Source organism: Protopterus annectens, chromosome 12.part0 (genome assembly GCF_019279795.1).
Source record: "Protopterus annectens isolate FY-2018-M chromosome 12.part0, PAN1.0, whole genome shotgun sequence".
Classification (NCBI taxonomy): domain Eukaryota; kingdom Metazoa; phylum Chordata; order Ceratodontiformes; family Protopteridae; genus Protopterus; species Protopterus annectens.
In genome coordinates this window covers 723,699,034-723,771,122 of record NC_056746.1, presented here as the reverse complement: position 1 = coordinate 723,771,122, position 72,089 = coordinate 723,699,034, and positions in this window count along the sequence as shown.

Genomic DNA, 72,089 nt, shown 5'->3' with positions numbered 1-72,089 from the left:
GGTTGCAGATATGGTGTGGGGGGGGGGAGACAGAGATGTAAATTAACAACTATTATATCCTTGCAGTATAAAGTCCTCAGACCTTTTTTCCTCTTTATGTCTTTCAGGACCCATGTCTATAGAGCAGCTGACAGTTTATTCCCCCCCAGGAAAATGATGTGATAATCAACTACCTGGTGCAGCACAACCACACCCTCTTTGGCCATACAGCCCATGATCTGCAGGAGAGGACCGCCCTGTGGAATGAGCTCATCCACAGAGTAAATGATGTCAGTCTGCATAACCTCAGTTATGAGCAGGTCTGACATCTGTGTACTAACCTCATCTGCCATGCCTGTCAGTGTGCTGCTGCAGATAGGAGGGACCAGCTAGCCACATGGGAGGTCATGCTATCCAGCCCCCCCAATACATGCTGAGGATCTCCTCGCCAGCCTCAGGGCACCTGCCTACCTACACAATGGGCAAGGAGCATGCAGGTAAGGTCACAGGGCAAATCTGTAGACCACTGTTACTTATTCATCTGTATCTGTAGTGTATAATCATGCAGATGTGAGATAATATATATATATATATACTGTTGCTGCATTGTAACAATGAACAGATGTGCATAATCTGTAGTATTATGGGTTTGTACTGTTGATGCATTTAAATGCTGCTCCCACCCTGTACCAGTGCCACAGGTGTAGCTGCTGACATCATATCTCACACAAGTATGTAGGTCCCTGTTGTATACCTCTGGGGAAGCAGCCCATAGCTGGTGAGTATGGTGTTGTTTGTTCAGGTTTTCATATACACCTGCCATGGTGTAGCCATGGTATTTGCCATACACACATTTAACACACCTACCCATAATGCATGCTGTGCATGTTCACTTATTGTTAATGTTAACTGCACTGCATCACAGTGGTCACCATGGTGGCATATTTGAAGGGTATGCAAGAGTCCTGCAATATAACTAACAACCTGTCATTGCAAGATGTGTGCACAGAGATGAACATAATGGTGGGACAAATGTCCTACAGTAGGAACATGTCTGAAACATCACCCTTATACAGTGCTACATGGCAACTGTTACAGTTCTACACAATGACATATCACAATACCACATTCCATAATGCTTACAACCTGTAATGTGGTCCTAACATGAGCAATGAATGTGTAATATGGTATCCTATGTTAGGACAGCAAATGTGGGGAATACATACTTTAAGAAACACTGGAAGCATATGTGTGCACACAGTCTAAATAACATATTATGGAAGCAGCTTTTGAGGTACTGACAGCATTTACTCTTCATGAGTATGCACCTTCCATCAAGTACAGGTACTCAATGACACACCAAGAAATGGTCTACTGTCCAAGTTGTATGTCCATCACATTTGCCCACTCACCTGCAAAAGAGGCAGCCATGGCTTGCACACATCTTACAAGCCATGGAATGGATCCCATACCCAACAGGTAGCACACAGGAGTGGGACATGTAGCTTTACCTCACCATTGCATATACCATGGCAAACAGTGCAGACAGTCATGTATGTGATGAGGAAGTATGGGGCAACATTAAAGTTGAAAATAAACAGATGGCCATCCAAGACAGATGACGACACATGTTGCAAACTGGTCATGGAGGCTGCCTAGAAACATGCCGCAACACCAGAGGAGTTGCAGGAATGTCTAGCAAGTACTGGCTGTGCAGTACCTGTGTCGACAATCGCCTGGACTCTGCATAAGTGTGGCCTATGGGTTAGGGTAATCAGGTGGAACAGTTGTTCTACAGGAAACATCAGCCAGGGCTCTCTACAGGTAGCATATGCATAACATCAAAAGTCCCCCAAAGGCATGTGTTGCAATGCGTAATTGTGTACCAAGACCAAGTTTGAAACCTACAGACAGTATCAATTAAGATACATGTGCTGCACAAGCAACACCTCCCTCCACCTCAGGTCCATCACCCCCTTCTGTACCTTGCTGGTGTATTTGTATGTTTGCCGTTCATTAGCAGGGACTAGGCTGGTACACATGGTGGTCTGAATTTGGGACACTGCAAGATGACACTCATGTGTGGCCCATATTTGTCAAGCATCTGCAAAAAGGCTGAGGATAGGGAGGGGTGTCATCATGAAACACAACAGTGAACTGAAGCAGACATCCAAAGCTCACTAACAATGGCTGTATCTGCACACAATCAAGGTCATGAATTGTGGCAGACCTAACCCTGACTACCCTGACTCCACAGGAATAGTGAAGACACTCTGTGACCTCCAAGAGCTATGCACATGAGTTGACCTTGCAATCTTGCAGAGCTGGGGGACATTTGAAGGGCAGAGTGACCAAATACTGGCAAGTGGAGATGGGCCATGCTAGTATACCCCTTCCAGGAATAGTGACTGCTGTAGTACACTTAATAGTTGATATGCAACAAACCATCATGTTAAGGGTGTGCACAATTATGCACCCGGATACTGTTTGCATCTCAATCAGCTTCTGCACAACATTTGTCTGATACTGCATTTGATTGCACAGGTCATATGTCACATATCAGGTTCATATAATGTTAACATATGCAGAATTGTGGCCCCACGGCATATCAGGGAAGAGGGTGCCATGTCAATAAGGGTGTGTATACTCCTCATAGCCACAGTAGGGTTTGAAGGTTGTCAGTGTAATTGTATTTTATTGCTCATACATGCACCACTGATGATGAGATATGCAAATCAGACATTCATTATTGACATCTGTCCACATATCATCCTAGGTATGTGTCGGACAAACACATAGGGGCTGTGAGCAGCAGAGTAAAGATAACTCACACACATATACACATTCAGCAATGGAGTGTACACATGTGAGGTATGGTACACAGTACATGCCAGGGTGCTGAACAGGTGCACAGCAATACTTTGTACATGAGTGCAGTGTGTTCCAGGGGAAAGGGCATCACCTACTAACATGACTCATGCATCACAGAGTTGCATACTGTTGGTAACAGGGATTGACTATAGCTGCAGTGCAGGCTGTTGAATGCCATATGTCATGCATGTTGACAGATGGGTAATGAGAAGTCTGTGTGTAATATCTTTGTGCAACCTCATCTGTAAGTGTGTGTGTGTGTGTGTGTGTGTGTGTGTGTGTGTGTGTGTGTGTGTGTGTGTGTGTGTGTGTGTGTGTGTGTGTACAGTTAAGCAATGACATACAGGTCATAAAGTGCATTTCTTGTTTTCCCCTCACCACAGGTGGCAAGGTCGGACATGGTCCCTCCTGCAGACAAACTGATGTTAGTGTCCATACAGACTCTGAAAATGATGATAGGTGTGATGAGGCACAGGCAGGGCTGTCAGGGGTTGAAGCAATGTCATTTTTTGATCCCACTGTTATCCACCCCATCCCTGCACACAGTCACATTGCCTATACATACCCCATCACCAGTGGCCATAGATGAGGGACAGTTGGCAGGTGGTGGCATGGGACAGGACAGTGTGATAACTATGGCAAGTGTATCTGGACACAGCAGCCATAGTCTGATGCCCGGTGAGGTACCACACAGGCAGATGTACAGGGGCGTTCATAGGAGGGGCTGCTGGTCATTATGCACCTGGCAGAAGTGCCAAAGCTTGTGTCACCAGACGCATGTTTTAGCCTGTCATGGAGGTGCAGGCATGTATGGAACATTATACCAGACAGGGTCTGAGGCTCCAGAGGGCTACTCATTCTGCTGTTATTGACAACATCCATGATTTTGCAGGTGCCCACCATTATTTTGCAGAGGTCCTGGATAGATGGTTGGGTGAGACGTTGGGAATCCTCAACTGTGCAATGTTTGTGCTTGAACATAGGGTGGGAGTAGTGCAATGGTCACATGGATGTAGGTCAGCAACATCAACAGGTGGAGGTCAACGTGGATGTGCAACAAGTCAGAGCAGCTCCTGTAGGGGGCAGTACCAGCACTAGCACTGCAAGGAGGGCTCTGTCCACACCACAACATAGCAGACCATGTGCACGTGGCCCTGGCCAGTCTCAAGTGGGACCCGGATCCAGCAGACATATGTCATCATCAGGGATGAGTACAATATCTTAGCTTGTACCTGGTAGTGCCAGTGAAACTCCTGGCAGGCATGGTTCTCATGGCCATGGCCAGAGACAGTGAGCTGCACACCCTGCCAGGTATGGTCTGCAGATGTCCCACAACCCCCTGTATAGGGCAGCCACATGGCAGAACTGTGTGCATGCATGCATACACACACACACACACACACACACACACACACACACATCAGCAACCCTATACCTACACACACCACATCTGCACAGCCCAATTAATAATAAACCCCCTTAACACACATGCATAATGTCAAACAAATGGCTCAGCCTAGGTCTGTGGCAAACCCATAACAGACCCTGTGCATATGATGATACCTGTGCCACATCCCTGTCATCCATAACATCAATGCAGGGGCAGGCTTATATGGCTCTGATGCACAGGGTGACTTTACTAAGGTGTACCAATGTAATGCTGTGTAACATGTTTTCAGCACTAAAATGTAATGCTTACATGTCAGGATGTGTAGCTGTCCAACCTTGATGCATGATAGCTGTTATTAACACTGAGTGATTGTGGTCTCCATAATGTATTCCGTTTGTGTTGTAGGTGTCTATGTGTCAGCAGGATGTTGGTTTGCTGTTGTTTCCTACAAGGGGTATGGCACTCTGGTGATACCTTGACTGTGCCATATCCTGGGTACAGATGAACACAAGTCACAGGTCTGTATAAAAGTTACTGCATGTGCCACATGCCTGATAGGTCTGAGGGGTGTATACAGGTGAGTGCATGGTCACTGATGTCAGCAGCCCTTCTACAGTGGACAATGGTAAGTGTACTGGGTGGTACACATCACATGTTTGTGTATAACACACACATACACAGAGGCTTTTGTGTTGATGCAATACACAGAGAATATGGTACACATGGATGTATGTACTTTTGCAGGGAACATATTTTAGCCTATGTAATTCCACCAAGTCAGAATAGGCACAACATCACATTGGGAAATAATCAGTCTGCTAGTTTAATGTCATTGACGATGGTACTGGCAGGGTATATGTCCTCTTCCCCAATGTAGTGCAAACCTCAACTTGGTAAACATAGGTGTGCTGGTGTGGGTGGCACAGCCCTACCCTTTGTAGGGTGTGGGGTGGTGTAGAACTGCAGATAGCGTGCTTGACAACTACTTAACCTGTTAACATAAACTGTGCAGTATTACAGCTGACTAAACAGGGGGATATACACAATAATAACTGCAATGATGGAGGCTGTGTCCACAAGATCCACACCTAGCTATATATACCAACCCCAGTATTGCTGTACAGCTATACAGTGGGGAAGAGGGCATTTACACATCTACTACTAGTTTTGAAAAAATGCATTTCCACAAGATGATACCTGTGAAATGTTAGCATTTGCCAGTCAGTTTTTGGACAGATGACCTCCTGGGACATGTATTTTCTGCAAACTGAAGTAGATCCCTGTACATACACACATACTCTTACTTGGCAACACTGAGAGTAGAAACCCTACCTAGGTACTTATTGCTACTAATGTGTGTGGCCTTAATTGCACACACCACACAGCTTTTAGGATGAGGTGAGCCCCAGGTTACTTGTTAAGTGAGGAACATCAGCAGGCCTTGTACAGGATGGTAATGGGGGATGTACTGCTTGTTTATGAACAATACATGGTGTGACATACTGTCATATACAGATTGACTAAACATATAGTCATACTCACATCAGAGAGACCTGGGTTTATCACTGCTAACTACCTTGTCAGTGTGTCCATTCTGTTACAGATACGTTTTACACAACACATGCATCATTGGGCTGGATAGTGTAATCAGTAACCTGTATGGTTGATGGAGACAGTGGTCCCCATACAGTGGACCTTGGGACATGTACTGGGGGTACCATGGTGTAAAGACAGTATACCCAGCACCCACACCCCACATTGGATATTGTACTCACTGAAACCCATGATAATAGTCTGACATACAGACAATCACACATTGTCCAGGACTGCAATACAACCCCTTGCCTATCTCAAGACTGCTATTACAGGGATATGCATCTACTGCACATGCCATAGCGATAGTAGGATGATGCTTTGTCATGGCTCCCCTATGGTCAGCAACATCACTATCCCTTATACTGTATGCAAAAGTGTATTATACTAGGAGAATGTGGCCTCAGAATGCTGTATCCTACAAATATAAACACTTGCACACATACACACACTTGCCAGGATTCAGAGGGTAACCCATGCCTATATACCCATTTGTACAACAGTGTTGGGCTGGTACTGCAAGCTCCAGGTAGTCCATAGGGTGAAGAGTGTAACAAGGTACATGTAATACCCATTACACCAGCAGCCATATCTAACTATGGCAATGGGGGGTGTAGTGGGTGTGAAGGCCCTCAGGTTATTATCAACTACAGGTTTACAAATGCAAAGACACTGCTATTCTCAGTAATGCGCACTGAACGCATTTGTCAGTACTAGCATCCATAGGTGCAGGTGTTCCTTGGTGTGTCAAAGATATTGTCCACGGAGAGATGAGAAGTGCAGGGGATGTGGCTACAGTGGTATCGTGCCACCTGCAATTTTGTCAGCAGGCCATCTATCAACTGATGCCACATGAGAGATCCTCAGGGTGAGAGTTAAATGCAACATCCAATCATCCTGTTGCCTCTTGCAGAGGGCCAGTGACATGCTCCAACTGCCATTTATGCAACATATATTACATAACATGGTCAGTGTCTGTCTTGGAAACCTGTACCCAAGCATGTTCTGTTGACTGTGGTAGTGTAATTGAGGTTTCCATGGCATGTGGTGCATACAGGATGGGGATTCCTAGCTGTGGCATTTATAACACAGCTGGGCAGACATGTCAGTGTCAGTCAAGCATAGATTGTCTGTAAGCAGACAAGATGGATACCTGACATCTGTATATCTGTACAGAGGACAGGCAGACATCAGCTAGCCAAATGGTTATGCATTAGGATGAATGTTTTGACAGATAGATGTGTGACACTGATAGGTATGCCATTACTACATGAAAGCAGCCCCCAATTACATGTCCTATACACACAGTAGTCTTCAGTTAATATCCACATGTCAGATCAACATCCAGTAGCAAATACGTAATGACACACAGCTCACACACCAAGAACATGATAGTCAGGACTCAGAGTACATCTTTGCATGTTTGGGTGTTTGGTTCAAGTACTACAATCTGCAATTTACTTTTACTTGGGAAAGCACTGTCAACAGTAGTAACGTAATGATATACTACATACCAGTGTGACTGTATATAATCTGGGATACTACCCATGTATGAAACGCAGTTAGATGGATATGAGTGTTGTACAAGCCATATATACTCAGATGTCCCAGACAGTAGACTGACATCCCTTGCTACTGTAATGACAGCACATAGACACATGTTATGTACATGGAATTAAATACACTTATTAAAGATGTCATTACCCTGCTATGTTATCAGACTGGAATGTGATCACTGGTTACCAGGGCTGATCCATGCTTAGCAGGTTTCAACATTGCTGCAATATAAATGCTAAGCAGATTTGCGCACTAGTAAGCAAAGCTGAAACAGTTTAAGTGCCTATATATTTAACTGTACATTAGCACTGCTTACCATCGGGCAAACCTGTGCAAATCCACTTAAAGCTGCTCAAAACTGCCTTAATCACTCTCTCTCTCCAACAGTCCTTGTTCTGCCTAGCAACAAAATAAACAGCCCTTGCTGGTCTTCAGTCCAGGACCCTATACACTATAGTCAGAGCAGTTAATCACTAAGCCATCACAGATATGAAGACATTTGTTGTTTTTTCCAATATATCGATCAGTACACTTACTGAATAGTAGTGAACAACTGATTTACTTCTACAATTGTGTAGTACTTGTTAGTGGACATATTGTTGAATCAGTATGTTGTTATATCTATATAAACACATATCAGATAAATATGGTGGGATACACCTGGGAAGGTAAATACAACACTCATGTGTACACATAAAGATATGGATATAGATATACATATGTAGATATATGTATACATGTACATACACGTATATATTTATATATGTATTTATATACATCTGTATATTGCATTTTATATATATATATATATATATATATATATATATATATATATATATATATATATAAAAACATGTATATATGTAAACATATATATGTCTATATGTATATATATGTCTATATACATATACACACATGCATATATACATACACACACACACACACACACACACACACACACACACACATATATATATATATATATATATATATATATACTTATATGTATAACATATGTCCATAACATGTAGTGGAGTCATACCTCAGCACCGCACCAGTAGTCACAACCTCTTAGTGCAATGTGATATCATATACGTATTGCAGGTATAAATCTAGAATGTTTCTACTGCAACAGGGGTTGTCTTAACAGAAATGTTATGTGGGAAGTCACATCTGATATTGACATACACGCCATCAGTTACTGACAGACATCATAAGATCATCATAGTGCAGTACCACACAAATCACAGTAATGATCCTGTGGAATACAGCATAGATATGACCAATAAACGTGGACAGTCTGGCACACTCTGGTCAGTCCAGGGGTGTACACAGAACCCCTTAGTGCAAGACGTGTGGACCAAGCCTGACAAAGTAGATGTTTACAGCCACGTAAATGGGGATATCACAAAAATACTGGACTAGATAAACTCACCAGTTTTTGCATTCACACATTCTTGTCTGTTCTGACACATAACCAGAGGAGCAGAAGTCACATGCCCACATACTACCTACTAGTTAGTGACATACATTTGTACAGCATCCCACTGCTTTGTCAGAAATACACAACAGTTATGGTGGCTCGGCAACAGTACATCTGACAAATATCTAGACATAACATCACACTGGGTAAATACACTGAGCTGCTAGGCATGTCACAAAGCACTGTGCAAACTACAGGCAGATTATAACAACACTGGCCTACATTTCTTATGGGGGAATACACATGTCCTTGCAAATATAGCAGTCTCTACAGGTATGTAACAGCACGCAGTAACAGACACCTGTGTGAAAGTGCATAACCACAACCATTCTGAACACAACCACAGTCACATATGGTAAGTGTACTTAATGTTACAGTTTATGGACTGTGTGAACAACACCATCCTCATATGTGGTACTCACACACTAATCCTACATATACTGGGCCAATACACAGTGTATTCCAATGCCTGACTGTGGTATAGGACATGTGTCAGTCTGGTCCTACAAACATGTACACCGATAGGGTACTACACACTGGAGCAGCATGCAACATCAGATAGAACAGGACCAAGAACAATGACATCTACCACAGTCTGTACACAGGCCAAGGTACATATTCACAATACACACTCTGTCAACAATCACCATAAGTACACAGACCTCACTACTGTACACACATCAAAAGAATGTCCAGGTTTTGTCCTCAGATACAAGGCCTACTATACATAACATGACTAGCAGTCTGCTAGCTCACTGGCTTGTTAGGTATGATGTCAGTAAATAATGATGTACTGAACATATACAACTCTTACTGCATGACATATGTACAAAGGTTGACAGAGTTATGGCTGGAGGCACAAACACAGGGCCAATATTGACATGTTGCTGTGATAAACCCATACATTTACTGGTGTAACAGGGTTTGTTGTGACATATGTCTTCTGAGGGATATGAAGTCAGTAACTCACATGGATGTCACCATGTACTGACTGCAATCCTCAGCGTATGCTACTGCATTTCTAAAGATAGGAAATGTGTGAGTAACACAAAACATGTACGACTCCAAACACTGGCCAGTCTGCAGATAGCCCTACAGGTGAGAGTTTTCTCAATGACATAACACTGTCATGACAGATATTAAATCATATAGAACAGCCATATCCACACAAACCCTGTTAAAAGAGCAATACTTACATTCTGTCCCCGTGTATGTAACATCCCCCTCCTGTTTGTTGGCCTGTCTCCTCAGTGTATGTTGCAAGAGGTATATCCAATTACCCTCTGTGATTGTCTGTGTTTGTCAATCACCCACATGAAGTCCTGCTCACAATGAAGGAAAAGGGCCAACACCCACATGAAGTGCTTAGTTATAGGAGTGTGTTTCCATGCAATTGGCTATAGGAATGATACCACAGCTGTTCCACATGCAATTAGCTAGTGGGGGACTGCAATTCATTGCCAGGCCATCAGCTGATCATGAGCATCACTTACAAAACTCAAGCTGCTGCTTAAGCAAAGCATGTGAACTTTTCTACATCCACCAGAGAGCAAGTGAGAGAGACAGACAGAGACAAAGTAAGAAAGGAAGGGAGTAGGAGAGGAAGAGCCAAGCATGCTTGTGTATGATCCATGGGTGGAGAGTGGTATCTGAGCATTATGAGGGTTGCCTAAATTGTGTACTAATCCATACTATCACATGGTAATTGCACATGGCTGTACACATTTATGGCTAAGGATTGTCGACAACAATACCTACAATATTTGGAAAATGTTGGCCTTATAATGTTGAGAATGGGACATGTAGCTCCTCAATATAATGATAAAGCAAAACCCACACTGCAGTGGACCCTCTCATTATACAATCACCCCAACACCCACAAAGGACAATGATAGCACACACACTTACCAGTATTATGTTCCAAACCCCTACCTATGTATTGCTATTACATTGTTATGCGGTTATTGAACACGCCATGGAGCTTACATGTTGGAGAGCTGTCCAAAGGTATCTTTGAAGATGAGTGACATCAGCAACAGTGATGAAGGAGGGATAAGGAAAGTGTAGTACATGTGACTGTTCACAAAAGCATGTGTCAAGCAAGACACAACCACACTCTCTCAGGGAATCACACACATTATCACAGTTGGCAGGGTCAGGATTAAAACTCCTACCTAACTAGTTTGATACCCTACAGTATTATGCAGTTATCACATGCACCAGAGAGCTTATCAGGCTGATATCTGGCCAAATTGAACACGCCATGGAGCTTACATGTTGGAGAGCTGTCCAAAGGTATCTTTGAAGGTAAGTGACATCAACAGCAGTGATGAAGGAGGGATAAGGAAAGTGTAGTACATGTGACTGTTCACAAAAGCATGTGTCAAGCAAGACACAACCACACTCTCTCAGGGAACCACACACATTATCACAGTTGGCAGGGTCAGGATTAAAAATCCTACCTAACTAGTTTGATACCCTACAGTATTATGCAGTTATCACATGCACCAGAGAGCTTATCAGGCTGATATCTGGCCAAAGGTTTATTTTAAGGTGACTGACATCAGCAGGCGTGCTACAGTAGGGCAATGGGAGGTGTAGTGAATGTGAATGGCTTCAAAATCATTAATCTCCACACACACATGCACACACGCACACAGTTTCACAGTTGCCAAGTCTGGGATTAGAACTCCTACTTAACTAGTACATCACACAACAGCATTAGCAATTATTGCTCGCGCCAAGAAGCTTACAGGGCTGAATTCTGTCGAAGGAGGTATTTCATGTGACTGGCATCAGTAGGCTTGCTAAAGTAGGGCAATGGGAGGTGTAGTGACTATGAATGGCCTCAAAAGCAATATTCTGTATACACACACACACACACACACACACACACACACACACACACACATACACACACGCACACGCTCACAGTTGCACAGTTGCCATGTCTGGGATTAGAACTCCTACCTAACTAGTATGTTACACTATAGCATTACACAGTTATCGCATGCACCATGGAGCTTATAGGGCTATCCTTTCTCCAAAGGGGTATTTCAAGGTGAATGACATCAGCAGGCTTGCTAAAGTAGGGTAATGGGAGGTGTAAAATCTGTGAATGGTCTCAAAATCATTGATCCCTACACACAGTTTCCATGTCTGGGATTAGAACTCCTACCTACTTAGTACATCACCCTATAGGATTACATCGTTATTGCATGCACCACAGAGCTTACAGGCTGAGCTTTGTCCAAGGAGGTATTTCATGGTGACTGACATCAGTAGGCTTGCTAAAGTTGGGCAATGCGAGGTGTAGTGACTGTGAATGGCCTCAGAAGCATTGCTCTGTACACACACACACACACACACACACACACACACACACACACACACACACACACACACACACACACATGAGTTTCGCAGTTGCCATGTCTGGGATTAGAACTCCTACCTAACTAGTATATTACACTATAGCATTATGCAGTTATTGCACACACCACGGAGCTTATAAAGATGATTTTTGTCCAAAGGGGTATTTCAAGGTGACTGACATCAACAGGCTAGCTAAGCTATGGTAATGGGGAGTGTGGTGTGTGTGACTGGGCCATAAACCATTCCTCTGGAAACACACACAACACTCAGTCACACACAACTTTACATTTGACAGGACTGTGTATAGGACTGCTAGATGAATAATGACTTGTACTGTCATGTTACACAGTAATCAGAAGCACCACAGACACTATAGTGCTGAGGGCTACCAGAAGCAAATGTCTACAGTGATAGACATCAGCACATCATATGATATTGGCCAATTGGATGTGTGGTGGGTGGGATATGCCTCATGATGTGAAGCTCTTTGTCACTGTCTGCCTCCCTCTTCCCCACATCTCTGTGTATGCTTGACCTATTTTAGTGTGTTGTTCTTGGATATATGTGTGTATTCCTATCTGATGTGTGTGTTCAAAGCATGACTGGTGTGCAGTGTGCCCAGAATGACCCTTCTGTATTTTGTTGTCAGACATGTGGATCATTTATCTAAGTGTGTGAGCATGGCCAGTATGACCTTCTGTATTGAATGTGTGAATCCATTCCAGGTAGGTTGTACTTAAGCGCAGGCATTTGTATTCTACACCTACAGTTAGCATCCTGTTTCTGCAGGATATCTGTAGATAGGTTGACAATATGGAGTCACCATGGGCAAAGGATAGTGGGATACTGTAACTAATCATGTCTGTGCTGCTTGTGCTACATGGTTTTGGTGTTAGTAGACATATTCAGACATATGTCTTACATTGTGATGTATTATGTCATCAACTACTGACAGATATACTTATTTTCTCACAGTAATTTCCTGAATAATACAAGATGAATGAAGCTGTGTCCAGTATTGTGGTCCGCAGCCTACATATTTCTGCACACTCAGGCCATTCTGGAGGGGGAGCTGCAGACACTTGCTGATGGGTCTGTGTAAATGGTCTAGCACCTTGGTACTGTGGTGGCTGAGGATCCCCTGCTTGTACATCTATTGATGTGACAGAATTGCCATATCTTCCTGTGGCCATATCTCACAGCTGTGCAGATTCACACAGGTTACCCAGATGCAGGGCTCATATATCTGGTCAGTTTCCCTTCACATTGTAGTTTACTAGCAGGTTTGTAGCCACCCATTCCTGAGTTTGCAGGCAGGGATAGTATGGGCACACATCAGAGTTTCAGACTTCATAAACTCCATGGTGTCCATGCTTCTACCCCCACCCCGTTATTCAATCCACTTCCTAACATTATGCAAGCAATATCTGATAAGTATCCCTATAGTTATCCCATCATTCCAGGGATAATTAGGGGTTGGTCCACAGTTCATTCCATAGGACATGGTGGGCATGCTACTGGGATTTGTTGACATGGCCTTGCATTTGTGTTCTGTGGACTGTGTTATGTCATTATTTGGGACTCCATGAGATAACATACATTGGTAGTACGGGTGAGGCACAGACCTTTGAATGAGAACTGTAGAACATTTGGTAGTGACACAAGCCATCTGTAGCAGGCCAGTGCATTCTGTCACTCCTACAGTCCCAGGCTGCAAGCCAATGGATTCCCCTGGGGTGACAGGGTTGGTGTGCAAGGTGTTAATGGCAATAGTTTCTGTCCTTGTTAATCCATTGGTGTGGAAGCATGGTGGGGTGCTGCTTATAGCTTGGGACACACCTTCATGGGACATATCATCAGCATGCTGTATTCTGTGGGTATTCCCATACAGAAGTGGGGGTCATACTGTACTCATTTCCAACAGTAGGGATATGACCTGTGATGAAGCTGTGGCTGATCGTGGGGTGAGTTGAGTGCATGTGTGCTATGGAAGCTTCTTGCAGCTGACTTAAAGATACACATGGGGTATTCCCTTTATGCTGGCTTATGTGGGGACATCAGCAGTTTCTCAGTACTTCATAACTGTGCCTTTTGTGTTTTGCCAGTGTTTGGCCAGACTACATCAGTATTCCATACTACACAGACAACTAATGTGCTGCTAACCTGTATGTACAATTCCAAAGGTGTGTCAATTTGACAGTTACATTTTATATAATCTGTCTAGAGTACTTCCATCTGTGAACTGTGTGTATGTCTGGGCCCATATTCATACCATGTCCATCTTCCAGATGGTGGCAGATATTACATCTGAACAATTTGTATGGATTACTGCTGGATTGGGTCTTGCTGGGATGCATTGTGTTTGGCACTGCAGTTGTCGGAACTTGGCCCTGTCATCAACAGTACTGGCCATAGGCCACCAGGACACAACCCTCCATGCATACATGCTGACCACTTCCACACAATATACAACACACAACAACCTAACACACAGAGCCCTGCATATTGTACACATGCAACAATCTATCCTGCTAATTTGGCCTTCTCAGGTAATCTGTGCTCCACTGTTATTATACACACACGTACATGTTACTACATTTCTACAATAGGATTGGGGGGACACACCTGACAACTGTAAACATTTGCTATGACTGTACTGGTATTTCAGGTACTCTGTTGGCTTCCAGTTCATTCTGTATTCTGACCTATCATGCAGACTAGAGGCATATCAGTGTAGTACACATCTTAGGTTTTATTGACCTACATTTCAATTTCAGAATTCTTACCCTTCAGAACTAACATCCCACTGCCTGACCTGTTGTAGTCTGTCTGTGTAAGTCTGGAGGGGGGCTGATCTCCATTGCCATAAATTGGAGGCCTTAGCACAGCCTTTCTTTGTGGTCATCTACACCTGTCCTGCTGGCTGAGACTGTTGTTGGGTATGTGAGCCTCACTGACATGCATGTGTGTGTCCTTTGGACACACATTTGGCCCACCACATATCATGCAGTGGGATTTGTCACCTTGTCTAGTACTGTCTACTATGTTGACACCATTATTTGTTATGAAATTCATGCTGACCTTATAGGTGTCTGCTATCTGCTGCCATCCCATTCAGCCACCCAATTCCCTTGCATGCTCACATCCATACCATAGATACAAGTAACAAAACATACTACTCCATTCAGCAATTGATAAGAAGAGTGACTTACATTGTGGCTGTGCCAGTATTTAGGATGGTGCTGGAGGGCTGACTATCGGATGCACATAGTAATGGTTAAGAACAGGTAGTGTCATGTTTGGCATCCCTTTTACTGAATGTGTGAGTCAGAGAGAGGTGTAATTCCCTGGGTTTTTACCATGTCAGTGTATGTGCTATGTATTGCCTCTTTGCCAAAGCCTGGGCATATGGGGCACGCCTCCTTCTGTCTACAGGGCAGGTTCAGGTTGTTCCTCCTCTGAGTCAGTCTGTGGCTGTGCTGGCCTTGTCAATGGTGGGGGGGGTGTTGCCCTGCCCCATGCTGTTCCTGCTGCAGTTGTTTCTGCAGGATCATATTGTGTAGCATGGCACATACATTGAAAATGTGGGGTACATGTAGCTGGAGAGTACTGCAAGGCTCCACCAGATATGTTCAGGCACCAGAACTTTGACTTAAGCATCCCAAACACAAGCTCTGTTATGATTCTGGTTTGTGCGTGTGCCTCATTATGGAGTTTTCATTCAGGTGTGTGTGCATTTCTGAAGGGTGTCATCAGCCATGCCTCCAGTGTGTAATTAGCATCCCCACTAGGTGGCTAAATGAGATGTCCCTACTGTTAAATCTCTGGTACAGCTGCATCATATGCCAGATGGGGGAGTCATGATAGCTTCCAGGGCTGCCAGCACACACATTCATTATAATGCCCTGGGCATTTCACACAACCTGGCAGTTGATAGAGGGGAAGCCCTTGCAGTTTATGTAGTCCCTACCCCGGTCGAAGGGTGGTGCTTTGATGTGTATGTGCGTGCAGTCTATAGTACCTACTACCTCAAGGTATTCTGCTATTTGGTGGAAGAGACGCATATTGCTGGTCAACACCTCATGGGTGTTGTGGAAATATATGTACTCAGCTGCATGTTGGCATGGCATCCAGGAACTGGTGGAGTACCCTGGATGCTGATGCCTCTGAGATCCCCATGATATCCCCAGTTGGCCTTTGGAAGGTACCTGTGGCTAGTATTCTTAAGCCTGCACATACCTTGGTATCCACTGGGATGGGTTCCCTTCTGTTGGTTGTGTGTGTGAGGTGTGGCCGGCACAGCTCAACAGTTTGCTGTAGGAGGTCCCTGTCAACCCTATAGTGCTCCACTATCTCTAGCTCATGTAGCCCCAGTAGGTTACCCTGGGTCTGTACACTCTTCTCCTTCTCCTCACTGTGGGTTGGTCATCAGCATTCTCATCCTCACCACCCTCAGCCTCTTCCACATGTTGATTTATGAGAGCAAAAGCAGCCCCTATTATTTTTGTTGTTTTTGTTAGGTAAAATTTTCCTGTTTGTGAGCACTGGTGGTGTAGAGTTTGTGGGAAAAACCGGAGTGAAAGGTGTTTGCATGGTTTATAGTAGCGTGCTGGGCTGGGCTGCTGCCTGTGTAATTGGCTGATTCTGATACATTTCACCTGCCACTATGCTAGTTCTCCTTGATTACCTTCCTACTGTTGTTTTCCCTTCCCATTGCCTTCCTGTTTAAGCCCCGAGGCATGCTGTGCAAACCCAGTGCACAGATGTGAACGGAGCTGCTATTTCCTGTTTTTTTTTTTTTTTTAAAACCTGGTGCATGGTGCACACACACCCGTTTAGGCAATGTAAATACTGCTAGGCAGCTTCAGACACCCCCTTCCTTAGCTGTGCTTAGCTAAGGGAAAACACGGGCCACTGTGCTCCAATAAGCTTACAGCAGTCATGACACTCCCCCTCATGAGGTTATCTAGCTCTTAGGCTTAGACCATGGTGTTATTGCACCTACAAAGTTGGGTGCAAGCAAGCACTGAGGGGAAATCTGTGATTCAGTATTATTCCCCTCATTTGCATACAACTGACTGCTAATGCATGGTTACAAAACCGACACTCAGCTTTCCCCCTTAGCAACCACTATTCCATGGTCTTGTGTTATGCATGTCATTGACTATTATGGCAAAATGACAATTTTGGTTTAAAAGCTTATTTCCAGCTTTTTTTCTTATTTTTGGCCTGATCCCATGTGCGCACCACTGCCCTATGCTTAAACGGCCAAAATCGGTCAAAAAAAAAGTTATTTTTTATAATTTTGAAACTAGTTTTCATGCCTATGGCCATTATTTTGGCCATTAACATGCCTAACCCTTATAATACGTGCTTTTTTACAAGCTGTCATGCCTCCATTTTGTATTTGCAGAAATGTATTCAGCTACTGGCTGAATACATTTCTGCAGTCTACACTATTCCTGCATGGATGCCTGCCTGCTTCCTGGATCACTAATTCACCTCATTTGCATGGAATTCACCAGCAAATGAGGTAATTAGCATACAGAGGCTTTGTCCTTGCAGGAATAGTGCAGGAGCACTAGAGGACGTCCCGGGAGCACATTCCTGGATCACACGTCAGCCATATTGCCTGCAGCAGCTCTTGCACTATTCCTGCACACTGTGCAGAGCTTGCTGAATCCTGGGGATTACCTATTCAGATGAATGTAATTCTAACTATTGCTAGATTTGGAAAATAATAAAAATTGTTTTGAACAGGAATGATGACACTGAACTGACAACTCTACCGTGCACAGCTCACACCTGTCTGACATGGCAGGATGTAGTGCTAGTACAGAGGTTGTTTACATACAAATCCAAGTACACATTTCACAAAAAACTGACCATACTGCCTCAGACATATGCAAGTTAGGAAAAACTTAATGTTGATTGGGATATATCTCCTTTTAGTGGCCCTGAGGTATTTCCTATTTTACTGAATGTTCTGTGTTTCTTATTCGCACACACTCACTAGTTTGGTGTCAGCCTTTGCCAGTGTCCCCCACCCCCCACCTTGTGCAAATTGTGATGACTATGCCATGCCTTTTGTTCATTTAGGTTTGACTTAGGGTTGCGTATATGTCTGATGCGCAGAGTGTATACCAAAGAGAGAGTCTTTCTCACTATGTTGATTGAGTGCATATTTATTACATAAGAGGATTTTGGATGTTTTTTGTACCTACTTATTTCAGAATGTTTTTTTTCAGTTAGTATTGTAAGTCATGCATTCAAAAAAAATGGGGAGGGAGGGAGGGATAAAAGAGAAAAAAGGCACTTGAAGAAACCCCCTCCTTATGTCCTTCATCAAAGGTGCCTAAACCTTCTACCTCCCATGAGGTCTTGGCTCTGATCTGATTGAAGCCATCTATCTCAAATCCAGTAGCACTGGTGACCATTGACACTGAACCAATTGTTATTCCTGACAAGTCCCAGAGGGGGGGGAACCTCCAGCAGGTGAGCCTCACAGAAGTAACACTGTATGATAATCAGCTCATCTTCAGCCTTCTTGTTCATGTCTACCACAAGAGTAGCCAACATTGGTTGGAATTGTATGATGAGAACATTTGTTTAGGCACAAATAGGAATGGATGTCATCCCACCCCCTCTGGTTTTAAAGCTGCTTAAGTTAGCCAACAAATCACAATAGCTGCTGCTCCTTCCCTAGTATTTGTCTTGGCGCTGGTGCTTTGGGAGCTGATGACAATCCCAGAACATCCTCCATTGGTACTAATTGGATTCTGATATTGCATCCCAAGCATTCAAACTCAGTGCCCTTGGAGCCAAGTATGTCTTAGCACTGGGTCTTTAATAATGATCCCTTAGAGCTGTCTTCAGTTACAACTTGTTCAGCACCATTCTTGGTGTCAGCAGATCTTGGCATTCATGTTGTTAGTGAAAATCCCATTATTGGTGCCAACCAGCTTTGTGGTGTTGGATATTTCCTTGTCAGAGCCATCTGCTCCCTGTTTGTAGATGTACTCAGTGCTGACTGTCATGTTCTCATTTCCAATGAGATCCACATGAGCATTCAGATTGCTTAAGAAAATAATCATCCATCCCTTGAAACAGGAAGGGGATGCACTCTATTTCTCAGGTCCTTACACAGACTCCAGTACTTGAGTCTTTGAGCTTGTATCACTGGCCCAAGGAAAAGAGCCACACTAGTTGATTCAAACCCCCCATTCAGCTAAGAGCTGCACACTTCTGATTCTTCAAAGGATACCACCCTCCAAGCTCCCAGAAAATGCATGTGTCAGAGTTGATGTCTTGATTACCCTACTGAATCCTGTATCCAGGGCACAAACTTCATTGAAAGGGAATGATTTCCCCCAGTCCCCCATTGAAGAACAAAAGATATGGTGACATCTTAGAATTAATGAGTCAGTAGTGTACTTGGCCCACCACCTAATTCCCCACATAAGGATGTGCTGTTCACGGTGTTCAGGTCTGTTCCCTCTGCTTTCTGATTTCTTCCTCCTGCTGACAAGATTAATCTGTTGGAGAAGAGGGCATAGCAGGAGTCCAGCATCCAGGAAACCATTCCCTGCAAGGCTGACAGAATGTTTGCTACCAACCAAGGAGAGCTGATACTGCAGCAGGCACCTCCTTCTGGATTCTATAATTGTGGTGCTGGTCACCAAGAAAGAAAGAACTTTCAAAGTCCATGCTCCTAGTAAGGCACCTAGGACAGTAGACCAAATGGAAACTTAGGACTAGGCCTCTGGAAATTTTTAATTTGGGCATTGAACTATGGCACACAAAATGTCAAGGTATGAGGCAGACTTGGAAGGGCAAGCACTGGAATCTCTGTAATACTTTCCAACTCCAGAAGACAGGAAGCAACTGCGTCAAAAGTATCCCCATATTGTCTATTGCCAAGCTCTCAGTGTGGTTAATCCACAATGCAGTGAAATCAGTGGGAACTGGTATTTCTTTGTACTGTCATCCCTTCTCGTTTCTATGTAATTGTACAGACAACTTTAATGTCCCTTTGCCAATATCTCTTTATGATAGGACCTCAATATTTGATCCCCAAGCCAAAAATAATTGTTGAAAAGTGAACAAAAGGAGAAGACCTTGTCCACTATTGTAGTCTATTGTAAGTCCCCGTATAGGTTATTTTACTGGAAACAGAAGGGCACCAAGGCACTCTGGTTTAAAAATTCACACTGTCTGTATCTTTGATTCCTTTTCAGAAATGTGTCCCTTCAACAGATGTCATCTTAGATGCAGAGGGTTCCAAAGAATCAGATATTCAGGAGTCCAATCTCTGGAAGCCTCTACAGTGCCCTTGAGAGTTTGTCTAACTTCTCCATTCTGGAAGCAGTTAGGGGTCAAATGACTCTTCATCCGAAATCATGTATGACCACCATACAAGATAACTAGCTGTACCTTCCTGTACCCTTAACTAGGTGAAGAGCATCATATTCAGAGGATACACCAATCCCTTGAACTCCCAAGCAGTCACCTCAGCCTCTCCTGGATGTGTCACCCTAAAATAAAGTGTCAGCTCAGGAGATGTTCCACCTCCATATAAAAGAGACAACCGAGAGGCTGTACCAGATCAAAGGGGCTTTGGTATTTATACCAGATTCATTTGCGGTCCAAAGAAAGCAAATTACTTATTTTAGATGTAAATCATTCAAGTTTAAAATGCCTTTCTTGTATACTTCTAGTTCATAGGATCATAGGAGGTTCCTAGGCTAATGGCCTCAGGGTCCTTACAAGCCTAACCAAGTTCAACCCATTTTCCCAAATGTGTCTGGTTCAAGCAGACACTAAAATCAGCACCTATTGCCCCTGTCCAAGAAGAACATAGGTGGAACCCCCAGGGTGAATTTCCAGTTACACATCCAATCATCCAAACTGTGCTTAAATAGGGCCAAAGAGGAACTTTTTGTTTAACATGAATAGGAAGCTTGTTCCAAAGGTGGGACAACCTCTGTGAGACAAATCTGTCTCTCCAGAAAGTTCTGTTGATGTCACATACCAGGTTAAGGTCCTATGAGTGAGTGACCTGTGTGCCATTTGACTTATGAATGTCCAGCATTTGCATCAAAGCTGGATCAGAGATTGCTCCATATGCAAAGCACAGGTCACCTCTGGGCAGTGTGTATGACACAGAATAAACTGAGAATGATTTCAGTCTGTCTGCATAAGACAGGTCTCGAAGACCCTGAATTTTCTTTGTAAGGAACCTTTGTGGTCTCGCCAATTGCTGCAGGTGTTTGGAAAGGAACATACAATACATGTACTGGGGGTACCATGGTGTAAAGACAGTATACCCAGCACCCACACCCCACATTGGATATTGTACTCACTGAAACCCATGATAATAGTCTGACATACAGACAATCACACATTGTCCAGGACTGTAATACAACCCCTTGCCTATCTCAAGACTGCTATTACAGGGATATGCATCTACTGCACATGCCATAGTGATAGTAGGATGATGCTTTGTCATGGCTCCCCTATGGTCAGCAACATCACTATCCCTTATACTGTATGCAAAAGTGTATTGTACTAGGAGAATGTGGCCTCAGAATGCTGTATCCTACAAATATAAACACTTGCACACATACACACACTTGCCAGGATTCAGAGGGTAACCCATGCCTATATACCCATTTGTACAACAGTGTTGTGCTGGTACTGCAAGCTCCAGGTAGTCCATAGGGTGAAGAGTGTAACAAGGTACATGTAATACCCATTACACCAGCAGCCATATCTAACTATGGCAATGGGGGGTGCAATGGGTGTGAAGGCCCTCAGGTTATTATCAACTACAGGTTTACAAACGCAAAGACACTGCTATTCTCAGTAATGCACACTGAACGCATTTGTCAGTACTAGCATCCATAGGTGCAGGTGTTCCTTGGTGTGTCAAAGATATTGTCCATGGAGAGATGAGAAGAGCAGGGGATGTGGCTACAGTGGTATCGTGCCACCTGCAATTTTGTCAGCAGGCCATCTATCAACTGATGCCACATGAGAGATCCTCAGGGTGAGAGTTAAATGCAACATCCAATCATCCTGTTGCCTCTTGCAGAGGGCCAGTGACATGCTCCAACTGCCATTTATGCAACATGTATTACATAACATGGTCAGTGTCTGTCTTGGAAACCTGTACCCAAGCATGTTCTGTTGACTGTGGTAGTGTAATTGAGGTTTCCATGGCATGTGGTGCATACAAGATGGGGATTCCTAGCTGTGGCATTTATAACACAGCTGGGCAGACATGTCAGTGTCAGTCAAGCATAGATTGTCTGTAAGCAGACAAGATGGATACCTGACATCTGTATATCTGTACAGAGGACAGGCAGACATCAGCTAGCCAAATGGTTATGCATTAGGATGAATGTTTTGACAGATAGACGTGTGACACTGATAGGTATGCCATTACTACATGTAAGCAGCCCCCAATTACATGTCCTATACACACAGTAGTCTTCAGTTAATATCCACATGTCAGATCAACATCCAGTAGCAAATACTTAATGACACACAGCTCACACACCAAGAACATGATAGTCAGGACTCAGAGTACATCTTTGCATGTTGGGGTGTTTGGTTCCAGTACTACAATCTGCAATTTACTTTTACTTGGGAAAGCACTGTCAACAGTAGTAACGTAATGATATACTACATGCCAGTGTGACTGCATATAAGCTGGGATACTACCCATGTATGAAACGCAGTTAGATGGATATGAGTGTTGTACAAGCCATATATACTCAGATGTCCCAGACAGTAGACTGACATCCCTTGCTACTGTAATGACAGCACATAGACACATGTTATGTACATGGAATTAAATACACTTATTAAAGATGTCATTACCCTGCTATGTTATTAGACTGGAATGTGATCACTGGTTACCAGGGCTGATCCATGCTTAGCAGGTTTCAACATTGCTGCAATATAAATGCTAAGCAGATTTGCGCACTAGTAAGTGAAGCTGAAACAGTTTAAGTGCCTATATGTTTAACCGTACATTAGCACTGCTTACCATCGGGCAAACCTGCGCAAATCCACTTAAAGCTGCTCAAAACTGCCTTAATCACTCTCTCTCCAACAGTCCTTGTTCTGCCTAGTAACAAAATAAACAGCCCTTGCTGGTATTCAATCCAGGACCCTATACAATATAGTCAGAGCAGTTAATCACTAAGCCATCACAGATATGAAGACATTTGTTGTTTTTTCCAATATATCTGTCAGTACACTTACTGAACAGTAGTGAACAACTGATTTACTTCTACAATTGTGTAGTACTTATTAGTGGACATATTGTTGAATCAGTATGTTGTTATATCTATATAAACACATATCAGATAAATATGGTGGGATACACCTGGGAAGGTAAATACAACACTCAAGTGTACACATAAAGATATGGATATAGATATACATATGTAGATATATGTTTACATGTACATACACGTATATATTTATATATGTATTTATATACATCTGTATATTGCATTATATATATATATATATATATATATATATATAAACATGTATATATGTTAACATATATATGTCTATATGTATATATATGTGTATATATATATATATATATATATATATATATATATATATATATATATATATATACACACACACATGCATATATACATACACACACACACACACACACACACACACACATATATATATATATATATATATATATATATACATATATATATATATATACTTATATGTATAACATATGTCCATAACATGTAGTGGAGTCATACCTCAGCACCGCACCAATAGTCACAACCTCTTAGTGCAATGGGATATCTTATACGTATTGCAGGTATAAATCTAGGATGTTGCTACTGTAACAGAGGTTGTCTTAACAGAAATGTTATGTGGGAAGTCACATCTGATATTGACATGCACGCCATCAGTTACTGACAGACATCATAAGATCATCATAGTGCAGTACCACACAAATCACAGTAATGATCCTGTGGAATACAGCATAGATATGACCAATAAATGTGGACAGTCTGGCACACTCTGGTCAGTCCAGGGGTATACACAGAACCCCTTAGTGCAAGACGTGTGGACCAAGCCTGACAAAGTAGATGTTTACAGCCATGCAAATGGGGATATCACAAAATACTGGACTAGATAAACTCACCAGTTTATGCATTCACACATTCTTGTCTGTTCTGACACATAACCAGAGGAGCAGAAGTCACAAGCCCACATACTACCTACTAGTTAGTGACATACATTTGTACAGCATCCCACTGCTTTGTCAGAAATACAAAACAGTTATGGTGGCTCGGCAACAGTACATCTGACAAATATCTAGACATAACATCACACTGGGTAAATACACTGAGCTGCTAGGCCTGTCACAAAGCACTGTGCAAACTACAGGCAGATTATAACAACACTGGCCTACATTTCTTACGGGGGAATACACATGTCCTTGCAAATATAGCAGTCTCTACAGGTATGTAACAGTACGCAGTAACAGACACCTGTGTGAAAGTGCATAACCACAACCATTCTGAACACAACCACTGTCACATATGGTAAGTATACTTAATGTTACAGTTTATGGACTGTGTGAACAACCCCATCCTCATATGTGGTACTCACACACTAATCCTACATAAACTGGGCCAATACACAGTGTATTCCAATGCCTGACTGTGGTATAGGACATGTGTCAGTCTGGTCCTACAAACGTACACCGATAGGGTACTACACACTGGAGCAGCATGCAACATCGGATAGAACAGGACCAAGAACAATGACATCTACCACAGTCTGTACACAGGCCAAGGTACATATTCACAATACACACTCTGTCAACAATCAGCATAAGTACACAGACCTCACTGCTGTACACACATCAACAGAATGTCCAGGTTTTGTCCTCAGATATAAGGCCTACTATACATAACATGACTAGCAGTCTGCTAGCTCACTGGCTTGTTAGGTATGATGTCAGTAAATAATGATGTACTGAACATATACAACTCTTACTGCATGACATATGTACAAAGGTTGACAAAGTTATGGCTGGAGGCACAAACACAGGGCCAATATTGACATGTTGCTGTGATAAACCCATACATTTACTGGTGTAACAGGGTTTGTTGTGACATATGTCTTCTGAGGGATATGAAGTCAGTAACTCACATGGATGTCACCATGTACTGACTGCAATCCTCAGCGTATGCTACTGCATTTCTAAAGATAGGAAATGTGTGAGTAACACAAAACATGTAAGACTCCAAACACTGGCCAGTCTGCAGATAGCCCTACAGGTGAGAGGTTTCTCAACGACATAACACTGTCATGACAGATATTAAATCATATAGAACAGCCATATCCACACAAACCCTGTTAAAAGAGCAATACTTACATTCTGTCATCGTGTATGGAACATCCCCCTCCTGTTTGTTGGCCTGTCTCCTCAGTGTATGTTGCAAGAGGTATATCCAATTACCCTCTGTGATTGTCTGTGTTTGTCAATCACCCACATGAAGTCCTGCTCACAGTGAAGGAAAAGGGCCAACACCCACATGAAGTGCTTAGTTATAGGAGTGTGTTTCCATGCAATTGGCTATAGGAATGATACCACAGCTGTTCCACATGCAATTAGCTAGTGGGGGACTGCAATTCATTGCCAGGCCATCAGCTGATCATGAGCATCACTTACAAAACTCAAGCTGCTGCTTAAGCAAAGCATGTGAACTTTTCCACATCCACCAGAGAGCAAGTGAGAGAGACAGACAGAGACAAAGTAAAAAAGGAAGGGAGTAGGAGAGGAAGAGCCAAGCATGTTTGTGTATGATCCATGGGTGGAGAGTGGTATCTGAGCATTATGAGGGTTGCCTAAATTGTGTACTAATCCATACTATCACATGGTAATTGCACATGGCTGTACACATTTATGGCTAAGGATTGTCGACAACAATACCTACAATATTTGGAAAATGTTGGCCTTATAATGTTGAGAATGGGACATGTAGCTCCTCAATATAATGATGAAGCAAAACCCACACTGCAGTGGACCCTCTCATTATACAATCACCCCAACACCCACAAAGAACAATGATAGCACACACACTTACCAGTATTATGTTTCAAACCCCTACCTATGTATTGCTATTACATTGCTATGCGGTTATTGAACACGCCATGGAGCTTACATGTTGGAGAGCTGTCCAAAGGTATCTTTGAAGATGAGTGACATCAGCAACAGTGATGAAGGAGGGATAAGGAAAGTGTAGTACATGTGACTGTTCACAAAAGCATGTGTCAAGCAAGACACAAACACACTCTCTCAGGGAATCACACACATTATCACAGGTGGCAGGGTCAGGATTAAAACTCCTACCTAACTAGTTTGACACCCTACAGTATTATGCAGTTATCACATGCACCAGAGAGCTTATCAGGCTGATATCTGGCCAAATTGAACACGCCATGGAGCTTACATGTTGGAGAGCTGTCCAAAGGTATCTTTGAAGGTGAGTGACATCAACAGCAGTGATGAAGGAGGGATAAGGAAAGTGTAGTACATGTGACTGTTCACAAAAGCATGTGTCAAGCAAGACACCACACTCTCTCAGGGAAGCACACACATTATCACAGTTGGCAGGGTCAGGATTAAAACTCCTACCTAACTAGTTTGATACCCTACAGTATTATGCAGTTATCACATGCACCAGAGAGCTTATCAGGCTGATATCTGGCCAAAGGTTTATTTTAAGGTGAGTGACATCAGCAGGCATGCTACAGTAGGGCAATGGGAGGTGTAGTGAGTGTGAATGGCTTCAAAATCATTAATCTCTACACACACACATGCACACACACACACAGTATCACAGTTGCCAGCTCTGGGATTAGAACTCCTACTTAACTAGTACATCACACAACAGCATTAGCAATTATTGCATGCGCCAAGAAGCTTACAGGGCTGAATTCTGTCCAAGGAGGTATTTCACGTGACTGGCATCAGTAGGCTTGCTAAAGTAGGGCAATGGGAGGTGTAGTGACTATGAATGGCCTCAAAAGCAATATTCTGTATACACACACACACGCACACACACACACACACACACACACACACACACACACACACACACACACACACACACACACACACACACACATGCTCACAGTTGCACAGTTGCCATGTCTGGGATTAGAACTCCTACCTAACTAGTATGTTACACTATAGCATTACACAGTTATTGCATGCACCATGGAGCTTATAGGGCTATCCTTTCTCCAAAAGGGTATTTCAAGGTGAATGACATCAGCAGGCTTGCTAAAGTAGGGTAATGGGAGGTGTAGAATCTGTGAATGGTCTCAAAATCTTTGATCCCTACACACAGTTTCCATGTCTGGGATTAGAACTCCTACCTACTTAGTACATCACCCTATAGGATTACACTGTAATTGCATGCACCACAGAGCTTACAGGGCTGAGCTTTGTCCAAGGAGGTATTTCATGGTGACTGACATCAGCAGGCTTGCTAAAGTTGGGCAATGCGAGGTGTAGTGACTGTGAATGGCCTCAGAAGCATTGCTCTGTACACACACACACACACACACACACACACACACACACACACACACACACGAGTTTCGCAGTTGCCATGTCTGGGATTAGAACTCCTACCTAACTAGTAAGTTACACTATAGCATTATGCAGTTATTGAACACACCACAGAGCTTATAAAGATGATTATTGTCCAAGGGGGTATTTCAAGGTGACTGACATCAACAGGCTAGCTAAGCTATGGCAATGGGGAGTGTGGTGTGTGTGACTGGGCCATAAACCATTCCTCTGGAAACACACACATCACTCAGTCACACACAACTTTACATTTGACAGGACTGTGTATAGGACTGCTAGATGAATAATGACTTGTACTGTCATGTTACACAGTTATCAGAAGCACCACAGACACTATAGTGCTGAGGGCTACCAGAAGCAAATGTCTACAGTGATAGACATCAGCACATCATATGATATTGGCCAATTGGATGTGTGGTGGGTGGGATATGCCTCATGATGTGAAGCTCTTTGTCACTGTCTGCCTCCCTCTTCCCCACATCTCTGTGTATGCTTGACCTATTTTAGTGTGTTGTTCTTGGATATATGTGTGTATTCCTATCTGATGTGTATGTTCAAAGCATGACTGGTGTGCAGTGTGCCCAGAATGACCCTTCTGTATTTTGTTGTCAGACATGTGCATCATTTATCTAAGTGTGTGAGCATGGCCAGTATGACCTTCTGTATTGAATGTGTGAATCCATTCCAGGTAGGTTGTACTCCAGTGCAGGCATTTGTACTCTACACCTACAGTTAGCATCCTGTTTCTGCAGGATATCTGCAGATAGGTTGACAATATGGAGTCACCATGGGCAAAGGATAATGGGATACTGTAACTAATCATGTCTGTGCTGCTTGTGCTACATGGTTTTGGTGTTAGTAGACATATTCAGACATATGTTTTACATTGCGATGTATTATGTCATCAACTACTGACAGATATACTTATTTTCTCACAGTAATTTCCTGAGGAATACAAGATGAATGAAGCTGTGTCCAGTATTGTGGTCCACAGCCTACATATTTCTGCACACTCAGGCCATTCTGGAGGGGGAGCTGCAGACACTTGCTGATGGGTCTGTGTAAATGGTCCAGCACCTTGGTACTGTGGTGGCTGAGGATCCCCTGCTTGTACATCTATCAGTGTGACAGAATGGCCATGTCTTCCTTTGGCCATATCTCACAGCTGTGCAGATTTACACAGGTTACCCAGATGCAGGGCTCATATATCTGGTCAGTTTCCCCTTCACATTGTAGTTTACTAGCAGGTTTGTAGCCACCCATTCCTGAGTTTGCAGGCAGGGATAGTATGGGCACACATCAGAGTTTCAGACTTCATAAACTCCATGGTGTCCATGCTTCTACCCCCACCCCATTATTCAATCCACTTCCTAACATTATGCAAGCAATATCTGATAAGTATCCCTATAGTTATCCCATCATTCCATAGGTATTTAGGGGTTGGTCCACAGTTCATTCCATAGGACATGGTGGGCATGCTACTGGGATTTGTTGACATGGCCTTGCATTTGTGTTCTGTGGACTGTGTTATGTCATTATTTGGGAATCCATGAGATAACATACATTGGTAGTACGGGTGAGGCACAGACCTTTGACAGAGAACTGTAGAACATTTGGTAGTGACACAAGCCATCTGTAGCAGGCCAGTGCATTCTGTCACTCCTACAGTCCCAGGCTGCAAGCCAATGGATTCCCCTGGAGTGACAGGGTTGGTGTGCAAGGTGTTAATGGCAATAGTTTCTGTCCTTATTAATCCATTGGTGTGGAAGCTGGTGGGGTGCTGCTTATAGCTTGGGACACACCTTCATGGGACATATCATCAGCATGCTGCATTCTGTGGGTATTCACATACAGAAGTGGGGATCATACTGTACTCATTTCCAACAGTAGGGATATGACCTGTGATGAAGCTGTGGCTGATCGTGGGGTGAGTTGAGTGCATGTGTGCTATGGAAGCTTCTTGCAGCTGACTTACAGATATACATGGGGTATTCCCTTTATGCTGGCTTCTGTGGGGACATCAGCAGTTTCTCAGTACTTCATAACTGTGCCTTTTGTGTTTTGCCAGTGTTTGGCCAGACTACATCAGTATTCCATACTACACAGACAACTAATGTGCTGCTAACCTGTATGTACAATTCCAAAGGTGTGTCAATTTGACAGTTACATTTTATATAATCTGTCTAGGGTACTTCCATCTGTGAACTGTGTGTATGTCTGGGCCCATATTCATACCATGTCCATCTTTCAGATGGTGGCAGATATTACATCTGAACAATTAGTATGGATTACTGCTGGATTGGGTCTTGCTGGGATGCATTGTGTTTGGCACTGCAGTTGTCGGACCTTGGCCCTGTCATCAACAGTACTGGCCATAGGCCACCAGGACACAACCCTCCATGCATACATGCTGACCACTTCCACACAATATGCAACACACAACAACCTAACACACAGATCCCTGCATATTGTACACATGCAACAATCTATCCTGCTAATTTGGTCTTCTCAGGTAATCTGTGCTCCACTGTTATTATACACACACGTACATGTTACTACATTTCTACAATAGGATTGGGGGGGGCACACCTGACAACTGTAAACATTTGCTATGACTGTACTGGTATTTCAGGTACTCTGTTGGCTTCCAGTTCATTCTGCATTCTGACCTATCATGCAGACTAGAGGCATATCAGTGTAGTACAGATCTTAGGTTTTATTGTCCTACATTTCAATTTCAGAATTCTTACCCTTCAGAACTAACATCCCACTGCCTGACCTGTTGTAGTCTCTCTGTGTAAGTCTGGAGGGGGGCTGATATCCATTGCCATAAATTGGAGGCCTTAGCACAGCCTTTCTTTGTGGTCATCTACATCTGTCCTGCTGGCTGAGACTGTTGTTGGGTATGTGAGCCTCACTGACATGCATGTGTGTGTCCTTTGGACACACATTTGGCCTACCACATATCATGCAGTGGGATGTGTCACCTTTTCTAGTACTGCCTACTATGTTGACACCATTATTTGTTATGAATTTCATGCTGACCTTATAGGTGTCTGCTATCTGCTGCCATCCCATTCAGCCACCCAATTCCCTTGCATGCTCACATCCATAACATAGATACAAGTAACAAAACATACTACTCCATTCAGCAATTGATAAGAAGAGTGACTTACATTGTGGCTGTGCCAGTATTTAGGATGGTGCTGGAGGGCTGACTATCGGATGCACATAGTAATGGTTAAGCACAGGTAGTGTCATGTTTGGCATCCCTTTTACTGAATGTGTGAGTCAGAGAGAGGTGTAATTCCCTGGGTTCTTACCATGTCAGTGTATGTGCTATGTATTGCCTCTTTGCCAAAGCCTGGGCATATGGAGCACGCCTCCTTCTGTCTACAGGGCAGGTTCAGGTTGTTCCTCCTCCGAGTCAGTCTGTGGCTGTGCTGGCCTTGGCAATGGTGGGGGGGTGTCGCGCTGCCCCATGCTGTTCCCGCTGCAGTTGTTTCTGCAGGATCATATTGTGTAGCATGGCACATACATTGAAAATGTGGGGTACATGTAGCTGGAGAGTACTGCAAGGCTCCACCAGATATGTTCAGGCACCAGAACTTTGACTTAAGCATCCCAAACACATGCTCTGTTATGATTCTGGTTTGTGCATGTGCCTCATTATGGAGTTTTCATTCAGGTGCGTGTGCATTTCTGAAGGGTGTCATCAGCCATGGCTCCAGTGTGTAATTAGCATCAAGACTAGTTGGATAAATGAGATGTCCCTACTGTTAAATCTCTGGTACAGCTGCATCATATGCCAGATGGGGGAGTCATGATACCTTGCAGGGCTGCCAGCACACACATTCATTATAATGCCCTGGGCATTTCACACAACCTGGCAGTTGACAGAGGGGAAGCCCTTGCAGTTTATGTAGACCCTACCCCGCTCGATGGGTGGTGCTTTGATGTGTATGTGCGTGCAGTCTATAGTACCCACTACCTCAAGGTATTCTGCTATTTGGTGGAAGAGATGCATATTGCTGGTCAACACCTCATGGGTGTTGTGGAAATATATGTACTCACCTGCATGTGTTGGCATGGCATCCAGGAACTGGTGGAGTACCCTGGATGCTGATGCCTCTGAGATCCCCATGATATCCCCAGTAGGCGTTTGGAAGGTACCTGTGGCTAGTATTCTTAAGCCTACACATACCTTGGTATCCACTGGGATGGGTTCCCTTCTGTTGGTTGTGTGTGTGAGGCGTGACCGGCACAGCTCAACAGTTTGCTGTAGGAGGTCCCTGTCAACCCTATAGTGCTCCACTATCTCTAGCTCATGTAGCCCCAGTAGGTTACCCTGGGTCTGCACGCTCTTCTCCTTCTCCTCACTGTGGGTTGGTCATCAGCATTCTCATCCTCACCACCCTCAGCCTCTTCCACATGTTGATTTATGAGAGCAAAAGCAGCCCCTATTATTTTGTTGTTTTTGTTAGGTAAAATTTTCCTGTTTGTGAGCACTGGTGGTGTAGAGTTTGTCGGAAAAACCAGAGTGAAAGGTGTTTGCATGATTTACAGTAGTGTGCTGGGCTGGGCTGCTGCCTGTGTAATTGGCTGATTCTGATACATTTCACCTGCCACTATGCTAGTTCTCCTTGATTACCTTCCTACTGCTGTTTTCCCTTCCCATTGCCTTCCTGTTTAAGCCCTGAGGCACGCTGTGCAAACCCAGTGCACAGATGTGAATGGAGCTGCTATTTCCTGTTTTTTTTTTTTTGTTTAAAACCTGGTGCATGGTGCACACACACCTGTTTAGGCAATGTAAATACTGCTAGGCAGCTTCAGACACCCCCTTCCTTAGCTGTGCTTAGCTAAGGGAAAACACGGGCCACTGTGCTCCAATAAGCTTACAGCAGTCATGACACTCCCCCTCATGAGGTTATCTAGCTCTTAGGCTTAGACCATGGTGTTATTGCACCTACAAAGTTGGGTGCAAGCAAGCACTGAGGGGAAATCTGTGATTCAGTATTATTCCCCTCATTTGCATACAACTGACTGCTAATGCATGGTTACAAAACCGACACTCAGCTTTTCCCCTTAGCAACCACTATTCCATTGTCTTGTGTTATGCATGTCATTGACTATTATGGCAAAATGACAATTTTGGTTTAAAAGCTTATTTCCAGCTTTTTTCTTATTTTTGGGCTGATCCCATGTGCGCACCACTGCCCTATGCTTAAATGGCCGAAATCGGTCAAAAAAAAGTTATTTTTTATAATTTTGAAACTAGTTTTCATGCCTATGGCCATTATATTGGCCATTAACATGCCTAACCCTTATAATACGTGCTTTTTTACAAGCTGTCATGCCTCCATTTTGTATTTGCAGAAATGTATTCAGCTACTGGCTGAATACATTTCTGCAGTCTACACTATTCCTGCATGGATGCCTGCCTGCTACCTGGATCACTAATTCACCTCATTTGCATGGATTTCACCAGCAAATGAGGTAATTAGCATACAGAGGCTTTGTCCATGCAGGAATAATGCAGGAGCACTAGTGGATGTCCCGGGAGCACATTCCTGGATCACACGTCAGCCATATTGCCTGCAGCAGCTCTTGCACTATTCCTGCACACCGTGCAGAGCTTGCTGAATCCTGGGGATTACCTATTCAGATGAATGTAATTCTAACTATTGTTATATCTGGAAAATAATAAAAATTGTTTTGAACAGGAATGATGACACTGAACTGACAACTCTACCGTGCACAGCTCACACCTGTCTGACATGGCAGGATGTAGTGCTAGTACAGAGTTTGATTGTTTACATACAAATCCACATACACATTTCACAAAAAACTGACCATACTGCCTCAGACATATGCAAGTTAGGAAAACCTTAATGTTGATTGGGATACATCTCCTTTTAGTGGCCCTGAGGTATTTCCTATTTTACTGAATGTTCTGTGTTTCTTATTCACACACACTCACTAGTTTGGTGTCAGCCTTTGCCAGTGTCCCCCACCCCCCACCTTGTGCAAATTGTGATGACTATGCCATGCCCTTTGTTCATTTAGGTTTGACTTAGGGTTGCGTATATGTCTGATGCACAGAGTGTATACCAAAGAGAGAGAGTCTTTCTCACTATGTTGATTGAGTGCATATTTATTACATAAGAGGATTTTGGATGTTTTGTGTACCTACTTATTTCAGAATGTTTTTTTTCAGTTAGTATTGTAAGTCATGCATTCAAAAAAAAGGGGGAGGGAGGGAGGGATAAAAGAGAAAAAAGGCACTTGAAGAAACCCCCTCCTTATGTCCTTCATCAAAGGTGCCTAAACCTTCTACCTCCCATGAGGTCTTGGCTCTGATCTGATTGAAGCCAACTATCTCAAATCCAGTAGCACTGGTGCCCATTGACACTGAACCAATTGTTATTCCTGACAAGTCCCAGCAGGGGGGAACCTCCAGCAGGTGGGCCTCACAGAAGTAACACTGTATGATAATCAGCTCATCTTCCCCCTCAGCCTTCTTGTTCATGTCTACCACAAGAGTAGCCAACATTGGTTGGAATTGTATGATGAGAACATTTGTTTAGGCACAAATAGGAATGGATGTCATCCCACCCCCTCTGGTTTTAAAGCTGCTTAAGTTAGCCAACAAATCACAATAGCGGCTGCTCCTTCCCTAGTATTTGTCTTGGTGCTGGTGCTTTGGGAGCTGATGACAATCCCAGAACATCCTCCATTGGTACTAATTGGATTCTGACATTGCATCCCAAGCATTCAAACTCAATGTCCTTGGAGCCAAGTATGTCTTAGCACTGGGTCTTTAATAATGATCCCTTAGAGCTGTCTTCAGTTACAACTTGTTCAGCACCATTCTTGGTGTCAGCAGATCTTGGCATTCATGTTGTTAGTGAAAATCTCATTATTGGTGCCAACCAGCTTTGTGGTGTTGGATATTTCCTTGTCAGAGCCATCTGCTCCCTGTTTCTAGATGTACTCGGTGCTGACTGTCATGTTCTCATTTCCAATGAGATCCACATGAGCATTCAGATTGCTTAAGAAAATGATCATCCATCTCTTGAAACAGGAAGGGGATGCACTCTATTTCTCAGGTCCTTACACAGACTCCAGTATTTGAGTCTTTGAGCTCTTATCACTGGCCCAAGGAAAAGAGCCATACTAGTTGATTCAAACCCCCCATTCAGCTAAGAGCTGCACACTTCTGATTCTTCAAAAGATACCACCCTCCAAGCTCCCAGAAAATGCATGTGTCAGAGATGATGTATTGATTACCCTACTGAATCCTGTATCCAGGGCACAAACTTCATTGAAAGGGAAGGATTTCCCCCAGTCCCCCATTGAAGAACAAAAGATATGGTGACATCTTAGAATTAATGAGTCAGTGGTGTACTTGGCCCACCACCTAATTCCCCACATAAGGATGTGCTGTTCACGGTGTTCAGGTCTTTTCCCTCTGCTTTCTGATTTCTTCCTCCTGCTGACAAGATTAATCTGTTGGAGAAGAGGGCATAGCAGGAGTCCAGCATCCAGGAAACCATTCCCTGCAAGGCTGACAGAATGTTTGCTACCACCCAAGGAGAGCTGATACTGCAGCAGGCACCTCCTTCTGGATTCTATAATTGTGGTGCTGGTCACCAAGAAAGAAAGAACTTTCAAAGTCCATGCTCCTAGTAAGGCACCTAGGACAGTAGACCAAATGGAAATTTAGGACTAGGCCTCTGGAAATTTTTAATTTGGGCATTGAACTATGGCACACAAAATGACAAGATATGAGGTAGACTTGGAAGGGCAAGCACTGGAATCTCTGTAATACTCTCCAACTCCAGAAGACAGGAAGCAACTGCGTCAAAAGTATCCCCATATTGTCTATTGCCAAGCTCTCAGTGTGGTTAATCTACAATGCAGTGAAATCAGTGGGAACTGGTATTTCTTTGTACTGTCATCCCTTCTCGTTTCTATGTAATTGTACAGACAACTTTAATGTCCCTTTGCCAATATCTCTTTATGATAGGACCTCAATATTTGATCCCCAAGCCAAAAATAATTGTTGAAAAGTGAACAAAAGGAGAAGACCTTGTCCACTATTGTAGTCTATTGTAAGTCCCCATATAGGTTATTTTACTGGAAACAGAAGGGCACCAAGGCACTCTGGTTTAAAAATTCACACTGTCTGTATCTTTGATTCCTTTTCAGAAATGTGCCCCTTCAACAGATGTCATCTTAGATGCAGATGGTTCCAAAGAATCAGATATTCAGGAGTCCAATCTCTGGAAGCCTCTACAGTGCCCTTGAGAGTTTGTCTAACTTCTCCATTCTGGAAGCAGTTAGGGGTCAAATGACTCTTCATCCGGAATCATGTATGACCACCATACAAGATAACTAGTTGTACCTTCCTGTACCCTTAACTAGGTGAAGAGCATCATATTCAGAGGATACACCAATCCCTTGAACTCCCAAGCAGTCATCTCAGCCTCTCCTGGATGTGTCATCCTAAAATAAAGTGTCAGCTCAGGAGATGTTCCACCTCCATATAAAAGAGACAACCAAGAGGCTGTACCAGATCAAAGGGGCTTTGGTATTTATACCAGATTCATTTGCGCTCCAAAGAAAGCAAATTACTTATTTTAGATGTAAATCATTCAAGTTTAAAATGCCTTTCTTGTATACTTCTAGTTCATAGGATCATAGGAGGTTCCTAGGCTAATGGCCTCAGGGTCCTTACAAGCCTAGCCAAGTTCAACCCATTTTCCCAAATGTGTCTGGTTCAAGCAGACACTAAAATCAGCACATATTGCCCCTGTCCAAGAAGAACATAGGTGGAACCCCCAGGGTGAATTTCCAGTTACACATCCAATCATCCAAACTGTGCTTAAATAGGGACAAAGAGGAACCTTTTGTTTAACATGAATAGGAAGCTTGTTCCAAAGGTGGGACAACCTCTGTGAGACAAATCTGTCTCTCCAGAAAGTTCTGTTGATGTCACATACCAGGTTAAGGTCCTATGAGTGAGTGACCTGTGTGCCTTTTGACTTATGAATGTCCAGCATTTGCATCAAAGATGGATCAGAGATTGCTCCATATGCAAGGCACAGGTCACCTCTGGGCAGTGTGTATGACACAGAATAAACTGACAATGATTTCACTCTGTCTGCATAAGACAGGTCTTGAAGACCCTGAATTTTCTTTGTAAGGAACCTTTGTGGTCTCGCCAATTGCTGCAGGTGTTTGGAAAGGAACATACCAAAGGGAGCATTGTACTCTATTATTGGCCTGAAATAAGGGAAGAGTACAAGAGGGTTATAACCTCTTTTTTTCTGGAGGCAATTCCCTTACTTATGAGATTAGTAATATAAAATGCCATTCTTACCACTGTGGGCACATGATGATCGAAGTTAAGGTTGCTCTCAACCTGTGTGCTCAGATCTCTCACCACTGACTGCGTGCGTAAGGGATTGCTATTGATGCGGTTGTTTGCAGGAACATCACCCTTGCTGAAGTGGATGATAATGCATTTTTTTGGATTAAGTTTAAGACCATGACTTAGGCACCAGTCATTAGTCTGACTAAGATTTTCTTTCAGGATGTTGACATTGCTACGGGTTTTAATGATCGGTCCTAGTTTGCAGTCATCAGAAGACTTTATCAGCCACAGTCCTTTAGTTTTAGCCTGATGTTTGGAGAAGTAGACTCCAAACAGTAGGGGTCCCAAAATTGATCTCTGTAAAACACCACTGGTTATGCATCTGCTGGAGTTGGTGGAGTCCCTTAATTTGACCATATGAGTTCTATCAGTGAGCCAGTTTGCAACCCACCTGACAATATATAGGTTGATACACAGCTGGGTGAGTTTATCAATGATTTCCAAGTGGGGAATTGTGTCAAAGGCCTTGGCTAAGTCTAGGCAGGCCGTACACACAGATTTACCATCATCTAGGGCTTTGGTGACTGCCTCAAAGAAGTCCACCAAGTTTAACAGGCATGATCTCCCCTTGACAAAGCCAAACTAGGTGGGGTTGAACATTTGGAGATTTCTTATGTCTTTGTTAATAAGGTCCGTGATGATTCATTCCATGGCCTTGCAGATAAGGATGGCCAGAATAATGGGTCTCTAGTTCCTGTGGTCTGTGGATGGACCCACATTGTGTAAAGGGATGGCAGTAGTTGTTTTCCATTCCACTGGGATGAAGCCAGTGCTTAGGCTGTGATTGAAAATGCTGCTCAATGGTTATGCTAATTCCTGTTTTAATCCATGTAGAATGTGTCCCTGGATGTTGTCTGGTCCCATACAGGCTGTATTTTTTGCCTTGGAGAGGGCATTTAAGACATTCTACTTGGAGATACTAGGCAGGGAACAGGTGTTAGGGATGCTTTGGGATATACATTGTGGGGACAGGGGAGTGAAGTTTTCAATGAACTTGTCAGCCAGAAGATTTGCTATATCCACAGGTTTGCACCCATACCTCCTTATGGTGTCCAGAAATTTATGGGTCTGTCTTCTTTAAATAAGTCACACTAAAATTGTTAGTTTAGGATGTTCTGCAGTGGAGTGACTTACAAACCAATGCATAACATTAGATAAAACCTTAGATTTTGTTGAAGAAAACTGGAGGGAATTCAATAAAGCCTACACGATTTTTTTCATGTACACATTGCGCTGTGATGCGTACATGAGTGCAAAATATTTTAGATTCAGTAAATGTCGCTTAGCTGCGAGTAAGCATGTGCAAACAGGGAAACCTCCATGCAATGCTTAAACAGGTGAATATTATGAAAATGAGGCAGGTGGAGAAATCCAACAAGCGAAAAGCATCCATGTAGAGTCCGTGTATGTGGTCATAGTATATGCGGAGGTTTTCCATGTACAGGAGACTTACAAAGATAGAAGGGGATGTAAAAGTCAACAAATATGGGCATAACTCCCCTGAAAATAGTAGATCACATACGTACATGTGTAAAACATACATTTTGGATGTTTCTAAAAGGAAGGAGATGTTTAAAATTAATAATATATATATTTTAATAATTTTGGCATGTTTGCACTGTGTGCTGCATTGCACAAACAGGATTAACAGAAAAAAATTAAAATAACATATGTAATGTACTTTACACAAATGTATTGTAGGATCCTACATCAAGTTTGTAAAATGGTGCATCTGTGCTGTTTCAAAGCTTGCACAGCTAAGAAATGTTTAGTTTCCAGGCTGTCAGCATGAATATGTACGCAAATGAGGTTTCTTTGTTGAATTGCTGAAAGGAACAACTGTTCCACATATCCCATTCATGTAGGCTCCTACACAGTTTTGATATTCCCCTGTGTTACTTTTAGGATTTTTTAGTGTTCAGCGCACATATTTGTGCAGCATGCTGGATAGCTTAACATGTTCCCGTGAGCAGACTACCCATGTGACAATGATGACATAGGCATCTGTTAAGGAAAAACAAATATATTCAATTAAGAATATATTTTTGTATAAGCTATGCTTCCTAACACTGTGCTCAGCACCATGCTGCACACTAAAGTAGGGCCTTTAAATCAGATCAAGTACATCCAAGGCAGGTGAACTGCATCATAATTAGCCAATCCCACATGGTGGATCTACAGGAGAACTGTATAAAATATGGATACACCCTACATTCTGAATTTCCATCAGTACTCTGAACCATTGGTGTAAAGACTTGGAACTTTTAACTGAGATAATGCTAGGGGCTGCTGCAGTTTTCCTCAATCTGTATGTGCTAGATGCTGAAGTCAATGCTGCTGGTGCTGCTTACAATAGGCCTAGGCCAAGAAGTAGAAGAGTGTTCAGGCACAGGGTAACCTTCCAGGAGCCAATGCCAAGTTGTGTGCAATGCCCAGGGGATTATTTTGAATGCATGTGCTTGCAACCCTGGCAATTATTATGACTCCCATATCTGGTACACATCACAGCTGTACCAGATCTTTGATAGGGGAGACATCTCTCAAGGCTGTTTACTGGGGGATGCTGGCTATGCCCTGGAACCTTGGATGAAGACACCTATCAGAAATGCACACACACCCATGGGAGAATGGTACAATGAGGCACATGCACAAACTAGGAACAGTGCAGAGCATGTGTTTGGGCTTCTGAAGTCACAGTTCCGATGCCTCGATATAGGTGCACAGATATTCACAGTAGTTACTATGTTGCACAATCTGATCCTGTGGAAACAGTAGCAACAAAAGTAGCAAAGGGAAGGAGATATACAGCCCCTCACCAGTGCCTAGGTCACCACAGCCCCAGTCACAGTAGGACTCAGAGGAAGAACCTCCTGCTGATGTCCCTGAAGGCAGAAGTAGGTGTGCTCAGTACACCCTATCTTTGACTAAGAGACAATGCATAGCACATTCACAGACAACCTAGGAACCTAGAGACTAACCTTTACTCCTACTGACATACAGATATTTAAATTGATGCCAGCCAAATCACACATCCTCTCTCTATCAATGTATTGGTTGAGTGCTGCTCACATCAGATAGTCAGCCCTGAACTACAGTTGTGTCAACTGCTACCCTTGCAAAGTAAGTCCATAACCTACACAGTAGTACAGTGGATGTTTATGTTATGTCATTAATGCTATGGAGTGGGTAAATTATGCAGGCAACTATACTGGGCTATTTGCACATAGGTTATGTCTACATGGAACTACAGACAACCATTCCACTGACATGTCACCATTTGTAGTTGGTAGGCCTCATACATGGAATATTCATACTGTCCAAGTACAACAGATTACTGATATGTCATTCAAGGGACATGTTAGAAAGTGAGGTCAAATAATAGACAGGCTAGTGTGTGTCCTAGCAGAACATGGGCTTTTGTTCTCATACTCTCAAATCTGCAGTGTACCCTTGTGACTGCCATAACAATAAATCATCTATACTGTATGGGCATTGCACACAGTTAGTATGCCACACAGCATCAGGACAGTAATGTACAATTTGAACTTATATATTATGTGGTAGTTAACCAAGACTAGCAAAGTACATTTTTATCCATGTGATGGTGTGATGAATGATTCCCCTCTATCAAGCAGCCTCTTTGGCTCAAAGGACTAAAGCAGGTAGATTGTATGAAGATGTTCAGGGTTCTAATTCAGAGCTATACAGATATTTGGCATGTTAAGGAGTAATATGTGTTGTTTTACAAACCGTGACTATCTGTGTACTATACTAGTATTAACCTATCGTGCATATCACTTACACATTTGTGCTTGTGCTGCATATCCAAGCCTTATCTAAAAAATGATAGGTAATATTGGAATACTCAGTATCAAAACTATAAAGGTTGAGACTTGAAACCATATATCAGCATGCATATGTTGAAAATAGATCTAAGTTCCACCTGCAACATGATGTACTATAACAACATAATAACAGCAATGAATGAAAACTTGTGCTGTGATGTAATTTATAGAGAGTTGTCAAGGCTATACACAAAACAAAACCAGAACAACTAGGTATTGATGCACTCTTGATAAGATGATTAGCTGCATGCCTTATGTATAGGACATAGCAAGTATCATACAGCAATTGGACAAGTGGAATAATTGGTTACAGCCATGGTGTCCCACAGGGCTCTGTTCTATGCCCAAATTTGTTCATGTTTCTCTTTAAACCTATTCATTTTATTTGAATCGTTCTACAGTCTGTATGCAGATGACTTGAAACTGGCGATACTCATTTAATGTGTTACAGAAGGGGCATGTCTGCCAAATAACTTGACTAAATTGACCCTTTGGTTACAGGCGTCTTGTATGCTGAAATATATATCACAAATTAAGCATATGACATTTGGAAGACATATCCCGGGATTCATGAAGCTCAGCGCAAGGACGATTTTAGCCTTGTGCTGAGCATCCTCATTACAGCTGGTACAGCAGTGCCATATGAATATTTATGAGGGCATTCTGCCGTACCCTCGATGTGCACAGGAAACGTGTGCGAGTGCAGGTGGCGTGTTTAAGTGCCTTACAAAGGCGTAAACATGGCCCCACAGTTGCACAACCTACTTTGCTTACTATTAGAGCCCGCCTCTAATAGTAAGCCAGTAATTCAGTGTCCGTGGATACTGAAATGAACGCTAAGCATACAAGAGTGTCCACGAACACTGAAATAAAATCAAAGTAGTAAACACACAAGCACATAGTGGAATGTTGAGCCCCGTCACTAGAACTTTCACAATTAGAGTCGCCAGGTCCCTATTTTACATTTGTATTGCTTCAATATCGAAAGTGTAAGCAAAGCGCAGCATGTTTGCACGTCACTACCCCCTGCTTAGCATACCTTACACATCAAAACCATTCAAACAGAGAAAAACATGCAGAATCAATGTTAATGTCAGTAGTGTAGTGGTTAGAGAATCTGCCGAATGAACAGGCAGTCACGGTTCAAGTCCAACTATAGCAAATATCATTTTCCATGTGGAATGTCGGTTTGCTGAATAACCTACATAATAACAGGTCTATATTATGAGAGCAAAAAGATGTTTGCACGAATACATAAACGTTGAACCATATAGAGCGAAGTGAACTTAGAGAGAAAGTCAAAAACCGCAAAAATGGAATTGTAGAATTTCCATGGTTGGCCCATCTGTGGATTAGCTGCATAAGGTAAGTGTTGGATAGTTACGGAGTTTAGGATAGGGTGCGGGTTAAGGTAAGTGCTTAGATAAGTAATGTATGTTAGATTTAGTGTAGGGTTAGAGGTAGGGTTTTGTTAAATGTATATATGTGGGTTATTTATTTTGTTTGTGTATATTTTCGTAGGGGAAATGTCTGGTAGTTACGGACCTTAGGGTTAGGGAGGGGTTAAGGATAGTGCATAGATAGTTTTATATGGGGGTTTAGTAGTGTTGGAGGTAGGGTTTTGTTAAATGTATGTATGAGGATTATTTGTTTTGTTTGGGTGTATGTCTGTAGGGGATGTGTGCGGTACTTACAGGCCTTAGGGTTAGGGAGGGGTTAAGGAAAGTGCATAGTTAGTTGTGTATGTGGAGTTTAGTGTCAGGTTAGAAGTAGGGTTTTGTGATTTACTTTAGGTTAGAAGTAGGGTTTGGTTAGTGTATGTATGTGGTTTATTTATTTTATTTGGGTAGTTAGTATGTAGGTAGTGGTGGGGTTGGCCGACTATGACAGTTCGATTTTTTTTTTTTTTGCTGTTTAGTGCATTCGGGATTTTTGTGTTTCACGGTATAGGTGTCGATATTTTGGTATTCGCTCATAGGGTTTATTGCTTTCTTAATATAGACCCCATAATAACATGTAAATGTGAACTGGAGTACCGCATGAAATGTTTAACTAAATGTCATTCAATCAAAGTGGTAGTGTCATAACGAATAAAGCACTAGTAAGCAGGTGTAAGCGCAAATAAGCAGTAGTAAACATATATAAGTACCAATAAGCAAATCTGAGTGTGCTTGCATGGGTGTAAGCAGTGCCCAGCATAGGAAATGTATATAAGTATGCAGATGTATGTGCATGAGTATGTAGAGATATATAATATATATATATATATATATATATATATATATATATGAAGAATGAACATCGTAACAATAAAGCATACAAAAGGAATGAGAAGGGAATCAACAGCAACTCCAGTATTATATAGGGCCGTCAGCGTATGTCACATCAAGCTGGGCAAGAGTGAGCAAAGCACTGCTACTCACACCACAGGCAGGAAACTACCAGTGGGAGTAACATTGTCAATCTGCTAAGTCTACTTTACAAACAATCACAGGGTAGTCCCTGGTGGGCCTACCCAAAAATTGCTAGGATGATTGGGCCTCTGGCCATTACACAAGCAAGGGCAGGTGTGTTCAAGGACTAAATGATGGGAAAGCCTGATAGTGCATGGGTTGGGACAACATACGTGTAGGGCCCCTAACGCTGGGGAGAGGGCAATGTGTGGAGGTGTGTCATGGATGCGATAGCAACCGGACAATGGATGGTTTGCATGTATGTCGAACTCAGGTGGGGTGGAGGAACTATGGGTATGAAATTATGGATGCAGGCGTGTCAGGGTAGGATGGCCTGGTTCTAATTGGACCGCCTCATGGAGGTCAGCGAGTTTGTTATAAGTATATATGCATACACACATGCATACATCTATATGTAGAAGTACATTCCCTGTAACACATTCATTCCTTTTGCAGACATAAATAACATGAAAGTGTCCCTACAAACCTCAACAGTAGATAGAATAATAGGTTCTGCATAAGAGGGAAGGGATGAAACTGCTAAAACGCAGAAGTGTGTACAATGTCCCAAGTCAGTGCTGTGCTCATAAAATCAAATGTGAGGACTTTCTCACACATGGAGTCATTCCTGTGATCTGCCTGCTATGACAACACCAATCACTAAACCGGTCCTATATGGAAAATAATTACCCCAAACTCGTACATAATTAGCTCTCATGTGTAACATGTGCATTACCGCATAGTCATACTTATTAATTTATTGTAGTGTCATGTTAATGGGAGTAAGGATGTAATGAAATATAGTCTAATCTTGAAATAAAGACATGTGTTCCAAGGTGGGACAACCCAAAAATTGCGAATAGTGTCCTATTGGTCACTCATGTCACCAATGTTTGTGGACTAAACGTTTGGGATGTCTGAGGATACGTGGAGTGAGTCCACCCATGGGATGGGTCTACAGGAGTAGGGAGAGTCCAATGTGTAGTGGTGTGGATACATCGCTTATCCAACTGGAGAATGGATGACTGCTGTGTTAGTGAAGTATTGGGTTGTTGTTTGGGGAACTAGGAGTCATGGGTATATGGGTATATATGCAAATGAAGCAGCACAGCAATAGTGTAGTAGTTAGAGCATCCTCCTAACAAACAGACATTCTCATTCTGAATCCCACTGCAGCACAAACCATTTTACATTGGTAATCTGTATATGAACATATTTTGACATCTGTCCACTGTATAACCTGCATAATATCAATTAAAAGTGAACTGGAGTGAACTGTCAGTGCCATAATGAATAAGGCACTAGTAAGCAGGTTTAAGCATAAATTAACACCAGTAAGCATGTTTAAGTGCATTTGCATGGGGTATGCATTGCCTTACAGACACACACATATATATATATATATATATATATATATATATATATATATATATATATATATATATAGATATATATATATATATATATATATATATATATATATATATATATATATATATATATATATATATATATATATATATATATATATATATATTTATATATATATATATGTGTGTGTGTGTGTGTGTGTGTGCGTAGATATACACAGATATACAGTTATGATAGGAAACAGCACACAAGAATGACATATGTTCACAGGCTATGCCAATAGAAGTGAGGGGCCCAAGCAAGAAACATGAAACACGTAGCATGACCCCCCCAGCTGGACAGAGGAAACATACACACAAACCAGCAAACAATGTAAATAGTCCACTGCTCCCCAGACCACAGGCAGGATACAACCAGGGAAAGGGTACACAGTGCACCTGTGAAATCTAATCTTGGAACACAGACAGGAGCGTCCCTTGCAGGATGCCCCAAATATTGACATATAACCAAAGGAAGGTGATACATCAACCATTTTGGCTGGGGTGTGTACATACCCTGAATACAAGGGTGGGAAAGCCCGATGACCCATGGGTCGAGACAACGTATGACATGGGTCCCGTGAAGTGGAGAGTGGGCAGCGTGTAGTGGTGTGTTCAGACCCGACCAGCACACAGAGTAAGGATGGGTGCTGTAGAGGAGGTGCAGGTGGGAGAACTATGGGTAGCTAGTTATGGGTCTAGGTGTGCAGGTGTTGGCTGATGTTGGTCTATATGGACAGCCCCAGGGATGTCAGCAAAAGTGTTCATTGAGTAGAGGCATTGCCCAAGCAGCCACACACGCTACGAGTCCCACTGCAGCAAAGTGTAATCTACATGGCAAGGAACGGAATAACCAGGTGTAGATGTATATATGTAGAGGCATGTGTGTGTATATCTACCTATAGCGACATAGAGATATACCTCTCCATAGTACAAATGTATACATACAGAGACAGAATACATATACATACCCACATATAGATATATACATATGCAGACACCCATACACCCATATGTCGTTAGATATATATAGACAGCAATATATAAATATATACATGTATGCATACATATACAGATATATCTGTATATAGAAATGTATATATATATATATATATATATATATATGTATATATATATGTGTGTGTGTGTGTCTGTAAATATACACATGTATATAGCTAAGATATGATATAGCAGTTACAAATTACATATGTTCACAGGCCATGCATATGAGGATGAGTGGTCCAATCAACAAAGTGTAACATGTAGCATCAACCCCCCCCCCCCAAGCTGGACCAGTGAAACATACAGACACACAATAAAAGTAAACACACCACTGCTTCCCAGACCACCGGCAGGATACTACCAGGGGGAGAGACCTGCCAGGTCTAATCTTGAAACAAAGACATCAATGTCCCTTGTGGGACACCCCAAAAATTACTGATCATCGGAGTCAGTCCCTGTAATGATTCATCAAACCAGGCTGTAGACGTACACAGACCAGTAGGTTGTGCAAGCCTGATAACCCATGGGTCGACACAACGTATGACCTGGGTCCCGACATGCGGAGAGTGGGCAGTGTGTAGTGGTGTGTTTAGACTCCACCTGCACCCACAGTAAGGATGAGTGCTGTAGAGAAAGGGCAGGTGGGGGAACTATGGGTATGCAATTATGGGCATAGGTGTGCAGCTGTTGGCTGGTGCAGTCATATTAGGACTGCCCTGGGGATGTAAGTAATATTCCGAAATGGGCAGAGCTTACTCCTATGCCTCTCAACAACTAAGAGCAAATCCACTGGATAGGACATAAACCATTGGGGGAACAAATAGGGACCATACCTCTCAACTGATTTTCAGGGATGTTCCTGATTTTGAATCAAATTCTAACTGTCCCTCTTAATCTCTTCTAAAACTAGTGACTTTTGGAGGAAAGGTGATGAATTACACTTAATGAATAATGACAATAATTAAGAGTTATAAACTTCTTTTACTTCAGAAAATGTGTATTAATTCATATGCTCTGAGTCTGTCAATGTTTCAAGTTAATAGTATTAATATTTTAAAAGTGCCCCTGATTGTCCCTGATGTTGTCTTGACTTGTCCCTGATTCCGTTGATATTTGTCCCCAATCATTTGAGAGGTCTGATAGGGACTGAAAGCACATATTCCACTTACAACCTTAGAAAGATGATAGAATAATAGGTATGCATTAGCATGAATCAGCTGAAGGATGCGGGGTCCTAAACCCAATTACTTGTCTGTATTTATTGGTGTCTGTTCCCAGGTATTAGCCAGACAGGTGCAGATTGTAAGAGGAACACACCAATAGTATGAAGCAAACTCTGGTCAGGCCGCGGATTCCATACAGTTGACCGGCATGCTTACGCCTAATGGGCAGCCATTCTCGGTATGGGTCCCACAGCAGCACAGTCCAGTTTAAATGGCTAAGTACTGTATGACCATATGTGTCATTGCATAACCCACTACACAACACCTATGAACACATGGTCGCAATACCCCACTGTAGGCATGTAATCCGATGTAATAGGCATCATAAGGTAATATCATAGTCCTCACCCCCACCCAGGGTTGTGAGTGTCAGATGCAAACACCAAATGCAGTGCATTTGCAAGTGTAGGGGCAAGCTGGTGTAAGCCTGTTTGGGCACTGGTATGTGAGTATCACACTACTGAAGCAATGTAGAGGTTAAATGAGTGTAAGAAAATGTAACCGGAGGTTAGCATTGCTTAGCTCGGCGCAAACCCGCGCACACCCTCTCACAACTGCTTTAAATTGCCTTAATCACTCTGTACCCAACAACTCATGTTCTGGCCAGCAACAAAATAACAAGCCTCTGCAAAGCTAGAACGCAGGAACCTGTACATCACAGTCATAGTAGTAAACCACTATGCCATGATAGCAATACATATAAAGGAGGTATCAGAAAACTAATCCTCACAACAAGGAACTCAAATCAAATATGTGAACTGAATCTATGTACAGCATAGAGACAAACAGGCCCAGAGCCAGCAAATCTGAACTAGGACAATAAAGCCTACACTCTTTAGACAGTAAACACTACATAAAGCCACAAAATGAAAGTTTTTAAACAGATAAAGGAGCAAAGAGACTCTACAGAATGCTTTTAACTGCAAACAAATCAGTTGCCCATGCAGATTAGTTAATAGCAATAAAATGCACTAAACTATGCAGCAGGCAATAAAAAAGTGCTATATATAAATTGCTAGAAACAACAAGACCATAAATATGTGAACTGGAGTATTGCAGTAAACATAGAGTTGAGGTGTCACTGTAATAAGGTTCTGAAGTCCCCAGTACACCATACAGTGTATGTACACATGAATGGCGGATGACACATATATAGCCTGTAATGAGTAAGACATCATTGACAAAAGGCAAATATAATGCTAGATAACCAATAAGCAATGCTAACCGCAGCAAAGCCCAACCAAGTAATTGTAAGCAATGTGTAGGGAAGCCAATACAATATGCCCACAGGTACACCTCTTTAAGCAGTGCCAACCTGAAGTAAGCAGGTGTGCCCATAGCTTAGCCTTTTCAAAACCGGCCAATTACGGAAAAGTGTGGGAATCTGGCCCTACTTAAACCAAAGAGGTGGGAATACGGATCATAACTGGTTGCAGCATCCCCCTGCAGGTACAATGGCTGGAGTAGGAGAAGGTACTCACTTTAGAGCACAGTGCTGGGGCATCCGGGATTCCAAATTCATGGTATGTCTCCAGGTAAAGCACCATGACAGGAGACTACTGCAGGGCCAATGCCAGGGCTCACAGTACAAAATGGAGGCTTGGGACAGTCTCGCCCATGACTTCACTAGTGCCACAGGTATCCCCAGACTGGTGAGCAGGTCAGGCACCATCATGCAGACCTGAAGCAGCGGAGGGGGGATGCCCTGGAACTGTGGATCCAGGAAGCTAGGCAGATTCAGAATGCCCCAGAACTGAGTAAGTACTCTTTCCACTATGTAGTTAATAATTGCATAGCTTGTGTATACTATGGATAGGTATGGCTAAATATCACTGCACTTCTCTGACAGCTGCAGATGAGCGTGCTGTCAACCAACAAGCCTATGATGCTAGGCTGCGAAGGATGCATCGCGAGGCAGGTTAGTAAATAGCCTGCATGTACTGTCATAACAAATAAATGTAAGAGCCTCAGAAAGTGTTGTACCATTATACAGAATTGTCTGATATGCTGTGAATAAAGGTGTAACCCCTGCATTGCTTTTGTTTACTCTGCAGTCATATGTTGTTGTACTGTTGCCGTTATTAAATAGTACTGTTGTAGTAAGCAGTGTTACCCACACTGTGGTATGCAAATAAAATGTGTATGAAGTGCTGTATAACAATGTCAGAAGTGCAGACAGGTCAGTCATTTTAGACTAAATACATTGCAAAGCCTCACAACAATTGCCTGATAGCATAGTGTACAATGATCTTAACTGTAATGCTTTTGTCACACACAGCAGGGCTTTAGATCCCAGGAGCGCCAGTGAGTTGTATGCATAATCATTCCACACAACTGCACACAATTTGTTAGAATGTTCAGTGAGAAAGCCGTATGCATATATACACTTAACAATTGTACAGATTATTCTAGAATGCTCAAATAGAAAGTGGTATGCATATTCATACCCCTCAACTGTTCCAATCTTCCCAGTATGTCCTAATAAATGGTCCACATCACCTGTTCTTTGCCCTGTTCCCCTGACAAATTACTGTGATGATCCAAGAAATTTAGGCAGCTGTAAATGACATATAACTGATAGTCAGACTTGCACATAGTCAGAGAATGTACACGCAAACATACCTGTCATCCCAGCATCTCACCCAAAGTGTATGACAGCAGTCAGTAGTCTCAAAACATGTTGCAGTAACACCTGCATCTTGTCAAGCCTGTACATAAGACACAGGTCCTGTACATACTAATCTACAAACATACCATTGTACAATACAACGCCATTGGGTAGTGTAATAATACATGTAAGGGACAGATCACTGCAGTGACTACGAATGTTGTGTAAACTACAAGGATTTATTAGTTGTTATTTGAACTCTCTCTCTCTCACCCCTACCATATGTGCATAAATAACCGATTTACACAACTCATTTGGTATGTCTACACTCCTGACCTTTGTTGGGACATATGTCCTATTGGTTTATAAATATTCACATCTGTTTCTATGCATGTGCCATGTTAAAATACTCCCATATTGGTGTCCTGTTGCCATCAATGAAACCTGCATGTTGTTGTAATGGCTACTGTTTACCCATATATGCATGTGTTCTGCCTGTTCTGCAACTATGTCATATCTGGTGCCCTGGGTAATGGGAATACCTATGCATGCTGTTATAACTAATCATGAATGCTGTTGACTATTACTAACCCATATCTGCCTTAAATATGCTACAACATAGCTCATACGGGAAGGCCAGTCCCAGTGGACCCACCTGTCCTACCTCAGCTGGCCATGGCAATGGGCACCAGCACATCTGGGGCCCAGCCTGGGACCTCCATATCCATTGGCTCTGCACCACATTCGCTTGTAACCACCGCAGTGGATGAGGCTTGGCACCGCCCTGGGAGCAGGAATGGACAGGAACCTGTCACCGGTGGTATGGTCTGGGCAGTGGTGCATAGGGAGCTCGACAGGGAGATTCAAGACAGCCTATGCCAGCTTGAGGGCCAAGTGGCGCAACTAGAAGGTGAGCCTGCCACTCCTAGACAGCCCCCAGCACAGCCACCTTCTGGGCTGTGAAGGTAGAGTGGTGACTGCCCACGGGTGGGGACCTCAGTCTCATTGTATCCATTTGTGGGTTCACGGGATTGCAACTTCCAAATACCCCTCCCCATCCAGGGTGTTCCCCCCACATGTGGCATATACTGCCCCTGTACACATCTTGTTTGTCTTGTCTGTCATTCTACCCAACCTATCCTCCCTGATCATACCTATTCTCCTTCCCCAACATTCCACTTTCACCTACAATAAAAGAAAAAAGGGCAAGCTGTTCCCACAAAAAAAACACGCCCCATACATAGCTGTCTATTGCACACATGTGTCCACTGAACACAAGTAAATGTTTATAATTGGCATCACAACATACTATTGTTGTCCTCACCCCTGGAGTGTCCAAATGTACCACAGAATTTATTGCATATGCACAGCCATTGCTGTAGAAGAAATGGACAGCTATGGACCTTCCCTACACCCTTCCTGCACATCCCTAGCTACCTTGCCTACTGTCTTTCACTCTTTGTGCCTCTTTTTCACCACTTTCCTATCACCCCTTTTTTCTTTTCTTTCAAAGAAATTAGCGTGGGGGTAAGTGGGAGTAAGCACTTTTAAGCAGCAGTGAGCGGGTTTCAGCCTGTTTGTGCGAGGGTAAGCACTGCCTACACAAGTTAAGCTATCAAGGAGGTAACTCAGTGTAAGGAACTGTAACGAAAAGTAACTACTGCTTACCATCGCTCAAACCCGCGCACACCCACTCACAACTGCTTAAAAGTGCCTTAATGACTCCGTATGCAATGGTCCTAGTTCTGCCCAGCAACAAAATAAACAGCCTCTGCAAGGTTCGAAACCAGGACCCTGCACACCACAGTCAACATGATTTACCACTAAGCCATGGCAGATATACAGACATCCGATGTTATCACAAACATATCATCCTGCACAGTCATTCAACAGTATAGGAAATGTATTCCATCATGTAAATGTATGTGTGTGTGTTTATGTCCTGATATAGATACATACATATATATAGATATATCAAGAACATCCCATGTGACAACAAAGCATTAAAAAAAATAAAAAGGGAAACACCAGCAACTCCTGTATTATGTAGCAGTGTTGTCCTATGTAATATCAAGACTCCCCCAGACAGACATGTGTCATTAATACACGCAAACATTTGTACATTGGCCAAATACATTACTTTGTGCATTTTATTTACATTAACAAAACAGTTCTGACAGGTGGTTCTGCCGGGACCTCCAATCCCATGCAGCCTATGGTGTTGCAGTTTTAACACAGATATGGCTTAGTAATAGTCAACAGCATTCAGGATTACATATAGCAGCATGCATAGATATGACCATCAACCCAACACAACAGATGTCATACATTTGCAGAGGGAGCACAACACATGCATATATACTGCATGACATCTGTACAAAGCGTATATGACTCGTGACTGCAGCTATGAACAGTGGCCCATTATTGGCATGTCACTGTGAGAACCTCAGATAGTGACAGTCATACCACTGTTTCATGTGACATATGTCCAATCAGGGATGCAATGGCAGTAACTCTCATCACTATCACCATGTACTGACTGCAATCCTCACACTATGCTTCTGCAGTTTACAGATGTGTGTTCTGTGAGTAACACAATCAACAAATGGTTCTACACCCTGACCAGTCCACAGATGGCCCTACAGATGGGGGTGTCCTCACAAACAGAGCGCTGTCTTGTCAGTTATTAAAACATGCAGACTAGCCATTACCACATACAACCTGTTAAACTGGCAGTAGTGTCGATAAAGTATAGCTACACTTGTATGCTTTAGTTATGTCTGGCACATCACCCTCCTGTCTTTAGGCTATTTTCCACTGTGTATGTTGTTTGAGGAATATCCAGATATCATCTGTGATGCTGTTTACCGAACGCCAGATCCAGATTCCACTCACAGAGACTGTCATGGGCAAACACCAACATGATGTTCCTAGATATTGTACTGTGTTTCCATACGATTGGCTATGGGAATGTCAACACAGCTGTTCCACATGCAATCAGCTAGAGGAGGACTGCAATAGTTTCAGAGGCCATCACCTGATCATGACCATCACTTAAAAAACACAAGCTGCTGCTAAACAGGTGTACAACTCCACATCCACCAGAGAGTGTATGGGAGGGACAGACAGAGGCAACGTATATCAGAAAAGGGCTGGGAGACTAAAACCTAAGCATCATCTGTCACACACCTACCAGTACAGGGGTTCAAACCCCTGACTGACTAGCCATTACTATTACAAGTGCATGCAGTTACTCCATGTGCCACATAACTGGCATGTTGGTGTGCTGTAAGAACATATATGTGTGCTGGTGAGTGACATCTACAACAGAGATATAGTAGACATATATTAAGTGTAGCACACATGGCTGTCCACATAAACAGATGTCATTGTCAACATAACCACACTCTCTAAGGGACTCAGACACATTGGCACACTTTGGCAGGCTCACAAATACACATACTAACTACTTAGTTTGCCACAGTGCAGTAATGCACAGGTGTTACATGCACCACAGGGGGATATCCTGAGGTTCTATGGGCTAGGGCATGTGAACGTGTCTGACATCAGTCAGTATGCCAATGGGAGTTATACTGGGTGTGACTGTGGTTGGGAACATCATACCCCACACTCAGACACAAGGTGCCAGTACTGGCATGCATGTGTGCATTGCTTCATGGGTGTGTAGTGGTTGGCTGTGCAAGATGGCTGTACAAAGTTGGGTGAGGGGTAATCATTGGCATCAGGCCACCTGACAATGGTCTGCAGTGTGGTTCAGGGGTGTAGTGTCTGCAATATCCCACACAGATGGATATTGTATGAATTGTCCTGTCATCCTGGTTACCATTGTGTCCGGCCATTGCTTTGCAATGCATGCCATGTCTTTGTTTGATAGTCCTTGACATGGACTTGACTGTGTGTTTAAAGTAGGAGTCCATTACAACCTGTATGCACAAACATGACACATAATCTGCAGGTAAGACATAGGAAGGCCTGAGAGGTATAGTTGTAGCACCACAAGCACTGAACTGGAATATGCCCATCTGTGGAATGGACAACTACTATCACTATACAGGGTTACAGTAGTCATGCTCATACACATAGAATCACAGGACTTGTTTGGATGCATTGACTCAAATTACAGAAGGTGACAGTAGGCATGCTCATACACTTAGTAGCACAGGGCCATTTGGGATGCACTATGACTACAACTACACAAGGTTATACTGGGCATGATCATACACTTAGAAACAAAGGGCTTGTTTGGATGCACTGACTCAAATTACACAAGGTGGCAGTGGGTATGCTCATACACTCAGTAGCACTGGGCTGTTTGGGATGCACTCCGATTCTAACCATGGAAGGCCATAGTGTGCATGCTCATACACTTAAATGTACAGAACATGTTGTAATGGATTCTTATTGTAAACACACAGGTTTGCAGCTATGTACATCTTAACTGTCTATATATGCACATCATACAGGTTTACTACTGGATACCTGTATGTGGCCCATAAATGATATATCTGTGTCTGTGCTGTGTGATACACATGCATACATGTACATGAAGTACTGACATATATATGCGAAGTATACACAATCATGCATGTGTGGAAGTGACACACAATAGGTTAACTGGGACACACAGGTGGATGCTAACTACAGCATGTGTCACATACATTGCTTCCCTGAAAGGCATACATTGATATCAGGTTGTGGACAGTGGCATTATACTTGGAACAGTGGCATGTGCAAGCATAATATGTGAGCTCCATTGTCTAATGGTACTGAGGTGCAGGTTCATAGGTTCATAGGTAGGTACTAGGCTATCGGCCCTGGGGCCTATACAAGCCCAGCCAAAAATGTACCCTGGCTTTTGCCACCCAATAAAATTATTTTCCTGTGCCACTGTCAAGCAAAGCCACAGAGGTGATCCCTGGGGTGAATTTTGTATTTCCCATCCAATCATCAAGATGTTTCTTGAAGAGTGCTAATGAGGAGCTTTGTTTGATACAGATAGGTAGTTTATTCCAGAGTATGGGAAGTCTCTGGGACAGGAATCTATCCCTCTGGCATGTTCTGTTTATTGTGGTGACAAAGTTTAGGTCCCTAGAGCATGTAGCTCGGAGTGATTGGGATTTCTTTAAGTGGTGCATATCCAACAGCTCTGAGTTTGACATAGCTTTGTATGTTAGGCAGAGATCACCTCTGAGTAGGCGATATGCGATGGAGTAAAGCTGGAGTTTTTGTCAAGATGACCTCTCCCAGCTGTGTTAGTAGTTGTCATTATTAGCATGACCGCTACACTAAGTATATCTGACATTGGTGATATATTCAACATCTGCTGTTGTCCGTCACCATCGATGTAGCATATGATACCAAGCACATTATTGCCACTCACGTCATGGTACGAGTGGCAAATGTTTGACCAAAACAATGAGCCAATGTCCTGTTGTAATTATGAGGTTGTCCACTATCTGTCATTCTGGGATGTCATGACTGAAAGACAAGCCTTTGGCACAGAGCACATGCATCCATGTTTCAAGGGAGTGTGGATAATACCTAGGTCACATTTACCTATATAGTGGCATTCCAAGGCAAAAGTCCTAAACACAGAAGTAACACCCTGACACCTACAAGACAATTGCATTGGATGCTTATGCCAACCAGTGCTAGATGTGTGGCTTTTGTAATCCATTTGCTCAATGTAGACCTTACAATGGGGAATACTGACATATGTGCCGTGAGGAACACCTGGCTGAAGGCTCTGTAGTACACAATTGCACTACCACCATATAACTCTGATCCAGACATGTGGGCCATAACACTGGTATGGACCATTACAGTTGGTGGTGTCCACATATTCATAAACAAACAAATACCACTACTCCAACATAAGTCATCACAGATGAGTCAAGTACAGGTGACAGTGGCAAAAGCATCCACCACCATGTCCTCAGACTACCAACACACATCCATACATGTGGCATGACATAGTCTGGTAGAACACCAAATAACCTTCGATTGGTGGATAAGGATTTAACTCAAAATGAAAAAATAGCAAGTACAGCACTTAAGGAAATAATACTTAAGTACAATTTCCTGATTTTCAATGGTGAATTTTTTCAGCAGATACAAGGTGTTTCAATGGGTGCAGTATGCACTCCTACATATGCTAACATTGTTTTGGCAAAATGGGAGGAGAAATTTATATTAAGTTCCAAATTTAAGAATTATTGGATATTATATCATTATATCATATATTATATCGCAGATTTTTGGATGACATTGTTATCTTTTGGATAGGTGGTCATAAGAGATTTATAGAATTTATGGATTATTTAAATAATACTACTATTTTTTTGAAATTTACGTATAATATTTCAACTGATTTACTGCAATATTTAGATGTGGAAATATATAAGACAAATCAGAAGTTGGAAACTAGAGTTTTTCGAAAACGTACATTTTGTAATTCCTTCCTGCATTATGATAGTGCCCACCCTTTACATTGTAAAAGAAATATAGTAAAGGGACAATGTGTTAGAGGCTCCCGAATGACCAGTTTGGATATAGATTTTGTAAAAGAATGTGATTTATTAGAGAAAATGTTTATAGATAGAGGCTATCCTAGAGTGTTTGTTAACAATATTAGGAAGGAAGTAGAAAAAGGTAGACTAGACAGGTTTAATCCCATTAAAGGTATGGGGCACAATAATTGTAATGACATTCATGGGGGAGGAAATAAAGAAGAGCATTCCTCGGAGGGGTTTCAAAGAGGTTTAGTAGTGGAGTACAACGCTACTAACCACAAGATGAGAGACATCCTTCAGAGGGAATGGGAAAAATTAGTATCACTTACGGATGTGGAGGAAATATCCAAAATAACACCAAAAGTAATATATAAAAATTCCCATAGTATAAGAAAAATCCTGGAAAATGGTAGTAATAGGGTTATTAGTGGGTCTAGAACCAATTTATTTTCGATGGGAAATAGAAGAATAGGGACGTATAAGTCTGGAAGATGTAATCAATGTCCCTATATTTAAAATGAAAGTGAAATCCATCTTGAGAGTAGGAACAGATGGATTAAGAGTAGAGGTTTTTATTGCTGTGATACCAAAGGAGTGGTATATCTTGCGATATGTCAAAAATGTCAACCGTTTTACGTAGGTAAAATGGAAAGAACATTAAGAAAAAGAATATATGAACATACCTATGAAATTTTAAAAGCAAAAGACACTAATGCACTTTATAAACATTCAAGAGTTTGTGAAGGATATAAATTTTATTTTTTTGTATTAGAACAAGTCAAACAAGATATCAGAGGGGGCCCTTGGGAGGAGATCTTAGAAAGTAAAGAATTATGGTGGCAAGTTACCCTGGAAGCAGGGAAAATTCCAGGTTTAAATGATTTTTTTAACAATATTGCCACTATTAAAATTAAGGGCTACCAGAATTTGATTGTAATTATAAATTTTCACAGTAGAGGGAGCTAGTCACCCTTAGACTTCTCTATTTATGTTTGTATTAGGAATTATTCATGTTTCTTTTAAATAACTTATTTAAGATTTTTATATATTTTTTATATTAATTTATAGATGTATAAGAAACATAGGAATGATGTGTGTTTTATGATTAATAATACCAATGTTTTTGTAGGTATTTTTTAAACAAGTGAGAAACGAATTATATATAAGGAATATTAGATTCATGAATATTCATGAGCTCCAAGAAAATGTTGGTTTGTCCATTTAAATGTTTTGCGAAGACACTATTGGTTGATTGATTTTAATTTTTATATATGAGACAAATGGTATTAATTCACTAGTATCTGATGAAGTCCGAATGTTGAGGACGAAAAAGCATGTTTTGTGTGTATGCATGCACACAGGTCTGGCATGTGGCTGAATTACACTGGGGTATTATTGACAGCAGAAGACTGTATAGGGCAGGTTTCACAGTTCATGGTGTCCGGCCATGGCCATGTGACCTGCACCTGCCAGGGGTTGCACGGGCACTACCAGGCAGAGGTCCAGATTGGGTACTGTCTGATGACACATGTTCACTGGAACCGTGTCCCTGTTGGGACCATCCAGGTCCATGTGCACGTAGTCTGCTGTGTCCTAGTGTGGACATTACAGCACCAGCTGCACTGCTGCTGCTATCACCACTATGGGAGCGGGCATGTGAAGTAGTATGTTCACGTAGACCTTCAACAGGTGATGTAGCTGGCCTACATCCACGTGCCCGATGCCTCACTCCCACTAGATGTTCCAGCACAGACATTCCACACGCGAGGATTGACATGCTATGGTCAAGGACTCCCACCATGTCACCCAGTTGTCTATCCAAAACATCTGCAATATGATGGTGAGCATTTGCAATTGCCTGGATGTTGTCAGTTAAAGATTGGATAGCAGCCCTCTGAAGCCTCAGACCTTCTCTGTTGTGCCATTCAGCATGTGCCTGTGCCTCCATCACAGCTTGAAACATGCATTGGGTGACACCAGCTAATGTGCTTTGTCTTGCAGGGGCATGTTGGCCAGTGGTCCTCCTACAAGCAGCACTGGGCACATGCCTGTGTGGGACATCACCAGTCAGTTGGCTGGGATGATGGTGTGCAGGCACACCTTCCATAGTCTCCACACTTCCCTGTTCCATGCTAACATCCACCAACTGTCCTTCCTCTATGACCACTGGTGATGGGGTATGCATAGGTAGGAGAACTGTTTGCTGGGATGAGAGGGATACAGGTGCAATGGCAACCAATGGCACAGATTCAGCCCCTGACAACCCTGCCTGTGCCTCAGTCATACTTTCATCATCACTGCTAGAGTCTGTGGGGACACTAACATCAGGTGAACCACAGGAGGGCAACGCACCTACATCAACAACTGTGAGGGGCAGACAAGAACTGTACATTACAAGTTATACAGCACAGACAGGCACACATGCTATGGCACTCAACGGTATGCAACATGTATGTGATCTGGCAGATGGCATTCAGCTTAGACAATTATAGTGGTAGTTATCATACATCCCTGAGTTGCACACAAAAGCATGCATGTGTTATAGCAGAAGGCATGCACCTTACACATGTATAGTAGTGGTTAGCATACATCCCTGTGTTGCACCATTTGTGTTAGTAGCTTATGCCCCATACCTGCAACACAATGCATGCACTATGCACCATTGCACCGCACTGCCATGTTTTGTGCAACATACCCCACATGTTAACAAACCATTGGTGACCTTTGTACATCTGCCACTGATGCTTTGTGTTGGCCACCGCACCTATGTGTGAGGAGGACATGTGCAAAAGGGTATGTTGAGTGAATACTATGTTTACTTGAGCCTTAGCTTGCATGTCTCCCCCAAAGCAGTGCATGTCTGTTCAACATTATTCTGCCTACCCCTGAGCTGAGTCTACAGACAATGTACATGTGGCTGTAGACTCAAGTTTGACATGGCTGTCCCTACTTTGCAATGGTGCCACTGACCAGAACAAGTTAACAGTACACCAGCCTGATGTGTGGCATATGATCTTGCCAATCACATGTAGTATGACATGTTTTCTGCTGACGTGTTGAATGATATGCATACATGTGTAACACAATAGTGTCCTTTCAAATATACAGTAAGTTAATGGTGTCCCAATGCAGGGACGTGTTATACTAACATGGACCTTCAGCTGACACAATGTTGTCAGTCGACCCTACAAATATGCAGTGACATACTTCACACTGAGCTGATGTGCATAGCCATTGCAGGGCATCATGTGGCTTCACTATTGCTATACAGTGTGAGTTACAGACAGTTCATAGTCATGACTTTGTTCAGATACAATACATATCTAATGTGGAATATGAACCACATCACTGAGGTGTATACACACTAAACCCTAATGTGGAATGTGTGACACGGGTCACTGTAGGGTATACAGATGACACCCCTACACATCTGCAACCATATTTCTAATGCCTGGCAACTATGCCCAGACATGGCTAACTTAGCAGTACTATATGTCCCACATGCCATCTGTGTACCTCACACACATGAGGAGCAAGCATGACAGTGATGTCTGACACCAGCAAGATGAATGTACTGTATCTGTGGCCTGCTGTGGTTGTTTGTGTATGTTGTGCAACACATGTATGTATTTGGATACTGTATAGGTGAATGCTTTCATGTCATTACACAATCAAGATGTTCAAGACATGTTATGTGGTGGTTTTGATGTCATGCCTATACAAGCTGTGCACAGGCCTGTATGATGTTTAGTGTTTCACATCTGCAATATCACCATTACACAAAAGCCATATTTGTATTCTGTCGAGCCAATGTACAACAGGGTGTACACACATGTATATAACTTCTACTGTGTGTGTTGCTTCATGTCTCTGGCCATCCTCCATGGCCATGTGTACACTTGTTTGTCCAATGGTTGTGATGGGCATCTATTTCACATGTCAGTGTTATCCCATATGACATACACCCATATATGTCATATACTCCACAGAGGACGGGGTTATGCAGACAAAGGGTGGTATGTTTGGGATGTGAGATATCATGTTTTGCAGGATAGTTGAGCAGTATTGCAGTCAGCCCACTACATGTCATGGTCATGTCAGATAGCACATGACATTGTGTGACATTCATAGCATGGGATAAATTTTCTGTTTCCCATCCACCCGGCAACGTTTCTCTTGAAGAGTGTTGGTGAGGGGCTCTGCATGATGAATGTTGGAATCCTGTTCCAAAGCATGGGGAGTCTCTGGGATATTAATCTATCCCTCCAGCATGTCCTATTTATCATTGTGGTGAGGTTTATATCTCTAGAGCGTGTGGCTCTCTGGGATTTGTTTTTTATAGGTGGAGCATGTCCATCAATTCTGGGTTGGACATGGCCTTGTATGTTAGGCAGAGATCACCTCTGAGTAAGCGATACGCAACCGAGTACAGCTGAAGTTCCTTGAGTTGGGCTGCATAGGGCATCTGCCTGAGGTCAGTAATCCTCTGGGTGAGGTACTTTTGTGGTCTTTCCAGCTGTTGCAGGTGTCTTGTAAGGTACATCTCAAATGGGGCATTGTATTCTATGATGGGTCTAAAGAGTGATGAGTAGAGAGGCACAATAACCTCTTTTGTTCTAGATGTGAACCCTTTTATGATTAGGTGGGCCACACAGAAGGATTTTCTAACCACCTTGGCAATATGATCCCACCCCACATACACAACAACCATCCCTTCTATGGTGAATTTGGTTAATATTAATAGTTATAATACCAGAGCTGCATGTGTTTTGTGTACACTTCAGTTCTTTTAGATTGCTTCTGTTTCACGAAGTGTGTTCATAGATGTTTCTATATATGGCTATAGATGTAACTGTATATATATATATATATATATATATATATATATATATATATATATATATATATATATATATATATATATGTGTGTGTGTGTGTGTGTGTGTGCAGGCATCACTATATATATATATATATATATATATATATATATATATATATATATATATATATATATATATATACACACACACACACACACACACACACACACACACACACACACACACACACATATATATATATATATATATATATATTTATATATATATATATATTGTATTATTTTTTGTAACAGTTATACATGTGTAGACTTGTATATGTTGATTCACAAACTACAGTACATTACAATGTACTGTACATATGTACACAAAGTGACTGTCCCATTTGTGGTCAGTACTGTGGAATGCCTATGGTATAAGGTGTAGTCTAAAGACCATGACACATGTATACACCTCAGATGGCTTAATGGTAAGTCCCATGACTATAGTGAGCATGGTCCCAGGTTCAAAACCTTCGATGCTTTAAGAATGTTTTTTACTCCAGAATAAGTCTCATTTAATCAGTTGTAAGCATGTTTAAAAGTGTTTGTGTGACATTAAGGTAGCAGTTAAACACAATTAATAACGTATAATCTGTGCGCGCAAACATGGCCACATCCACTAACTACTCAGGATATATACATTTCAGTGTAGTAACATTTCACTATGTGCTTACATAACATTCTCTGTTTACTTTACTCTCCAGCACACATGGGTTTATATGGGTGTTTCAAATGCTTATTATACTGAGGAATTCTATCTATACATGAAAGCTGTGGTTAAGGTATACTTTTTAACATGATAAATATCCCTGAGTTTATTGGGATTTGAACCTCGAATACACAAATACTATGCAAATTCTGTAACCATTACACTATTGACATTGATGTTGCTTCCATCTATTTCCTATTTAGATGATTTCTATGTGTAAGCTAGGCTAAGCAAAGGGCGGAGGCACCCAAACCCACTGAGCTTCAATTATTCTTGAAATAAAAACATATAACAAATGAAATGAGAAACTATAAATTATACTCCTAACTACATTAGGCATAGCCCCTCACTGACACACTTCAAGGGAAACCTTGATGTGTGAATGGGTAACAGAATATATACCCCTGGGATTAAGTGTCCCAGAACCATACAGCTAGGAGGTGGGGGAGCCCCTCCAGTTTTATAGCTGCAAGATCTGTTGGGGAAATTGCATGGTGTTGATTTTTCACATTAACATGCCCTCTTTAGATCACTTAGTGCCCCTGTCACCCTCCATCACCCCAGTCTTCAACAGCTTCCGGCAACTCTGCCTGGAATTGCGTCATTGGCTATGCTTGACAGAGGCTCAGTTACTTCATCAATGGTGCAGAGAAAGCCAACACACTGTAGCTATGCTTCTAATTGCCCTTGGGCAGATAGCCTACTACCTAGCTGTGAACCTCTAAAGTGCAGGCCATCACAGCCATAAAATGTGAATAAACAGAGCTTTCAGATCACAATATACAGTTAAAAATCACCATGTAGTCAGGAAACAGTTAAGTACAGCAGGAACATACAGAATAATGATACTTAATCACTCCAAAAGCCTATCTTGGAAGCTAGAAGACTTGTATAAGTTTAAGGCTTTCTATTGCTTACCGGTAGGTTACCTACAGGAAAGATGAGAAACAAGCACATATGGGAAGCATGCATGCAACAATACCATACCGGCTTATGTGTCGGCCTTAGGCTTTGGAATACTGGCCAATGCTATTGGTGCCCCCATGGTGTCTTTTTTAGGAGAGTCTCAAAGGTGAATCCCACCTCCGTAAACAGCACAATAGCAGAATCAAAGAGGGTTATGCTACTCAACATCAGGGGTTGTGATCACAACATGCATGCACTCACAACACTCCTCAGTATGGACAACATCAACATCTGTGCAGTAATTGAGACCTGTTTTAAGGCTCCTGAGAACACACCAGTACTACCAGACTACAAACCATACCACACATTTCAGCCACAGAACATGGACTGTCACAGACATGGAGGGGGCGTATCCATATTCATCAGGGATACCTACACCTCCAGGTTAGTGGGGCAGCATGATACCGCTGAGATCATCCATGTGCAGCTAACATCAGCCGCAACTACATTGCAAACTGTGGCCTGCTACAGATCACCCTCCATGACCCAGGACCACCACTCCACCTACCTGGAGACAGTGGAAAACATGACAGTCCTACCGCATACCCTGGTATTGGTCGATGTCAACTACCCTACCATTAACTGGGAAACGTACTCAAGTACTCACTTCCCGGCCCTGTGCTTCCTGGAATTTATCACCTCATATGCCCTGTGTCAGATGGTAAACTCCCTAACAAGGGGTGGAAACATACTAGAAGTGGTAGTCATCAACATGGGCGACAGGTGCACCACAGCAGAGGTAAATCGGTCACTGGTTAGATCTGACCATGAACTAATCACTGTTTCCACACCCAACCATCTCCCTCACCCATGGAAACCATGGTGTATACCTTTCCTACAGCTAAATTCACACTACTAGAGACAGAGGTGGGGGGTTCACAGCCCACATGCTAAGGAAAAACACTGCTCAAGATACAGACAGATTTACAAATGCACTCTATAAGCACCTACAAGGATGTATGGATCATGCCATCACTGGTAAACCAAGACTCACTCCTCCTAGACAAGGACACCAGTCTGGTGGACCCCTGCAATAAAAAGGCTATACAACAGAAGTAGAACAGTGTTCCAGAAAAACAGCAAATCCCAAGAATTGCAGACATCCATGACCAGTATTAGTAAGAAATGTAGGTCCCTCATGAAATCATCCAAGGCTACCATCAACAGGAAAAGAGGCAAGGATTCAAAAGATAACCATAAAGTCTTGTTTGGCTATGTCAAGGATCTAAGTGGTAACACACAGATTTGCACTGTGCTGGTGAAATATAGCAGAAAATATACTGACCCTACTGATATCATCAACATCCTTGCAGATACATTCAGTGCAAACTTCACCCCCTAAAGAGCCCTCAACAATATCCAAAAAGTACAGTATCCCAGACATCAGAGACACCCAGGTGGAAATGGCCCTCTCTAACAGCAAAACACAGCGTCAATGGAGGCAGATGGTGTCCCAGACTGCATCTTGTAAACACTGCAAGACAACTTGACCCCCACCTAATTAAGCTTTTCAACCTCAGCCTCTCCACAGGCTACATGCCCATACAATGGCATGTGGCAATGGTTATTCCACTCCACCAAGGTGGAATCAAAACTGACCATGGTAACTACCACCCCATAAGCCTGACTAGCCTGGTCTGTAATGGTATAGAGTGCATCCTCATGGCACTTATTAACAAAGACATTGGTAACCTCCAAAAATGTGACCCAACCCAGGTCAGCTTGGTTGAGTGCAGTTCATGCATACTGAAGCTATTTGACATCTTATAGACAGCCACTGGGGATGCACAAGCCAGTGCATTTCTTTGTGCCAGTCCCAAGCCCAGATAAATGGGGAGTGTTGCATCAGGAAGGGCATCCAGCATAAAACCTCTGCCAAATTACTTATGCAGAGAACATTTCATATTTCGATACCGGATCGGTCAAGGCCCGGGTTAACAATGACCGCCACCAGTACTGTTAGCCGACAGGGTACTGGTGGAAATTGGGCTACTGTTGGCCGAAGGAGAAGAGGAGGGGGAAGGCATGCCCGAAGGCAGGAAGAGAGGAGAAAGGTTAGGAGTGTAGTAGTGAGGGTAAGAACTTTGAATGTTGGCAGTATGACTGGTATAAGGAGAGAGCTAGCTGATATGATGGAGAGAAGGAAGGTTGATATATTGTACGTGCAAGAGACCAACTGGAAGGGAAGTAAGGCCAGGTGTATAGCAGGTGGATTCAAATTGTTCTATCATGGTGTGGATGGCAGGAGAAATGGGGTAGGGGTATCCTAAAGGAACAGTATGCCAAGAGTGTTTTGGAGGTGAAGAGAGTGTCTGATAGAGTGATGTTTATGAAGCTTGAAATTGATGGTGTAATGATGAATGTTGTTCGTGCATATGCTCCACAAGTTGTGTGTGCGATGGACGAGAAAGAAAAATTTTGGAGTGAGTTGGATGAAGTGGTGGTGAGTGTACCCAAGGGTGAGAGACTAGTGATTGGAGTAGACCTCAGTGGGAATGTTGGTGAAGTGAACAGAGGGGATTAGGAGGTGATGGGTAAGTATGGTGTTAAGGAGAGGAATGCAGAAGGTCAGATGATTGTGGATTTTGTGAAAAGGATGAACATGGCTGTGGTGAATATGTATTTTAAGAAGAGGGAGGGGCATAGGGTGATGTACAAGAGTGGAGGAAGATGCACACAGGTGGATTATATCCTATGTAGGGGGGCCAGTATGAAGGAGATTGGAGACTGTAAAGTGGTGACAGGGGAAAGTGTAGTTAAGCAGCATAGAATGGTGGTCTATAGGATGATGTTGGTGATCAAGAAGAGGAGGAGGACTGTGAAAGCAGTGCCAAGGATTAAATGGTGAAAGTTAAAAAAGAGTGATTGTGAGGTGGAGTTCAGGGAAGAGTTAGGACATGCACTGGGAGGCAGTGAAGAGTTTGCGAATAGCTGGGTAACTACAGCAGAGCTAGTAAGGGAGATTGCTAGAAAAGAAAGGTGCTTGGTGTGACATCTGGACAGAGGAAGGAGGACAAGGAGACCTGGTGGTGGAATGAGAAAGTACAGGAGAGTATACAGAGGAAGAGGCTGGTGAAGAAGAAGTGGGATTGTCAAAGAGATGAAGAGAGTAGACATGAGTATAAGGAGATGAGACACATGGCAAAGAGAAAGGTGGCGAAGGCTAAGGATAAGGCATATGGAGAGTTGTATGAGAGATTGGACACTAAAGAGGGAGAAAAGACCTGTACCAATTGGCAAGACAGAGGGACAGAGCTGGGAAAAATGTGCAGCAGGTAAGTGTGATAAAGGATAGTGAGGGAAACCTACTCACAAGTGAGGAAAGTGTGTTGAGGAGATGGAAAGAGTACTTTGAAGGGCTAATGAATGAAGAGAATGAGAGAGAGAGAGAGAGAGAAGGTTGAATGATGTGAGGATAGTGAATCAGGAAGTGAAACAGATTAGTAAGGAGGAAGGGAGGACAGCTATGAAGAGGATGAAGAATTTAAAGGTTGTTGGTCCAGATGACATACCAGTGGAAGCATGGAGGTGCTTAGGTGAAATGGCAGTGGAATTTTTAACCAGATTGTTTAATGAAATTTTGGAAAGTCAGAGGATACCTGAGGAGTGGAGAAAAAGTGTTTTGGTACCTATCTTTAAGAATAAGGGTGATGTGCAGAGCTGCAGTAACTACAGAGGGATAAAACTGATCAGTCACAGCTTGAAGTTATGGGAAAGAGTAGTGGAAGCTAGGTTAAGAAGGGAGGTGATGATTAGTGATCAGCATTATGGTTTCATGCCAGGAAAGAGCACTACAGATGCAATATTTGCTCTGAGAGTGTTGTTGGAGAAATACAGAGAAGGTCAGAAGGAGTTGCATTGTGCCTTTGTGGACTTAGAGAAAGCATATGACAGGGTGCCTAGGGAGGAGTTGTGGTATTGTATGAGGAAGTCAGGAGTGGCAGAGAAGTATGTAAGAGTGGTTTAGGATATGTACGAGGGTAGTGTGACATTGGTGAGGACTGCTGTGGGAGTGACAGATATGTTTAAGGTTGAGATGGGATTACATCAAGGATCAGGTCTGAGCCCTTTCTTATTTGCAGTGGTGATTGACAGGTTGACAGATGAGATCAGACAGGAGGCCCCATGGACTATGATGTTTGCAGATGACATTGTGATATATAGTGAGAGTAGGGACCAGGTTGAGGAGACCCTGGAGAGATGGAGATATGCTTTAGAGAGGAGAGGAATGAAGGTCATCAAAGCTAAAATAGAATATATGTGTGTAAATGTGAGGAAGGGTAGAGGAACGGTGAAGATGCAGGGAGTAGAGTTCGTAAAGGTGGATGAGTTTAAGTACTTGGGATCAACAGTTCAGAGTAATGATGAGTGTGGAAGAGAGGTGAAGAAGAGAGTACAGGCAGGTTGGAATGGGTGGAGAAGAGTGTCAGGAGTAATTTTTGGCAGACGGGTACCAGTAAGAGTGAAAGGGAAGGTCTACAAGAGGATAGTGAGACCAGCTATGTTATATGGGTTGGAGATGGTGGCATTGACAAAAAGGCAGGAGTCAGAGCTGGATGTGGCAGAGTTAAAGATGTTAACATTTGCACTGGGTGTGACTAGTATGGACAGGATTAGGAATATATTAGAAGGTCAGCTCAGGTTGGACAGTTTGGAGACAAAGCAAGAGAGGCGAGATTGCATTGGTTTGGACATGTGCTGAGGAGGGATGCTAGGTATATTGGGAACAGGATGCTAAGGATGGAGCTGCAAGGTAAGAGGAAAAGAGGAAGGCCTAAGATAAGGTTTATGGATGTGGTGAGAGATGACATGCAGGCAGTTGGTTTGAAAGAGCATGATGCAGAGGATAGGAAGAAATGGAAACAGATGATCAGCTGTGGTGACCCCTGACGGGAACAGCCGAAAGAAGATGATGACAGACAGTCATCAAGATGTTAGTTGAGGAGAGGTGGTTCACACATACTACATGGACCTCACCAAGGCTTTTGACACAATTCCCCACTCAGGTATTATTGATAAACTCACCAGCCTGTACATACACCCATACATCAGAGGGTGGGTTGTCAACGGGCTTACACACAAAACCCACATGGTACGACTGGTGGTCTCCAGGTCCAACTCTTAACCAGTCATGACTGGTGTCCCACAGGACTCAGTCCTGGGACTCCTACTGTTTGGTTTATACTTCTCAGAGGTACAGGCAAACACAGGTGGACTACGGCAGACCATGTTTGGCAATGACTGCGAACTGGGAGCCATAACTGACAGCCCAGCTGACACAGACATCCTTCAAGGGGCCTCACAGAGACCGACACAGGGTGTCAAAGTCACGGCCTCCAGCTAAGTGCCACAAACTGCATGGTCATTCCGTTGTGGAATATTAAGCACCCGCATATTAACACATAAGTGGCAGCCACTTTAATACAGACGAGGTAATAGGGTATTGTTGACTAAGGCAGATAGTGATCTCTCCTTTGACAATCATATCTCCAAAGTAGTAAGGACATCCTTCTATGTAGGTCATCTGATTACTAAAGGGTTCCCATCTAGACATACTGAGGTTATAGTGCCCCTTTACACATCACTCATCAGGCCCATCATAGAGTATAATAACCCATTTGGGTTGTACCTCAGAAGACACTTCCAACAGCTGGAAGGTCCACCAATGTACCTCGCCAAGAGGATTACTGGCCTCAAACATATGTCTTATTCAGTCAGATTGAATAAACTCCTGCTTTACTCAGTGGCATCTCATTTACTCAGAGATGATCTCTGCTGGCCAACAAAGCCATGTTGAACTCAGGCTTAATGGATATGCTCCACCTATGGGAATCCATGTCACAGTGAGCCAGATGCTGTAGTGAGCTGAACCTTCCCACAACTATAACTGGAAATGCTGGAGGGACAGATACCTGTCAGAGAAACTCCTCATACTTTGAAACAACATCCCTAAGTACATTATACAGAGCCCCTCACTAACACTCTTCAAGGGAATCCTTGAAGAGTGGATGAGGAACAGTAGATACACCCCAGGGATCCCGCCATTGGCTCTGCTCCACATAGGGATGGTTAATGAATCAATCGGGTGGCAAAAGCTGACACACTTTGGCTAGGCTTATGAATGCCCTCAGGCAGTTGGCCAAGTACCTACCTATGAACCTATAAACCTATACATACAGTATCAGCACATGCTGATAGCTTAATTTACTGTTCAGGTGTTGACTTACCTTGTGCCAATAGCAGTTGTGTGTGCAATAGTTTAGGGCTGCCTATGTTTGATGCATACAGTAGACGGCCTATGCATGACAATTTACAGGTAGTCTTGTGTGTGTGCCATCCATTTTTTACTGTGTGTGCAGGTGGAGAAAGGTGTCAGTCCCTAGGTGCCTACACAGTCAATGTGTGTGTGATGTGTTCCCTCTTGCCAAGGCATGGGCATACTGGGCACGCCTCCATCTGCCTACTGGGGCTGGCTCAGGATGTTTGTGGTCTGAGTACCTCTGTGACTGTGGGACCCATGGCAATGGTGGTGGGCTGTGAGGGCCTTCACCATTCTGTCACTGCTGCAGCTGTTTCCGCAGGATGATATTGTGTAGCATGGCACATACTATGAATATGTGGGCACACGTGCCTGGAGAGTACTGCAAGGCTCCACCAGATATGTCCAAGCAAGGGAATTGTGATTTAAGCATCCCAAACACAAGCTCTATGATGATTCTGGTTTGTGAGTGTGCCTCATTATGGAGTTCCTGCATGGGTGTGTATGCATTTCTGATGGGAGTCATCATCCACAGTTCCAGTGCATAGCCACCATCTCCCACCAGGTAGCCATATGGGATGTCCCCCCTGGCAAATACCTGATACAGCTGTGAAGCATGCCAGATGTAGGAGTCGTGATAGCTTCCAGAGCTGCCAGCACACACATCCATGATAATACCCTGGGCATTGCACATGACCTTACAGTTGATGAAGGGGTATCCCTTGCAGTTTTTGTAGCATCTACCCTGCTCACCGGGGGGTGACTTGATGTGTATGTGTGTGCAGTGTATTGCACCCAGTACCTCCGGGTATTTTGCCACACGGTGGAAGAGACGCATATTGCTGGCCAACTCCTCCTGTGTTCGGGGCAAGTGTATGTGCTCATTGGCATGTGGTAGCATGGCATCCAGGAACTGGTGAAGTACCCTGGATGTTGATGCCTGTGAGATCCCAATGATATCCCCAGTTGGTCTTTGAAAGGTACCTGTAGCTAGTATTTTCAGGCTTACACATACATTCGTATCCACTGGGATGGGTTCCACTGTGTTTGTTCTGGCTCTGAGGCATGGCCAGCACAGCTCCACAAGCTGCTGTAGGGTGTCCCTGTCCACCCGGTAATACTCTGCTATCTCCAGATCATGTAGCCCCTGGTAGGTTACCCTGGGTCTGAACACTTTCCTCCTCCTCTGGTACCTGAGGTGGTTGTGTGCATCATCCTCCACACCACCTTCAGTCTCCAACACATGCTGGTGGATCAAAGCTATGGCAGCCCGTAACATGTACATACTAAAAGTTCCCCGTCTGTATACACCAATGGTGCAGAGTGTATGGGAATACACAAGTGTGTGTGAGGTGCTTTCACATTTTATACTATTGTGCTATGGATGCTGCTGATGTCATTGGGTGTGTATGAGCTATTCCAGCTGCAAGGTATCTTAATTATGGGTTTTACAATGAGTACTGCAAGTCTGGGGCCTTTACTGTAGAGTTATGCTTCCCTGCCTTGTTTAATCTGTTGTCCTTTAATCCACTTTTAAACCTGGATCCCCTTCCGTTATCAGGCATGCATTCACCTGCCATCTTTCTTATTTTGTACTTTCCCTACCCAGTCATGTGTTGCAAAATGTGTCTTGAGCTGATATACTGCAAATCTGCTTTGTTCTGCTGTGACACTTTACTGTTTTCTTTGCAGTACAGCCCCTCCCCTTTCCTGTTCTGCAGGTAGCTGCTTGCATCCTTGTTAGCTGTTGTCAATGGCCCACTGTAGGTTGTTAGGTGTTAATTAGTCATTTGTACTCCAATATCCCTGCTGCACCATTTCCTTATTTCTTTCCTATATCCTTCCTGTTTCAGCTCCAGTGTGCACTGTGCATGCCCGTTTACTGGGTTTAAGTGCATTTTCATCTCCGTTCACATGCATACTCGGTTACCTTGTGTACTCTCAGCTAAGCAAAGCTATAGCCAGTTCAACACATCCCTATCCTGCAGCTTTGCTTGGCTACAGGCATACCAGTTTAGCAACACCCAATGTGCTTACAGCAAAGGTGACACACCCCTCATTTGATGTCATCTTTATCTCAAGGGCACACCTCGGTGTTATAATGCTACACTGTGAGGTGCATCCTTACACCAGCGGGGAATCTGTGATTCACTATTACTCCTCTCATTTACCTGGAATTGTCTACTAATTCCTAGCTACTGCACATAACACTGTCACAGCCCCTTAGCAACCCTTGTACCATGGTGTGCTGTAGCATGCTTGCCATTGACTATTATGGGGAAATCATGATATGTGTTACATTGCAGTTTTATTCTATATTTTGCTATTTTCCTTGAGATCCCCTTTGCGCACCGCTGCCCTGCTCTTCCACATTGCAATAGTGCGAATATAACTATTAAATATTAGTTTTATATTTTGTACTTTTTTTATGCCAATGGCTATATATTTAGCCATTGGCATATATTAACAATATAATACATGTGTCTGGTCAGCTGTCATGGCTCCGATTTTATGTTTGCAAAAATGTAAACCGTTTTTTACGGTTTACATTTCGGAATTCTTACACTACGCCTGCACCACTTCCTGGATCGCAACATACCTTCATTTGCATGCTACACTACACTGCTGCACATGGGGTAATTAGCATACAGGGCCCTGGAGCTGTGCGGGCGTAGCATACACAGGTAGTGTACATGGGAACAGCTCATACCTGGATCGCTCGGCGGCCATATTTGGTGTTGGAACGCCAACGCTATGCCTGCACCTGGCGCAAGCTTCATGAATCCCGGGGATAAATAGAAAGGTGAATATAACATACAGCACACATTGACTGAAACTGTAGATTCAAT